General features: G+C 35.3%; 3 protein-coding genes across 3 annotated transcripts in view; 1 reads left to right on the top strand and 2 right to left on the bottom strand.

Annotated features, from left to right (window-relative positions):
* The window catches only part of CLEC2B (C-type lectin domain family 2 member B), a 22,319-nt gene extending 3,539 nt beyond the window's left edge, over positions 1 to 18,780 (bottom strand). Inside the window, exons 1-4 of the mRNA XM_025995606.2 lie at positions 18,477 to 18,780; positions 10,796 to 10,885; positions 3,465 to 3,628; positions 516 to 619 (exon numbers count right to left, since the gene is read on the bottom strand). Coding sequence (XP_025851391.1) covers positions 516 to 619; positions 3,465 to 3,628; positions 10,796 to 10,885; positions 18,477 to 18,543 — 425 coding nt within the window. The 5' untranslated portion in view covers positions 18,544 to 18,780. The remainder of the gene's footprint in view (positions 1 to 515; positions 620 to 3,464; positions 3,629 to 10,795; positions 10,886 to 18,476) is intronic.
* A 9,733-nt stretch (positions 18,781 to 28,513) lies between these two features.
* Positions 28,514 to 41,820, top strand: KLRF2 (killer cell lectin like receptor F2). Its single transcript, XM_025995556.2, is given in 8 exon segments — positions 28,514 to 28,583; positions 32,118 to 32,216; positions 35,728 to 35,775; positions 38,924 to 39,010; positions 39,346 to 39,431; positions 39,693 to 39,704; positions 39,706 to 39,770; positions 41,703 to 41,820. Coding segments are annotated over 8 exon segments (585 nt in total).
* Positions 41,821 to 47,816: 5,996 nt separating this feature from the next.
* CLEC2A (C-type lectin domain family 2 member A) lies at positions 47,817 to 51,097 on the bottom strand. Its single transcript, XM_072718800.1, is given in 3 exon segments — positions 47,817 to 47,925; positions 49,260 to 49,363; positions 50,957 to 51,097. Coding segments are annotated over 3 exon segments (354 nt in total).
* Between the last annotated feature and the right edge of the window lie 20,992 nt (positions 51,098 to 72,089).

Raw genomic sequence — 72,089 nt, 5'->3', positions numbered from 1 at the left:
TATTCAGTCCAAAATGTCAGTTGTGTTGCTGTTGAGGAATTCTAATATAAACTAAATAGTAAGTGGCTGGCAGTCACCATTGGGGTAGTTATGCTGAGATCATATGTGGAAGATATAATGGAAGTATAAAATGGAAGATATGAAGCTCAAATAAAATTAGGTTAAAATCAACAGTTAAGTTTAACTTGAACTGTAAAAGATGTCAGCAAAAAGGCAGCATGAACTTTGAATAATAGATATAAATTTGAGAAGACAGGTTAAAATCAGGCAAATGTTTTTTGGATTTTTTTTTTTTTTTTTTGGTCTGTGTTTATAAATCTCAGATCTTTATTTTCAAAATACTGAACTAAGATCTCCCTCTTACCTCCTGATTTCCAAAGTCCCTGGTTGATTTCTTGGAACTAATCTCAATACATAATACAGTTTTCCCTCCCTCACTTTTTCCAACATACACCCAAAGGTTCTGGAGGTTATGTTATCCAAATTTTAATAATCTCCAAAAGAAAGAAACTCACCAATTGTTAAATATGGTTCCATTTATCCATTTTCCTGATTTATTTTCTGTCATTTCCAGTCCAATCCAGTGATCAGAAGTGCATTTGTATCGCCCAAGAAAATTCTTTAGAGACAAAATAAATTTTGTTTTATTTTTTTAGCTTTTGCTACAACCTTTTGTGACTCCCTTGCTTTGGAGGTTGTGAAAAGCAAGGCAACAAATGTTCAACTGCTGCTTCACCAGAAAATAGCTATAGGATTTTGAAAAAATATTTCATCCTCTGACCCTTAGTTTTCCTACTTGTAAGCAAATATGTGAGATAAATTTTCCTTAAGATACTTTTTGATTCCAAATTGATAAATCTTCAATATGGAAATCTATTCCTCCAGGATCTTAACACTGTAAACTCCTGGAAAGCCAGAGTTTGCAATTGACTTCTTGCACAGCCTTTCTAGTCATCAGATATGTACTATAATGCTTTCTCACTTCCCAGTAAATACTAGTATATTGATTTTTAATATTATGTTTTACTTCAGATACTCTCCCAATAAGATTGCTTATGCACATGGAGGTGCATTGATGCGCCCACATGCACACAGACACCCTTCATCTATCCAATTCCTTTAGAATTTAATTCTCAAATTTTGTTTTTCTGCCCAAAATTTCTATTTCTAAAGAGATCATTCAGGAGAAAAATATGATTTTATCCTCATAGTTCACCCTTTTCATTCAACGTGGAAATTTCTTGTTGCCTTGGAGCCTTTTTAGCCATAGAATTAGACACAGAAAGTCATTGAGTCTATTATGCCACTAAATGCCTGGTAAACCACAAGTTTGACATTGTACCACTCCATGTTTCAATTTTATGATAGATATAAGGGATACAGTTCACAACACTATGGTCCATTTTTATTAACAGTGACAGTAATAACCTTTGGCATTTTAATATACTATTTTATCCATCATTTCATAAATGTATTTGAAAAAAATATTTAACTTATTGAACTAACTTTGGAGTTTATAAAAGAACACATTAATCAAACACTTTCTCTGGATTTACAGGGCTTCATTTATAGTGAAGAAATTTATGTAAACATAGAGTTATGAAATATCCTTCTGGACGAGTAGAAGATTATGAATGAAATAAATACAAAGTGAAATTTTAGTTTACAAGAAAGAAATATCTGAATCTTTATAGGGCACTTGCTTATTGGATGTGCTCCAAGAGGTATATCTGGAAAGGAAGAGTAGAATATTCCATGATAAATACAGAGGACAAAGAAGAAGGAAGAAGAGGGCAATTCAAATTTTAGGCTTTGGAAAGAGCTTGCTTGAAGACAGAAAAAAAAATGTGAGAAAGGATAAATGTATTGACCATCAGCACTCTATATGTTATTGGATAATTGGAAAAATTGGATTAGTTTAAGTAGTTGCAGTCTTAGTATCAGGGAACCAGGAGGTAAGCTTCCTAAAGCCTGTTCTTTGAAAAATATTAACTATTATTTGCTCACTGAAAAAACACTCATGTGGCTTCTTGTTAAAGATATAAGATAACTTTATGTAAGGGGAAATATATATGAAAAATATTTCATGACAGAAGCTATATCTCATTTTAACTAAGGAAAACATTTTGTAATCTAAGTAAACATATATAACATTTAATTAACCGGTTTTAAATAAACAGTCCTTTAAAATTCTTCTATATATTATTTTTATCACTCCTTTACAGATAGCTTTACATCATTTTGTCACTCACTTAAATTTGGCCCAAGTTATGTAGTAGTACATATAGGCAGATGACCTTCAAGCTATATTAGGAAATTGTAGGATCAAAGTCTCTTTTCTTGATCCCAAGGGAATAGTCATTATTAACTGATATATTTAATGATGTCTCAAGTTCAAAACTAATTATTTTGGTGTGCTTATATCTTTATGTTCCATGATATGCACTATTTTTGTTAGCCTTTGCTGACAAGATTCCTATAAATGAAGATTTTAAAAATATTTTGCCTTGTTATTTCTTTATCTCTCAAAAATGTTATTAGTACTCATCATTTTTCCATCTTGCTGCTAGTTTAGGCATTTTCTCCCAAGAGGAACTGTAAAGGACAATTCAAGAATTTGTTTATTTATTCATTTGCTTTTTATTAGATCTCACACATGAGTGAAATTATATTTTGACTTTAGCTTTTAAAAAGACTAACCAAGAGTAAAAACATATGCTTAGCACATAAATGACTCAAGGAAGTATTTATCAGTATTTTTAGTCCAAGTCCAGAAGTATTTAGCTTCACAAACCTTTGTTAAATTTCTAGATTTCCTTTACTCATAGGATTTTTGCATGTAATCAACATTTATTTTAAAAATGTCCATTAAGCTTTTAATTTGTACCTGCCTTTATGGTATAGAAATGCGGCAATTTCAAATAAAACATAGTGTGTGTTCACAGGCCTTTTAGTGAAGTATGAAGCTCATACTTCAGTCTAAAAAGACTTTAAGTTACACATCTATTCTATTACTGGTAGTTAGTGCTCTGATGGAAGTTGATATGGGACCTTGGAGAAAGCAAAGAAAGACTGAGAAGTCAGAGGTACTTTCCTCAAAGGGAGTAAACTTAAGAATCCCATCCTTCCCGAAACAATTCTGTCTTTGTGGCGTACTGACTTTTAAAAGTCCCTGGACTGGCGTACTGACTTTTAAAAGTCCTTTAAAAAGGATTCCAAATATTTTCACGTTCTTCTTTTCTATACTCCTTAAAATACAAAGATAGCTATCCAGTGTACTACTTGATACAAGTCTTACACTATTCAAACCAAACATCACCAGGTTTTTCAGTTATATCTCACATGGCATGTTCTAAAAATCTTCTGCATAGACAGGCATGTGTGAAAAATTTTAGAAATAATAATACCATTTGAATATTTCCAAAGCCCCTATTTAAGAAATGTAAGAATTGTGTATTAATTACCATTTCTTCCTTAGTATCAATCATAGTTAGGTCAGCCTGTTGAGTTACACAGTTGTGTCTACTTGAAGTCCAATCCCCTTCTTCTTTAGAAAAATAATAGCATTTGTTCTGGAAACCAATCCAATCATCTGGGCAGGAATACTGAGTACTCTTATGTTCTAAAACTAGAAATGAGATGAGACAAACACATATATTAAGGGCCAGATGAAATAATGTGCTACAGTATTTTGAGATCAATGGGGAAAGACGAGATTATGTTGTAAAAAATTATGATCATGACCAGAATTGCATATCATGTAACAAGCTGAAAGACAAATTTCATGTTAGTTTAAATGACAACAGTTCAGGATTTGACAGGACACTGATGTTCCTTTCAACTCCAACCCCAGTGATACAACATCCGTTTCATGAGATTTTACTTGTGTTAAATCACCTTTACCACTTTTGGGTAAGTGAAATATAATGAAATCCTAGCATTATCTGGGGGTAATAAAAATACTAATTTATGTTAGACTGTCATACTCTAGGGCATATGTTTTAATGTATAAGAAAGCAATGAAAATAATAGAATATGTAATTAACAATATGTGTGTTTGCTTATTGTCCACTAGAACGACCATTACTGTATGGCTCTGAGTTAACCACTGAAAAGAACCCAGATGAGATTTTGAAGGTGGAGGTAAAACAGAACCTTTATCCTTGGAGAATTAGGTAAAATGAACTTCCCAGGCCTTTTAAGGAATTTGCCGTTAGTAGTCTCAGCATCTAGATGTATTCTTAGATCTTCCTCTAATCTCTAGGTTCTCCAAACTCACTAGTGCTTTCAGCCAAAATCACTAGTGACTATTTCTCCTACAGCTACACAGCTTTCCAGACCGTTGCTCCTCAACTCCTTCCACAGTCATGCTATTCCTAATTCCCATACTAAAGTCCTATTTTTGTAACTTTTTCAGTGTCTATTTTCTTTTGGGTACCAAAAGTGAATCTAAGGGCACAAAACCGGCAGCCCGGTGGCTCAGCGGTTTGGCGCCACCTTCAGCCCACGGTGTGATCCTGGAGACATAGGATCAAATCCCACGTTGGGCTCCCTGCATGGAGCCTGCTTCTCCCTCTGCCTGTGTCTCTGCCTTTCTCTCTCTCTCTCTCTCTCTCTCTCTCTCTCTGTTTCTCTCTCTCTCTCTCTCTCTCTCTGTCTCTCATGAATAAAGAAATAAAATCTTTAAAAAAAATAAAGGCACAAAACCTTAATGATGAGCTATGGTATTGGTTGTCCACGTGATTCACTTTGAAGGCATTGATTCAAACACCAACCATAAATGGGATGCTGGTGATCTATAGTATGCGAAGGTAAAACAGTTAAATTATCACCTATAGTCACATGATGCCAAGTACCTATAGAATGTAAAACTTTTACACCTTTTTCTTTTTTAAATTCCAGTTAGTTAACTACAGTGTTACATTAGTTTCAAATGTACAATATAGTGATTCAACACTTCCATACATCTCCCTGTGTTCATCACAAGTGTACACCTTAATCCTCATCCCTATTTCAACCATCCCCTACCTGCCTCCCTTCTGATAATTATCAGCTTGTTCTGTATAATTAAGAGGTTGTTTCTTTTTTTAAAAAATATTTTATTTATTTATTTCAGCAAGGGATTATAAGAGCAAGTGAGAGAGCACAAGCAGGGGGAGCTGCAGAGGGAGAGGGAGAAGAAAGCTCCCCATCAAGCAGAGAGCCCACCATGAGGCCCAAGCCCAGTACCCCAGGATCATGACCTGAGCCTAAGCTGAAGGTAGACACTTAACCAACTGAGCTACCCAGGAGCCCCAATAATTTGTTTCTTGGTTGTCTCTCTCTCTTATTTTTTCCCCTTTTGCTTCTTTGTTTTGTTTCTTAAATTCCACATATAAGTGAAATCATATGGTATCTTTCTTCTCTGACTAATTTATTCCACTTAGCATTATACTCTCTAGCTCCATGTCATTGCAAATGGCAAGACTTCATTCTTTTTCATGGCAGAATTATATTCCATTGTGTGCATATATCACATCTCCTTTATCCATTCAGCTATTGTTGGACACATGGGCTGCTTCTTTATCTTGGCTACTGCAAATAATGCTTCTATAAACATGCGGGTACATCTATTCCTTTGAATTAATGTTCTTGTATTCTTTGGGTAAATACCCAGGATTGTGATTGCTGGAGCACAAGGTAGCTCTATTTTTAACCTTTTGAGGAAACTCCATATTGTTTTCCAAACCCAAAGTGCATGAATATTCCTTTTTCTCCACATCCTCACCAACACCTATTGTTTCTTGTGTTGTGGATTTTAGCCATTCTGAAAGGTGTGAGGGAATAACTCATTGTACTTTTGATTTGTATTTCCTTAATAATTGATAATGAGCATCTTTTCATATGTGTGTTGGCCATCTGTATATCTTTTTTGAAGAAATACCTGTTCATGTCTTCTGCTCATTTTTAATTGAATCATTTGCTTTATTAGGTATTGAGATTTATAAGTTCTTTATATATTTTGGATACTACCTATTGATTGGATACTACCTATTGGATACTATACTATCATGCTAAATAGTGCATGAATCAAAGGGAGTGGTGAATTAAAAACAAAGCAGAAAGAAAGACACATATTAAAAAATTAGAGCATAAATCAATTGGATAGAAAATTAATGTAAAATTTAAAAAGTCAACAAACTCATAATTTGGCTTCTTAAATAATCTGAAGGAGGATGGAACACAAGATAAACTGGTAAAAAAAATTAAAAGAGAGACATAAAGACACATGTTAGTAAAACCAGGAATTAGAGAATTTTTAAAAAAATACAACTTAGCACAACTGACCAAGGAAAAGTAACAAATATGAAAACTCTCTAGTAAAAATTAAATATTTAAGTTTAAAAATTATACAAAACATTCTACAGAAAGAAATCTCCCAGTCCAGATGGCTTCAATTATGAACAAGTCTGATCATTTGGGAAGATATAACAACAATATTGCACAACCTCTTTCAGAAGATGTAATAGGAAGAAATACTATTCAACTCAATTTTTAGAAGCTAGCATTATTTTAATTTGAACATCTAACAACAGTATTATAGGAAAGGGAAATTGCAATTCAGTCTTTCATGAACACATGTACATATATAAACAAAAATATTAGCCAATTTTTAAAAAGATTTTTATTTATTCATGAAAGACACGGAGAGAGGCAGAGAGATAGGCAGAGGGAGAAGCAGGCTCTTTGCTGGGAGCCAGATGTGGGACTCAATCCCCAGACCCAGGATCATACCCTGAGATGATGCTCAAGCACTGAGCCATCCAGGCATCCCAAAATATTAGCCAGTTTAATTCAAGAGTGTTAAAAGGTTATTATCTTATGATCAAATTGAATTTATTCCTAAAATGTAGTAAGTTTAACACTTAAAAAGTTCTATATAATGCAACACAGTAACAGAAAAAAAGAGATAAACTAAGTACCATAGAAGATGGAAATAAAATATTTGAAAACATTTCATACTCTTTCAGAGTAAAATCTCTTTGATAGCTAAGAGTTAAAGGGAACTCCTTTAATTTGAATAAAAATATCTACAAGTAACCTTTTTTTTAAAAAAAGATTTTATTTATTTATTTATTTGAGAGAGAGAATGTGTGTGTTCCTCAGCTGAGGGAGGGGTGGGAGGGAGGAAGAAAAAGAAGCAGACTCCATGCTGAGTGTGGAGCCCCATTAGTGGGGCTCCATCTCAAGACCTGAGATTACAGCCTGAGTTGAAACGAAGATTTGGCTGTTCAACTGAATGAGCCACCCAAGTGCCTCTACAAGTAACCATTCTTAATGGAGAAATATTTTAAAAACTTTCTCATGGAATTAAGAATGAGATAAGGATGCAACCCTAACTACTTCTCATTAACCTTGTACTGGAAGTTCAAGCCAATAAAACAAGGCAATATACTAAAAGGTATAAAGATTTCAACATATTAAATAAAAGCATTTCTATTTGCAAATAATCTGAATGCTTACATAAACTTCCAAATGAAGATTAAGATAAGTTGCTTAAATTAATAATTAAACATAAAACACACATTAACAAATTTAGAAGGAAGGAAATCACATGATATCTGCCTTCAGATCACAATGGAATTAGACTAGAAGTCAATAACAGAAAGCTGAAAAATTCCCTAAAACATGTAGATGAAACAACACTACCCTAAATGGCACATGGACCAAAGAAGAAATCTCAAGAGAAATTTCAAAATGTTTTGAACTAAAGAAAAATAAAAACACAACTTATCAAAACTTCTGGGAAGCAGCGAAGGCAATGCTTAAAGGAAAATACATAGCATTGAAAGCATACTTTAAAAAAGAAGTATCTAAAATCAATCATCTAATTTTTCATCTTAAAAAATTAATAAAAGAAGAGAAAAGTAAACAGAAGAAGTAAACAGGGAAAGAAATAATAATTATAGTAAAAATCAATGAAATTGAAAGGAAATTAACAGAGAAAAATCAACAAAATCACAAGCTTGTTTTTTGCAAAGAACAATAGGACCTGCCAGCTTCTACCCAGGATAACCATGAAAAATGAAAGAGGGGACATCACTACAGGTCTTATGGAAATTTGAAGGATAATAAAAGAATATTATGAATAACTCAATGACCCAAAATTTGATAACCTAGACAAAATGGACCAATTTCTCGAATAACAAAATCTTCTAAAACTCAAATGAGAAAAAAACAGGCAATAGTCCTGTATCTATTAAAGAAATTGAATGACTAATTAGTAATGTCCTCAAACAGAAAGGACTAGGCCCAGATGATTTCACTGGTGAATGCTACCAAACAATTAAAGAAGAAATTATACAAATTCTGTACAATTTCTTTCAGAGGATAGAAGCAGATGAGATACTTCTCAACTCAATCCATGAGGCCAGCACTGCCCTAATATCAAAACCAAAGATATTACAAGAAAAGGAAACTACAGACCAATATCACTCAAAACGTAGATGCAAAAATCCTCACAGAATATTAGCAAATTGAATCCAACAATATTTATTTATTTATTTATTTAGAATCCAAAAATATTTAAAATTAATTTTATACAAAATGGGATTTATCTCAGATCTGCAAAGCTGGTTGAGCATTTGAAAAACAATTAGTAAAAAAAAAAAAAAAAAGAAAAACAATTAGTAATCCATCATATCAACAGCTCAGAAGGAAAAAATCACATGATTCATGATCAAATGAATAAAATCTATCACATATGAATAAAATATATGACAAAAATATAAAACAATTGAAAAACAATTAGTAAAAATTAGTAAAAAAATTAGTAAAAAAAATTAGTAATTAGTAAAAAATTAGTAAAAAATCCATCACATATGAATAAAATATATGACAAAAATATAAAACAATTGAAAAACAATTAGTAATCCATCATATCAACAGCTCAGAAGGAAAAATCACATGATTCATGATCAAATGAATAAAATCTATCACATATGAATAAAATATATGACAAAAATATAACACTTATGACACAAACTCCCAGTAATCTAGGAATAGAAGGGAACTTCCTCAACTCAATAAAGACTATTTATAAAACAAAAACAAAAACAAAAAAAACCTACGGTTAATGTAATACTTAATGGTGAGAAACTGGTGGCTTTCCCACTGGAATAAGCTTTCCCTTCTCACCATTACTTTTCAATAATCATACTAGAAGTTCTGTGTAATATGATAACGCAAGAAAAGGAAATCATAGGCCTACACATTGAAAAGGATAAAATAAACTGTCTTTATTCAGAGATGACATGATCATTCTATAGAAAATCTGAAAGAACTAAAAACTGAAAACTAATAAGTAATCATGGAAAGGTTGGAGTATACAAGTTGACATGCAAAAGTCAATTGTTTTCCCACATACCAGCAACAAAGAAGTGTAACTTGAAATTAAAAACAAAATATTATTTACATGAGAACCCTCCAAAATTAAATATTTAAGTATGTCTAATAAAATATGTACTATATTATCTATATGAGGTCAAAAAGCCTAAACAGGCACCCCATTGAGGTTTACATTTGCCTTTTCCTCATGGCACATGATGTGGAGCATATTTTCTTCTTTTTATTTGCCATCTATCTGTCTTCTTTGCTGGGGTGCCTGTTTAAAATTTTTTCTCATAAGTATATCCCAAACAATATCCGCTACTCACTAAAAGTCTAAAAGTATAAGGATGTTAAAATCACCATAATTTGCAGTAGTCAAAATGTGGCACTACCTGAATGTCCATCAAAAGTAGAATGACTAATAAATTAATAAATAGTGTGAAATACTCTATAGCGAAGATCTGAAAACTACAACCTGAGGCCAAAATCAGAGCTAAAAGTGTTTTCACATTTTAAAAATAATCAACACAATAATAAATAGAAAAGCAAAATAGTTATAAGAAGAATAATATTTTGTGACCATGGAAAGTATACAATATTAAAATTTCCATGTTTAATTTTAGTGAAATGCAGCAAGCTCAATTGTTTACATATCATATGTGGCTGTTTTGCACTACAATACAGAATGGAACATTGTAACACAGATTGTATGGCTAACAAAGCCAAATTTATTTACTATCTTTCTCTTTGCATAAAAATTATTCCAACCCCCTTCAACAATGAATCAATGAACTTTTGCTACATGTTATGAATGGAAGAATCATACAAACATGATGTGAAAAGAAAATAAGATGCAAAGAATACAAAAAATTGTATGATCTTATTTATGGAAATATTTTTATTTTTATTTTTTAAGATTTTATTTATTTATTCATGAGAGACACAAAGAGAGGCAGAGACACAGGCAGGGGGAGCACAGGCTGCAGGGAGCCTGATGTGGGACTCGATCCGGGTCTCCAGGACCATACCCTGGGCCCAAGGTGGTGCTAAACTGCTGAGCCACCCGGGCTGCCCTGAAAAAATTTTTAAATGGGCAAAACTAACCTATGCAACAGATATCAAAATAGTGATGGGAATGTTGGGTAGAATGTGAGATTATCAGGGTGAACGATTTTGTATTACTCATTTTTGCATCTCCTCGTGCTTTATACAGGTCAAGTAATTCATAACCATTCATTGATACCCATTAAATGAGAAATTAATACCTATGGATACCCATGAATAATGAGAAAAGAGTGCAAATAATGAGAAGAGAGTGTGAATAATGAAAAAGATCATGTTTGAGGCAGAAAAGAAAATGATCATTTGATAAAGAAGTCCCAGAAAAGAAAACAATAAGTAAAAAATATAAATGTAATTTACTCACCTAGGACAATAATTAGAAGAATATTTAAAATGAAGAATATTACACATAAAACACGCACTAAAATTGTCATCTTACTCTTGGCCTTAACATCTGAAAAGAAAATTACATTTAGAAACAAGTGAGAGACTAAGTTTACATTTGTAACCATAACCAACAAAATTCAGGAAATTTATTCATATTTCACAAGATGATACTAACATACTGTTTCTGTTTGTTATATGGGGAAAAAACCCAACAACAACAACCCTGCTTTTTTGAAATTTCTCAGGACATCCTTACACTCAATCTAAGTGTTACCATGGATTTTATTGCCATAGCGCAAGGAATCGAATATGTATAATTCTTTAGGATAGAATTTCTTAAGACCCGGAGCCACCCCCAGGCCTTCAATATCCTTCTCCTCTGGTACAATATCAGCACATCCTAACACTCCTTGTATATTTCTAAGAAAATCTACTTTCTAACTAATGAAAATTTTACTTTAAAGGAAAGATAGTATAGCATTTTTAGAAGTTCATGAATAATCAATCCAAAGATTTGAAATTGAGCTTTATGCTACAAACAAACAAAGGGAACTTGAATGAGATTTGGGGGTGGGGCTGGTATTTTCTCATCTGCAAAGTCAGTAGAAAAGATGAGAAAAGATCATGTTTGAGGCAGAATAGAATAAATTTTTGATGAGGAATTTTTTTTTTATTGGTGTCTATTTTGGGGAAAATGGTTCATAAGATTTTTGAAATAAAACACTTATTATTTATATGATTCTAAAGTATTCACCTTTATTGTAATATATTATGAAATTTTAAAAGTTGCAGCAGTTACTTTAAGATGGATGGTACATTGATTGAGGGCATTTATAACTCCCATCTTTTCCCTAGTGAAGAGCTATTCTTTTGTTGGATGAAATTTTTTCCTTTGTGGATGTATGAGAAGATATCAAATTTAAAACACATCTAAAAAAATAAAATAAAATAAAACACATCTAAATTTATACTACAAGGACATAACCAGCCTTACCATTTGGGTCAACATCCTTTCATCCATATGTCTCTCTAATCCTATTTTCACACATCTAACCTTCTCTCACAAAGACGCATGATTTTAAATGAGTACAGTCATCAGATACCCACTCTTTTATATTCTGATGATATCAGTTAGCAATTTTTCTTCTCATGTGTGGTTCTTAAGAATGGCCTCCAATGAATCATACCCCTCTGTGTCCACCAACCCTTTGACACATGATCCTGCTATTTCTCCCATAAAGAGATATGATGAATTGTTGAATTCCCCAACACTTGAATACGCATGACCTTGTGCCTTGCTTTAACCAACAGACTGTGGTAGAAGTGACCCTGAAACTTTATAGCCAAGCCTTAAGACACCTTGTAATTCCTACTTACACTGTTCAGGAGACATGAGCCATTCCTACTGAATCTCACCTTATCCTATACTGTAAAACCACAAGCAATGCAAAGCAAAAGCAAAATACAACCATTGGTATTTTAAGTCGCTAAATTTAGGAATTTAAATTGGTTGTTCATTCAGAGCAACTGCGGAACTTATGCATCATGTAAAAGAATAATTTGACATGATTTTAATGAATGATAATACTTTTAGGTAGCTATACTGATTTTTAAAAAGTCCTCTTCTGATGGGTATTTATTATATTATATTATTTATTATTTATTTATAGGCTGTTCTAGCCATTTTAGTTTGAACTAAAATTAGAATGAGTATAGTTTAAATATCTTGCATGGTTCCCTAATTATACTCTTAAGAAAAAAATTTCAAAAAGAAACAAATTGGCATGTATTGATTAGATGTTCTTCTAAAAGTATGGTGGCAATCTACACTATCAAGCATAATGTATGAAAATATTAATACTCATAAAAATTCATAATAAAGTAATTTTTAGAAGTACCAAAAGAAGGGAGAGGGAATGCCACAAAGAGAAAACTAGCATTGTTTCTTAGCCACCAAACTGTTATTTCAACTATGTGAGAAACAGAATTAAGAACTATGTTTGACCTATGTGTTTCTGTCAAATTTTTGAAAAGTCCTGTCATTAGTTGAGCATTTCTTCTGACCATCTGGAATTTCGAAGCTACACAATGAACATGAACTGCAATGCTTCACTTGTGAACCAGCATTGTGTTTGTTCATTCTTTTTTTAAAAAGATTTTATTTATTTATTCTTGAGAGAGAGAGAGAGAGAGAGAGAGTCAGAGACACAGGCATAGGGAGAAGCAGGCCCCATGCAGGGAGCCCAAAGTGGGACTCGATCCCAGGTCTCCAGGAGTACACCCTGGGCTGAAGGCAGCGCCAAACCACTGAGCCACCCGGGCTGCCCTGTTTGTTCATTCTTTACAAATATTTACTAATCACCTACTCAGTGCTAGTTTCTACAAATTTAACCCTAAACAAAAAAAGACATAATCTATTCCCAATCAGATTGGTGGAAAAGACACAGTCAACTGAAAAAAACAAACAAACCAACTTTAAAATTACAGATTGCAACAGGTTCTGGAAGGCACTATGAGGGTGCTCTGATTGATAAAGGGAAAATGAGCAGAAAAGAGTGGTGGACATTCTGTGGAAGTGACATTAAAATCAAGACAAGAACAGCAAGTGCAAGTGTCTTGAATCAGGAAAGAACTGAAAAAAATGTGGCAAAGCAGAACACCTTTGATAGGGTCAGAATAGCCCAGAATAGTGACTAGTTAGGACCAAAATGATGCTCAACTTCGAAGGCCCTGGGAAAGTAACTTGGCTTTCTTCAATGTATAATGAGGAGCCACTGAATTGTTTTAGGTGGGTGTTTGGCATTGCCAGATTTGTGCTTTTCAAAGTGCTCTCTGGGACAGCCTAGGTGGCTCAGCGGTTTAGTGCCGCCTTCAGCCCAGGGCGTGATCCTGGAGACCTGGGATTGATTCCCCATAGGGCTCCCTGCATGGAGCCTGCTTCTCCCTCTGCCTGTGTCTCTGCCCCTCTCTCTCTCTCTCTCTCTCTCTCTCTGTGTGTGTGTGTGTGTGTATGTGTCTCTCATAAATAAATAAAATCTTTTTTAAAAAAGTTCTCTCTGCCTAGGGAGTGGAGAGACTATTTAGGGAGCTAAACAAGGGTGGTAGCAGTGGAGACCAAAAAAAAAAAAAAAAAAAAAAAAAAATCAAATGGAGCACTTGGAGGCCACTGGTATCCTTGATAAAATGGTTTCAGAGTCCTACAGAATAATGGTAGATTGCTGCAAGTAAGGAAGTGAAAATAGCAAGTAAACTCAGAGAGCCTGTGCCATGTGAAGGAGAACAAGCAAAGAGGTAGTTAGAATGAGATGAATGGTTATTATAGGGGTTTTTAAAAAAGGATATAACACATAATGTTTTTTCTTGCATTTAGGGATGATTTAATATGGAAGGGATAGATTGTTGGTGTAGGCAAGAGAGAGAGAGGGAGGGAATAACTAGATTAAGAAGAAGAATCCCTGCACAGGCTACAGGGGTTGCAGTCTGAAGTACAAATGGAAGGAGTATTCCTAGGTAAGAGAAAAGAGCCTCCCTCCAAAGTCATAAAAGTCAAAAAGAGGAGAAACAAAACATACAACCTGTCTTTTCAACCTTTGTGGTTCTCTGTATGCCTCGGTTCCAAACTTTAGTCCAGGCTCTTCCTATGGGATTTTAATCACCTTTCAAGTGTCACCTTATTAATCTCTCTAATTCCTATTAGTTTTCTATAAGTATCAAGTATCAAGAAAACAAGTACCTTTCTCCTTTTTCTATGTTATGAGTCAAGTCAGTTTGTCCTTATGACATTTTATTTGCCCATGAATTGGCAGAGTGCATGAAGGAGTATTATTGTTATAAATATTACAGGTTTAAAATCTTGATTAAAATTTTAGAGTGTATAACTTTATTTTCTTACCTCTTATAATCCTATTATCTCTTCATCCATTAAATAATACTATCTGTTTTTAATTTTTTGTATTTTATTTTTTTGAGAGAGAGAGAAAGAAAGAGGGAGTATGCAAGCAAGGGGAGGGACAAGAGGGAGAGAATCTCAAGCTGACTCCTCGCTGAGTGTGAAGTCTGACTCAGAGCTCATCCCCGGACCCCAAGATCATGACCTGAGGTAGAGTTAGACACTTTACTGGCCACCCAGGTGCCCTTCCCTTCTCTCTCTCTTTTTTTAAATTAGAGAATACATATGTTTTCAGAAGGTCTGGCTTATAATAGTAATTAAATAAAAGGAAGCTGTATGATTTTTTCTTCTGTTATAGCTCTTCCATGTTTCCATATTTTAATTTAATCTTTCCATATTTTTTCTTTTGTTATAGCTTTCCAATTTTTCATATTTTAATTATTGTGTATGTGTGTGTCTGTGGGGGGGAGGTGAAGATTACTGTAATATCAGGTGGAATTTTTTGAATGTATTTATATATTTATTTATTTATTATTTTAAGTAGGTAGTCAGGCTCTTTGGAATACTTTCCTCCAGAATTATTGCTGAAAGAAAACCCAAAACTGCTCCAATCAACGATCCTTCATTTAAAATGTATACACACACACACACACACACACACACACACACACATTCATATATATCTTATTAAAAGGATAATTCTAAAAACTAAGGAGGGATTTTAAAAGAAGAAATGCCTCTGAAGCCAACAAGAAGAAAGAAGGGTAATATTCCATTGTATATTACTCAGCCATTAGAAACGACAAATACCCACCATTTGCTTCAACGTGGTTGGAACTGGAGGGTATTATGCTGAGTGAAATAAGTCAACCAGAGAAGGACAAATATTATATGGTCTCTTTCATTTGGGGAATATAAAAAATAGTGAAAGGGAATAAAGGGGAAAGGAGAAAAAATGTGTGGGAAATATCAGAAAGGGAAACAGAACATGAAAGACTCCTAACTCTGGGAAACGAACTAGGGGTGGTGGAAGGGGAGGTGGGTGGGGGGGTGGGGGTGACTGGGTGATGGGCACTGAGGTGGGCACTTGACGGGATGAGCACTGGGTGTTATTCTATATGTTGGCAAATTGAACACCAATAAAAAATAAATTTATAAAAAAAAAGAAAGAAGAAAGAAGGGTACACACTTTCTATTAGTATGAGAAATGCTAATTTGCATTACAAAAACAGTAAGAGTCCTTTCCATGGCAAAGTTGGCAAGATATGAGATCATATAATTTTGTGGTGCGGTGAGAATGCTAGATCCTGCATGTAGATGACACCAGCCTCAATAAGATGCACATGCCATGAACGTAGCAAAGAAACAGTGTGGCCTTTGTTATAAGTGTAGCACAGAAACAGTGGGACTAGAACCAAAAGGCTAATTGATGTTGGCATATATCTTCTCATAAATAATAAGAGAAAAGAGATGACTGAAGACTCTCTCGGTACTTTGATGCCACATAAAAGCTAAAAAATATCATATAACACTCTCAGGGGGGTGCCAATTTGGAGTGACCTTTAGTTTGATTTAGGACACTGGTGAACTGAACATTTATTGCACTTCCTAATATGCAGGTACATATTTAAACAAACATGCTACATGTTTGTTCTCTATTTAATCTGTCCTCTTCCGGAGCCCTGAAATCTACTTTTCTACATTCAGCATAAATAGCTTTTATTTAATAAGCTCCTTCTCTATACCCTTAGGCTCAGTGATCAATACCTGTACACTGCACAAATTATCCAAAAAACAAGAAGAACAGAAAGTACTGGTTTCCCACTATGAATTTAGTAGTGAGAGATGAATTTCAAACAAGTTGCTCACCCTCATAATGTGTTAACAAGGGATGTAAAAAATAGATAACAATAAAAGCCCATTTAATTAACAATGTAACTAAAATAGTTCTAAACTCATCTCTATCATAATCTAAACATAATCAAAACAACTAAGGATTCCAATTACTTTCCCCATTGAAAAGCATCAGACTCAAGTAATTTCTTTTCATTTCTGACTCTGATTTCTGACTCGGTGCACTGGCTTTGGCAGCATACGTACTAAAATTGACAATGATCGTTTCCAAGGAGAGGTGTTAAGAGGTAAATTCCAGGGTGACCAATGAATTTAAAACTAAAAAAATACACTTTTTCCTAGCTGACAGCTATCGAAAAAAAATCATAAGTTACCAAGAAGCAGAAAGAACATTATAAAAGAAAATATTAAGAATATAAAAGAAATATAACCGAATATAAAAGAAAATATTGGGATCCCTGGGTGGCGCAGCAGTTTGGCACCTGCCTTTGGCCCAGGGTGTGATCCTGGAGACCCGGGATCGAATCCCACATCGGGCTCCCGGTGCCTGGAGCCTGCTTCTCCCTCTGCCTGTGTCTCTGCCCCTCTCTCTCTCTGTGTGACTATCATAAATAAATAAAAATTAAAAAAAAAAGAAAATATTAAGAAAATAAAATATTAAAAAATAAATTATAAGTTACTATAAAAATCATTAACTATTACAATGGTGTTTAAGTTCAAATTATATATCTATAAATGCTATGTATAATATTATACATATACATAATATTATTTAGTAAACTACAGACTATATTTATATACTATATATTTATTTATACCTGAAATATATAAATTCATATTGTTGATTGATCTCTGAGATAGAGACTAACAGATTTTATGAGTGACTAAAGAGCATTCTCAAAACTTTTGATTTCAATATTTTCATGTTATCATCTAATATTTAATCCCATTTGATTTAATCCCTCTTTGATCTAATCTTAAACAAAATTATTAAATTGTCAAAAAATGAGGAATAAGTATTTATACATCCTATATGAACTGCAGTAACAGTAACTCTTGATGGTTGCATGTCCTGGTATTTGAAAATAAATTAAACAGCAAATATTTAGAACCCACCAGAGCCTCTAAATTGATTTAATGCATTTTAGCTTTATTACCTCTCTTCTTCACCATATTTTGACTGAAATACTGCTGTTAAAATAACTTTGAAAGATTGTTTCTGCTAGATTTAGAGTTTAGATCGTACATATCTGAACTTGCTAGTTAGTATGTCCAAAGCTACCAAGTTGTTTTCTCCTTTCTAGCTGTAAAGTGCATTTTCTTTGCTTATCTTTCTTAATATTGCCAGAGACAACTTCAAGGATATCAGAATACTAGTGATTATATAAAAGCCCGATAGGGAGATCATCTTTCTGCTATTAAGAAACCCTAAAGTCTAGCTTAGCTTGACTCAACTCACTATCCATAAACAATCTTTTACAACATTAGAAATCTTGGCCAAAGTTTTCATATTGTGTCTGCATTCTGGGCCTTGAATGAGTATGTGTATCAAATTTAACATTTTCTCCAGTATTGGTTTTATTAAATACTTAGTAAAAATGAAATTAAATCTTGAACAGTTTTGAGCTGTAGTTAATCCCTCTCCACTACCAGTTAAAATAAGATAAAGTGAATCTCCATTTATAAGACAAAATAGCCAAAAAAAAAAAAAAAAGACAAAATAGCCAATTACAAATCTGAATTTTATTGTTACAAATTTCATTTTATGGAGATATTAACTCAAAAAAGGATTTTTCGTCCTCAATGGAAAAAAATAACAAAATCTGTTCCATACCTTGGAAAGCTTTTGACATGTGCATTATGTGTGATAATTTCCATCAATAACATTCATTCTGAACAACTGTAAATGTCTTACCTTGCTTCTCTGCATTGGTTCCTTGATTGCTGTTATCAATGAGGGAAACTACCAGGCTTTCTGTCATCCTTTCCAAAACCTCTCTGCAAAGCTTTAAATTTAATTCAAAAATGTTATTAGTCTTTTTTATAGCAGCTCCAAACTTGAGTTGCTCTATTTTAGAAAAGCAAAACAATTTTAAGCAATATTTCTTAAAATGAAAGTAAAAATGTGTCTGATTGAGTCTATTACCTAACCACAATTTCTTCTGTAAAATGAAAAAAAAAAAAAAAAAAAGGAAACCACACACACAAAACAAACACCATTTACTAAAGACGGAAGAAGTTACTTTAAAGTAAAGAACTAACAGGCTCATATTTTCCTATTTTTTTCAGCAGAGGATCCTTATTGAACAAAAATATATTCAATAGGCTATTTTTTCAATGGTTTCAAGAATAGAACATAACCGGGGTACTTCCAGGGCCATAGGAGATAAGGATACTAATTAATTAAAAGGCATGATTTAAGACTTGTGTTTAGACATTTGGTCAGACACAATAATCATATGTTTAGAAAGACAATCTTAAAGGTGACGAAATCAAAAAGAAGAAAGCTATGCTTCAAGCTGGCTGCTGAAGAAAGAACAAAAACAATTTTCTCTCTTTCTCAGACACAATCATGGCTGCATGCACACTCACACACCTCTACACAAACAGGAAAAAAAAAAAAAGAAAGAGAAAAAGGAAAATAAAAGATACTCAGAACATTACCATCAATATTCAAGATGGTAATGCTATCAGGCTAGTGTTAGGTTGTCAGGAAATAGGTTCCTTTTCAAATCTGTCCTCATAAGAATTTTCAAATGTTTCATATCCTTTCAATAAATACATTAAAAAAAATCTACAGAGAGGCAGGTGATGTCATACAAGCTGCTTCAGGATTAACACCACATTTGTTCTGACAGGGACACTGAAGGGAAAAGGAAATGAGAACGGAGAGGAGAGTAGACAAAAAAAATGAAAAGAAAAAAAATGTGAAAAGAATAATCCCATTTTATATAGGATTAAACTCTTCCAGATGGCCTTAAATATACAGCTCTGGTCACTTCTATCATCACTCAAAACAAAATTATTCATGATAAAAATGCAGATAACAAGATCGTTCCTTCCATTTTGAGACAGAAAAAAGGACTACAAAATTGGGGAGGAATGAACGTTTCTACCTATGTCATCACCAAAATATTCTATCCAGAGGACTATTAGAAATTCACATATAGGAGAATATAGGGATTGCACTATCATGGTTGAGTGAAATTTAGTTTTGTTCCTAAGGAAAAGCAATTAAGGTATAAAATTTCATTTAAAATATAAAACATTTCCATCACCTCAAAGTGTTTCCTAATGTACCTTTACAGTTCATCCCACAAACCAGGCAGCCACTAAGCTATTAACAGAGATGAATTTTGCTGGTTTTAGAATTTTGTATAAATAGAATGGTATGCATGCACCCTTGTGAGTCTGTTATCTTTTGCACAGTAAAATGTTTTTGAGTTTCATCCAGATTGTGGCATAGACCAGCAGTTCCTTTTCATTATGGAGTAGAATCTAATTGTGTGAATGTATAATAATTTGCTTATCCATGACTCTATTTGGTTGTTTGCACTTTTTGACTCTCATTAAATAAAACCAGCATCAGTATTTCTGTTAGTCTTTCTGTGAACATTTCTTTTCTAATCTTTTGAGGAAATACCTAGTAGTGCATTTGCTAGGTCATATAAAAAATATGTTTGTATTTTTTGTGATAAGAATACTCAACATGTGATCTGAGAGGCGATGGATATGTCTATTATCTTGATTGTAATAATGGTACCATGGGTGTTTGCATATGTCCAAACTCATCAAATTGTACTCATTAAATATGTGCAGTTTTTTGCATATTAATTATACTTCAGTAAAGCTGTTTTTAAAAACAAAAATATGTGTTTAATTTTATAAACACAAAATATCTTCTAAAGGATTTGTACCATTCCCTCCATTAATGTAGAACAGTTGCAGTTCTTTCTTCCAGATCAACAGCAACATCTGATATATCTTTTTAATTTTCACCATTCCAGTAGGTATGTGATGGTATCCAAATGTAGTTTTAAGTTTTAAGCTGCATGTCTCTGATAATCTGCTGAACATTTTCTCATGTGCTTATGGCAATTAATATATCTTTTTTGTGAGCTCTCTACTCAGATATTTTACCAATTTTTATAGGATGATTTGTCTTCTTTTTAATGAGTTGTAAGATATATATCTTATATTTGTCTTAAAAATCTAGAACTCTCTAAATCTAATAAACCTGAAAGTGGCATAATCTCCATTGTTAAAGTCTAAAGTTTATCCTTGCTTAAAGGTGATACTGAGTCTTCTGCCATCAAAGAAAGTGCACACATCCTCCTTACAGTCATCCCTTCCTTCCCCTCCTGATCATAAGGACAATAACTAAGATTAACTGTTAGCCTTGATACTCAGGAGAAATTCAAGACCTCACCAATATGCAATGACAATCTAGAGCACCCACAATGTGATTAGATTCCAAGGGTTATAGATAAAGAGAGAAACACAAAGCTGGATGAGAGAGATTTTATCAACAATGGAGTACTCTTAAGAAATAAGATTTAATAAATTGGCAAAATGTGATGGTGCTGATAAACTGTTATCTCCAAGAAGATTGAAGAAAGTAATAGCCCATCCTAAGCAGAGTAAAATGCCAGAATAGCTGTGGGAGATAGTAAAAGAGAAGATAAACATACAAAAATCCTTACACCAGTTGGCATTCCGTAATGGACATACTCTGGACAGAAAATCCACCAAGTGTAGTATGGGATGGTATGATGGGCACCCTATTAATAAAGCAATAAGATATACACTGGCAGAAGAACATACACATCACTGAGAAGCTTTCTGCAGCTTTATTCTCTAGACCAAGGATTGCAATAGGAGATGTTTTCACAGAATTTTGATTTACAGATAGCATTGAAACTGATAGGATCTTGGAGTAGAGAAGGTCAAATGGCACAGCTCAATAACCAGAAATGAGTGATGCTCAGTATTTATCTTTGTTTTTAACATAGTTTATTTAATTTTAGCTTTAGATAATGTAACTTTTAATTATAACTATATTTAATGATTGTCTCACAAAGTCCTGAAAATTTAATAGTCAGACCTTGCAAGCATACCACTGGGTTTTGCTCAACACCTGCAATAGAAATAAATAAACCAAAAATGGATGATCGCTAGACTAAGGGAAACCATCACCTCAAAGTTATAAACTATTACTTCATTCTACTCCTAGAATTCTACTCCTCCTGAGCCGGTTTTCTGACTCAGGGCCCAATTATTAAACACTCAGGTGTTTTGCTCAACACCTGCAATAGAAATAAATAAACCAAAAATGGATGATCGCTAGACTAAGGGAAACCATCACCTCAAAGTTATAAACTATTACTTCATTCTACTCCTAGAATTCTACTCCTCCTGAACCGGTTTTCTGACTCAGGGCCCAATTATTAAAAGACAGGTCCTCAGAAAGAAGATCCCGTTCAATACCATGGCTAGCATAAATCATAAAGATTCACTCAATCCAATCCTAAAGGGACTTATATTAGTCTTCTCAGACTTCCATTTCAAACTATAACTGGCTGGGTGACTTAAATAACAGAAATTAATTTTCTCACAGTTTTGGAGCCTGGAAGCCCAGGATCAGAGTACCAGAGAATTGATGTCTGGTGAAACTGTGCTTGCAGATGGCTATCTTTTCACCATTTCCTCATATTACTTATTTTCTGCAGGCATGGACTGACAGAGTGCTTACTGGTATCTCATCCATTCTTATAAGGACATCAGTCATATCAGATTAAGCCTCAACCCGTATGTCCTCATTTACCCTTAATTATCTCCTGAAAGGCCCTATCTCCAAATACAGTACAATGAAGGTTAGAGCTTCAATAAGATGAATCTAGAGAAACAAAAGTTAGTTTATCATATTCCATCCTCTGGCCCTTCAAATAACATATCCTTGTTCATGTTAAATACATTCACACCATCCCAGTAGCCTCAAGTCTTAACCTATCCAGCATCAATTCCAAGTATAACGTCTTATCTAAATTATGTTTGGTGAACTTCCAAGTGTGATTCATCTTGAGGCAAAATTCCTCTTTAGTTGTGAAACTGAAAACAGACAAGACATGTACTTATAAGATACAATAGTGGGATTGGCTTATTCTTATTCCAAAAGGGAGAACTTGGAAAGAACAGAAGAGTGACAGGCTCCAAGCAAGTCCAAAACATAGGAAATTTCCCACTACGAGTAGGGCTCAAGAGTAATCAATCCTCTTTGGCTGAACACCCTGCTCAGGGCCCACTGATGAGCAATGTAATCTCCAGGGCCCTATGTTTCTCAGTTGAGTGGCAGCCTTATCCCTGAGGCCCTGAGTAGGGACTATCTGAAACTGAGGAAGTTGCTCCACACTCTGAAATTGAGGAGGAAACAGCCTTGTCCTTCTCCATTCCCCACTTTCTCCTCTTGACGTATGTTCTGGGCTTGTGGTGGGAGTGACAGGCCCACTGTAAAAATAATCTTTAGGTTATCCCTCTTTCTTTTTGAAGGATAAAGTTCATAGAACTCCAACAGTCTGAAAACATTTAATTTCAGCCTGCCTCATTCATCTTTAGTTCAAATTTACAGTGTCTCTGCTGCTGCATTCCTCTCTCTATTTCTGGCTTCTGATGATATGGCTGATGAGCATTATGGGTAATCTCTTTATGGAGTGACTGTCCAGTCATACTTCTGGTGTTTTCTCAAGAACAAAGGTGTCAAGGGAAATCCAAAAATGTAAAATAGCATAATAAAACAGCTTGTCAGACTAAAAATGTGCCATAAAATCAAATTGAAATTTGGCGAACACGTGGGGAAAATTATGTAAAATTATGGTATAAACTTTAGACATGTTCAAATCGAGATATTTTTCAATTGGATATCTTTGAGCTATCTCAGTATTCAATCCCATGAACACTTATTACAATCAGACTCATAGTTAGAGAACTAGATATCAAATATCTTGGACAGAATGGATAAAGTAATTTCTTTTTTTTAAGAGGTAGGAGGATCACATGTCTAGTTAATGTGTATTGATAAGAACCTGAGACCATACATTGGAGTGAATTCTAAGAATGTTGTTGCAATGGGATAAAATAGGTGAATTGACAAAGGTGAATTTTTTGATACTGAATTAGGATTTAATGTTTGCTTCACTAGGAGGTAAATCAATGATTAGCTAGGTTGGCTACCAAAACCTGGATATAGTTAACAATGTTTAAATATTGGAAATTCCATAGCACAAACTACAGTATAGAATCTTAGGGCTCAGAAAAATGATTATGCTGAAATGAGTCTAATCTGTGCAACCTACACAACCCCATTTTAATTATATTCCCCCAGAGGATCTAGAGGGCATGTTTTGCAACAAAACCTTAAGAATGCATTGTCAAAGTCAATTGGCGAGGGCCTATTGTGATTGTTATCTGTAGAAACGTAGTGGAGGGTACCTGGGTAGCTCAGCGGTTGAGTGTCTGCCTTCGGCTCAGGGGGTGATCCCGGGATCCGGGATCCAGTCCCACATCGGACTCCTTGCATGGAGCCTGCTTCTCCCACTGCCTGTGTCTCTGCCTCTCTCTCTCATTGTCTCTCATGAATAAATAAATAAAATCTTAATAAAAAAAAAAAAGAAAAGAAATGTAGTGGAAATTGCTACAGTGGAATCAGGTTTCTGATACCACTAGTAATTATTTGATTTGAAGGTTAAGTGGATTCAATTTCTGCAATAAGCCAGAAAGACTTATTGGTAATCAGAGTTTTGATTCACAGAGATCTGTGACAAGGGATAGTTTATTTTGAACTTGCTTCCTAGAGAGGGGGTGAAGGGAACTCAAGAGCTACTTGATACACTGAGAAGATTCTAAGAATGTTGAGCAGAATCTTCTTTTTTAAGATTTTATTTATTTATTCATGAGAGACACAGAGAAAGAGGCAGAGACACAGGCAGAGGGTGAGGCAGGCTCCCTGCAGGGAGCCCGATGTAGGACTTGATCCCAGGACTCCAGAATCACTACCTGAGCCAAAGGCAGAGGCTCAACCACTGACCCACACAGATGCGATGCCCCTGACAAGAATCTTAACTCAAATTTTCAGGGAGGTGGCTCACTGTCCCTTATCCAGTCCTCAACTTAAGTATAGTTACTAGCTGAAGCTCTTCCCAGATCAGGAATCCCTCATTTGGGGAAAGGAAAGATTGGACCCCCTTGTTGAAGGACATTGAAACATGGCCACAGATATCATTATGGCATTTCTTCTCACAAACCTAACCCAGAAAGCTTCCAGTTGTTTTCTTGGATGACTGCATTCTGCAAAAATGGAATATTAGCTTTTATTTACAAGCATAAATACCATAAGCATTTCTTTAAGTGTCTAGCCCAGGTATTTATTAGCTGTACTGATTTCTGCCATACTATATACCAGAGGATACTAGATTATCTTGCTATATTTCAGAACAGGACATAGCTCAGAATTTATTGCTAAAATAAATTTATTACTTTGACGACATTATACTAATTGTAATTGGTGAACAATAAGCAGTAAACATCCTATGACTCTACTACAGTATATGTTCACCAGCAAGAATATGATCTAATTTGACTAGTTTGACCCCATGGACCCTAAATTTAGAAATGCACAACAGTTTTCTATAATAAATCCAAAAGAAGTATATTGGGGGCCAGGCCTGAAGAGTTCCAAAAAAGCACAATAAACAACATGAACAGATGGCTCATATTTCCATGGTGCATCTTTTATTAATTCTCTCTCTTCACCTCAACCATGTATAGGGCCTTGGAGTAGGGTGGGGAGGTGGTTTTGGAAAAGATTCTATATGGTCATATAGGGGAGATGTAAAAAGAAAAGTTTTATCAGTGGAAATAAGATATATTCCAGGTGGAAATAGATGCCACACTACAATCCAATTTTTGGTGGGGGGTGACTTTGAGAGACAGAAGCAAGTCTTCACATTAAATAGAAATTTGGGTAATGTATCTGGTTGTCCATCTGGCAGGAAAGATGAATACCCAGAGATATAAATCTAAACTGGAAGGGCACCTGGGTGGCTCAGTTGGTTAAGCATCTGCCTTCAGCTCAGGTTATGATCTTGGGATCCTGGGATAGAACCCTGCATTGTGTTCCTTGCTCAGTGGGAAGTCTGCTTCTCTCCCTCTCCTACCTCTCCACCCCACTTGTGCTCTCTCTCTTTCAAATAAATAAATAAATAAATAAATAAATAAATAAATAAATATTTTTTTAATAAAATATTTTTAAAAATAAATTTAAACTGGCTCATGGTCAGAGATTGTTGGGTTAGATGGCTGGTCAAGAACTCCAAAAGAACAAAATTGGAAAATCAATGACAGAGAAATCTAGGGGAGAAGTATATGTAAGGATTATTCAGAATGGACACAAACTGTGAAGATATTCATCCTTGTGTAAATACCAATAAGTAATATCCACAACTGAAGAGGAGACTCTCAGTAATCAGGTAGATAAAATGATATGTGTTGGGGACATCTGGAAGTCTCTCTCCAGAAACACCTATGTTGGGTCAATGGACAACTATAAAGTAGCATGGCAGCCAAACTGGAGACCATTCATGGAATCAACAATGTGGTCTTCTACTACTCAACAATGACTTGGAATTAATGAATTTCTAACATGCCAAATACAGAGGCTAAATCTAAGTCTCATATAAGATACCAATTCAGGGAAGGACAGCTGGGTAGCCTGGTGGGAGATTGATTACATTGACACTTTATCATATTGAATGGGGCAACACTATGTCTTGTAATGTAGACTCATACTCCAAAATGAATTTACCTTGGTATCCACAAATCTTTTGCAGTGCCATCATCTGCAAACACAAATAATTATGGTATGCTGTATCCATCTCCCTTATATTCACTTTACCATTGTTTCTGAATCGATCATCTCCTGAGAACCACCTCAGACAGTTGTAGTCATAACTCTTTCAGGGATTTTGGACAACCATTTAGACTAATTGTTATGACAACTGATTCAAAGCAAGCCCAATATTATCTTTTCTGATGCTGTCATTATGTGATCCCGAAACATCCAACCTATGACTTACCAGTTGCCACTGAAAGATATTTTCTTCTGTTTGAACACATGTATAATGCACAAGTGTGATAAAGGTAGTGCCATGTAGAGCAAACTTTTTACCAAAGTAAGGACTAGAGCAATGGATAAGTTTTTCTCCCTTGTTCTGCTTCTGCTCCTGAGACAAAGTAGTTTAACTGACTTTTCTAAAGATGATCCTATGAGGTAAAAAAATTATCCTTGATATTGAGTAGTGCTCAACTTATACTTTTTATTTTTTATTTTTTCCTATCTCATCCCCCTACCACTCATTCCTGTTTCCCTGTGTTGCACTTCTGCAAAAAAAGTTAGATGTCTCACTCGGGCTTTATTTTCTAGGGACCACACTTCCTAGAAAAACTGGTAACTGAGTGGCTTCAAGAAGTAGATTTTTTGAATGGGATTTTGTCAGTTAGGCTGAGGACAATGGGGACTCAATTATTAGAAGCAGATAGAGCAGTGATGATCCTTGGTACATGGGTTATCAAAATATTAAGATATTCATTTGGGATCAATTTCTATGAGTGCAATGGAATGTAGAAGGGTTTGGGTATATGATGGTGTGGTCCTTGGTTGGTATGGAGGTAATCATAGGCCTTGTGGTGAGGGCTGGCTAATAGAAAACTTAGAAAAAGAAAATGAAAGATCCAGATCACTGGCTAAAAATTGAATGAATGATATGTAATCTGGAGTGTTTCTAAGGCAGCTTGGATGAAAATTTGCATATTCTGGGTCTTGCATGAGTTCATTGATTCATCAGTTGTATGTAACACCCAGTGCTCATTGCATCATGTCTCCTTAATGCCTGTCACCCAGTTACCACATGTGCCACCCACTTCCCCTCCAGCAACTCTCAGCTTGTTTCCTAGAGTTAAGAACCTCTTATGAGGCCAGTCTTTCTGTTCTAGTCAGGCCTTCAACTGATTGGAGGAGTTCCACCTACATCATGGAGAGCAATGTACTTTCCTCAAAGTCTACTGCTTTAAATATGAACCTCATCCAAAACCATCTCGACAAATACACTCAGAAAGTTTGACCAAATATTTGGGTACCCTGTAGCCCAGGCAAGTTGACATATAAAATTAATGTCCACACTTAAGGGAAAAAAATCTCTCTGCCAGGAATTTTTCTGAAAAAAATTTTTTTAAGTTATTCTATTCATAATGACTCTTGTTCCCAGCAATTTGAGACTTACTGATCTATTATTTTTTGTTTTGCCTCATGCAAGCATTTTTCTCTAGACTATTGGTCAGATGTGCCCCCAACTAGCAAGATGGATATTTTAATTTTTCTTTTCTTTTATTTATTTATTTTATTATTTTATTTTTAATTAAAAATTTTTTAAATAATTTTTCTTTTAATTTAAAATTTTATTCTGAACTGGCTAGATAGACACTGTTCTCTCATTTGTTTGATATTTATTTCGTTTATTTCATTTTTTTTTCTTTTACTAGAATATAAAAGGCATGAGGATAGCAGGCATTTTTATCTTGTTCACTATTATGGTCCTAATACACTGCAGACAACTGGCTGGTACATGGTAAATGCACAATAAATATCTGTTGAAAAATGGAACAGTATAGTGGCTATACTTTTACCTTGAAGATACAGAAGTTTAACCAGAAATTAACTTGGCTATTCATTTGTATTTTATCAACACATCCTGTGTGGTTTTAAACAGCCATGCCTGAGTAAATTTTGAGTATTTTTTGGACTTCCTTTCAGTTTTTGGTATATTGTGCCTAGGAGAAATACGTAAGGCTAAAAGTATTTTCCATTTCTTTTATACTATTTTCTGGGTAATATCACATTAAAATATGGAGAATGCAGATGGTTATATGGTATTGGATTACAAGAATCGTTTCAAATTCAGGCAGAAATCTAAAGGTAGGAATATTGTCTTCCCTCATTCCAATTCCAGCTTGAAATTGCATTACTCTCTTAAAAAGATTAATATCTTTGAAAATTTTAAAGAATTAAAATTAATTATATTCTGGGACTTAAACAAGATCATAAATTGTCTATGATACATTATTTAGATTTGTGCAAACATGAAAAATGCAGTATTTTTGCAAGCCACAAAGACAGAGAAATACTAATACAATGATGTATAATCCCCTCAATGTTATAGCATAAGTAAAAAGTATAATTTTCAAGTAAAAGGTCAAAAATAGCATTTTTACAGAAATTATTCATCTTACAAAATATAAGATTCTTGGATGCAATTATATGGGTAGGATATGTATATGAAGATACCTACCATCCTGGGAAAGTAAAAATCTAGTACTAATGGTGGGAGTAGCAGGGATTCTATAGTGTTTTATAGCATAAAAAGCATTTTTATGTATACATATTGTATTTTTTAATCTTCACAAAAGATCCATAAGATTGGCAGAATAATCCATTGGAAATGAGAGAAGGGCAAAATAAAACTAACCTTCGGTACTTTAGGGCTGCTATATTTGGGTCAAAGTTTGTTTCTGTGTTTGCTTGCTTTCAGATCTGTCCCAGATTCTATAGATATGTTTAATAAACAATATATTGATATCTATAAAGAATTTGTAAAGCAATCCTGTTGAAATAGCCATGATGTAGGCTGGGACAAGGGCCAGGAATCTAAAATTGTTGATCACAACCACAGCTCTACCCTCTGGACTCTTGTTGAACATCTTCATGTGCTATTTGTTTCTAAATATCAGGAAGCAAACATGTCCTTTTTCACTAGTGACCTACTCTGATGTAGTAAAAAATAGGACCATTGGAATCAAATAGACTAAATTGGATCCTAAGCCCCACAGAGTAAATGTGTGGCCTTGGGGGAAATCTTTTTCTTTTTAAATCTCATAATTCTTACTTAAAATAAAGCCAACCTCTCTTATGGTAGTTTATGTGGATGTTAAACTAAATTATTGACTACTTTTTCTTTAATTTCTAAGCCACCTTATAATAAAGTGAATAAAAATGTATAAAATCTGAGTATAGGTACATAAAACATCTATTTACATTGTGAGTGAAAGAAGGATAAGGCAAGAAAAATAAATTAGGGCTGCAATTAGCAAAATGTGTGTAATGTCAGCATGTTTATGCTCATTATAAATTTGTTTCTAAGCTTCTTTGTTTTGATGAGTAAGTGAAGCATTATTAATTATTCAGCTTGCATCATAGTCACACCTATGCTTAAGACAAATGTGATTAATCCTGGTACTAAATCCAGAAAGAAAAATTTCTGATTATAAAGCAGATATAGATAACACAATAGTGCTCTTGCAGGAGTGATAACAGATTTCACAGAATGATTTCTTAATATTACTCCAGATATTGGCCAATGGCCAGTTGAGAATTCCAGAATGGGCTATGGTAATGCACTTTAGGTACTTAACTCTCTCTTTATCTGAATTTATGTAGTATGTATATTTTGGTTTATATGTATAAAAATAACTTTTAATTTATAGTTATAATCTTATTGGGAATGAGCTTAAAATTTCTCTTTCTAGCAAAATATGGAACCAGTTAACTGCAGATCTCTATACCAGGATTGGTATCATAAAACCACAGAAATGTATTTTGAGGATTTTCAGCTAAGTAGAGGCCTTTTTACTTTTGCTAAAGCAGAAGTAAAAGCAAGAAAAAAAAAACTTATTTTGGATTTATTCTGTAATACAGACAATTGATTAGTAAATTTCAAAAGTTTTACTCCATACAGGACATTCTATAAGTGTGTACTATACATAATCAGATGCATTAAGTCCTTAAAAATGAAAGTAAAACATACACATATTACTCAGATTTGAGAAACAGCACTTTTTATTATAACTCAAAAGTTAAATTGTGAAATGTACAACCAAGGTTTGGTATTAAGTCCTTGCTTTTTTATAAACTAACAAAAACTGAAGAATAATCATCTGAATATCAGATTATTTGACTTGCTCTTTGGCCAGGATGACAAATTGACTAGCATGGCTAGATTGAGACAATTTTCTACGATATCTGCATGCAAAAGGATATCTGTGTTCACCTTGTTTGTGGAGAGTATATATATCCAACTTGTTCAAAAGTGCTCAGATGTGATGGAAAATACATAAAATTGAAAGAGAATAACTATATATATATTGAATACTAGATGTATAATAAACCCTTTAAATCATTAGTAAGTGTACAAGTGGAACTGAAGCATTTACTGGACAAAGTCATGTTACTCTAATGGTTACTTGCTCCTGTGTTGCCACACTGCATTATAATTAGCTTCACTACCTTGCTCTTTGATACATAGTGTGCATTTCTTTGTCACTGTAACGATTGTAGTGACAAAATTTTCATCTTACTGCACAATCAAAATGGTATTGATAGGAATGAACTCCAGAGGCTGGGCCTGAGTAGAGAGGTGGTCACTTGGCCTAGTGCTCAGTCGTCTGACCTGTACCTCTCAACTTTTGCCCTGTTAAATATATGCTATGTCATTAAATGCTTTTAAATCTAAAAAATATATATATATATATATTTATATATCTTGTGCATATATATATGTGTGTATATGTATATGTATATGTATATGTATATGTATATATATTCCTACCCAATGTTTTTAGATGCTCCCTGTTTCCTCCTTTGTGAAGGGATCATTCCTGCCAACTGTGACCCAAGGGAGTACTGTGGCATGAATTCTATATAAGCACCATTAATCAGAGATCTATGATGCTTAGACTGACACCGATTCCTGTCCAAAAAGTCATCCAGGAGAATACAATATATCATGTATAAAGGTGAAATAGCATGAATATTACTAGTATTGTGATTGGTATATAATAGAAGTTCAATAAATGTTTTCTTTCTTTCTTTTATTTCTAACAGTGAATTGTCAAAATAAATAATACATGTAGTACATATGCACATGGCAAGGAATAATCCAAAAATAAAATTAAGAAAAATAATTCCATTTATAATAACATTATATATATTATATCTAGAACTATTCTAGATACAATACATTTATATTATTTAATATATCGTATTCTATGTAGACAATATAAAATATACATTTCTTTTATATTTTATATATTAACATAAATACATATATAACACTACATTAACTATAAATTATGTATATTATTTACATAAATTCATTAATAAATAAGTGAATTTGTTAATAGAATTTAATAAATCATTTTAAGTCATCAAGACCATCACCAAATAATTAACAAAACAAGACAATGACAATACAACCCAACATGTTAAATAACAGTAACATCTCTTTGGATTTGGACTATAAATATTTTTCATTTTCAAATTTTCAATTAATCATAAATTTTAGTGTCACTTCTATAATAAGCATGGATTATCTTGTAATAAAAATAAACAGGAACATTTTTATAAAGTGAATCATCAATAAGCTCTAATCTTCACCAAAAAAACTCTATATTTCATGTTTCTCCCTGTATCTACAATATTATTGTCTTATGCTAGTATGCAGCTGCATTGGGATCCTTATTTTTATGATCACACTGATTTGCCTGAACTTTTGGGGTGAGTATGGAGTTTTCATTTACTTTTGCACTTTTGGAACTTATATTTTAATTTTTAAAAAAAATTATTTCAGAGAAGAAAGAAAGAAAACATGTGTACACAAGTGGGGGAGAGGGTCAGAGGAAGAGGGAGAAAGAGAATCTCAAGCAGACTGCCCACTAGGGGCAGGGAGGGATCCTGATAGGGAGGCTTGATCTCATAATTCTGATACCACAACCTAAGCCAAAAATCAAGAGTTGGACACCTAACCAAGTGAGTCACCCAGGTACCCCAATTTTTAATTCTTCTTAATATCAAGATCAACTCCACATTGTAGCCATAAATTGGTAATATTCAAAATTACTTTAAATGTAAGAAAAACTAAGAAAGTCAAATATAAAATTAACATTTATTCAACATCTTTTCTTATAAAGAGCCTCCACTAAAAAGTTGACTCATTTTATCAAACATTGGTGATGTATCTTGACAAAAAGAGTATGTGTTCATTGGTACTATTTTCAGAGATTATGATTTAAATGTACCAATGTGATGGTTAAAAAAGACAAATGATCCATTTAAAAATCATTTTAAATGTACTTCTGTGACTTTTTTACCCTAAAGTGATATTTAATGAGCATAATCTATAGTTGTTCTTTTTGAAACAACAAGACCAATTCCAATTCATGAATTTCTATAATTTTCTCTTTTTCTCTTGAAACAGTCATTCTTAAAAATGTAGGGCTAACATGGGTTCTATTTTATATGTAATATTGACATGGAAACATAAACTCTGGTGGCCTTTGAGATGAGATGTTTGAATATGAGTGAGTCTCAAGGCAACTTCACTGAAGAAGACAAAGAAATAAAGGATCTGTTTTTGTTTTGAGTGATTAAATTTGTTTTTGTATTTTTCCTAATACAACTGGGAAAATATCAGATATTTTAAATACCAACTAAATATTCTATTTAATGTAATTTTTCTGTACTTTATACAGCATTTTTACTGGGAAGTTGTCAACCAATAATATTCCTCAAATATGTTCAACTTTTACTTGAAATCAAATTCTAATAATATGAAATTCTCTACCTAGTTAACAGTCAACATTAGATGACTGATATTAGTTTTCATGAGTCCATCTAAGTAAGCATTAGTATCTGCTAACCAGCAATTCTAGTTGTACATATTTTAATAATTATTAGAGTTTTTTTAAGCCCTCAAAATTCAGGATATATGGTCTCTTTTAGGCACTAAATATGGTATTTACAGGCTACCATTGACCTGCTGAGACTCACTTCTCTTTTCTGTAATATATAAGTGATAAAATATATAACTGGTGCAATAATCATTGCTTTAGAGAAAGATGTTATTGAGAAGAAATCAATGAAATTTGACACACTGATAAAATATTAGTAGGGACAATATTTTTTCCCAGTGATATTATTCTAACAAATTAATAGCAATTTCAATATTTGTTTCTATTAAATTTGTGCTTACATTTGACCAGTTTAAAAATATTTTCCAGGTTCAAAACAAAGTATTGACTATAAATATTTACATCTACTCTCTCCCAAGTTTCTGGATTAGACCAGCAAAATGTATCAAACTAGAATAAATTAATAAGAGCACGAGGTATGGAAAGGGTAGAACACTGGAAAGGAAATGAGAAGCAGTGGGGATAGTGTTATTGGATTCATCAATGGAGAGAATCACAGTGTAAAGAAAGTACAGCAAACAACCCTATGTAGATGAAACTATTTCTTATGGCAAAACCCTGGCAGGACTCTTTTTCAGAAAGGAGAGTACAAAATGTAAAGAGAAGTCTAAAGAAAAGTAATTAGCTGGAACACTTTCTAAGGAATGCTCTTTTAGATTATTGTCTTGACAACCTTTTACTGCACTCACATAGTAGCATTTGCCACTATATCATACCAAAATCAAAAAACAAAAACAAATGAGATACATAACTAGAACAAACGAAGTCTCCTTACTTGTGGAGTGGTGGCTGGTACAAAAGGCATGTGTCCCCTTATTGTGGTTCTGGAGTGGAAAAAGAGAGTAGTGTAGTGGTTTACTGCATAGCTTGACTGTTTCCTGTGTTCTATCTAAAAATTTGTGGTAGCTAATGAAATATCCCAGAGTATAGAGAAAAGTGTCCAGAAAAAAATCAATAAATATCAATAAGTATAAAAAAATCTGAGACAAAGACACAAAATATTGTCCATCCAGACAAGATAATGTCTCTCTAAGAGAATCGGGGGAAAAATAGACATGAAATAATAAAATAAATATGTATATTTATATATTTGTATATTTACATATTTATATAATATAAATTTTTTTTCAGGAGAAAACAAACAAAGCCCCGAACCATGAATTTCCAGCTTATAGGAGCCTACCAAATTCAGAATAGGATATGCAAATAGATATAGATAGATGATAAATGGATGGATAGATAGATACAGGTGGATAGATAGATGCTAGATACATAGATAGATAGATAGATAACAGATGGTAGATAGATAGATAGATAGATAGATAGATAGATAATTGATCTATCCACTTCATATTTCAGGACATCATGGATAAAGACATGATCCTAAAAGTTTACATAAAGAATTAGTTTCTCCCAAAGAGAAACTGGCATCAGATTTTTAAATGTACATAAAAGGGCACCATTGTAGTAATGCCTTCAAATTGTGAATAAATTTGATTTTAACCTAAGTTTAAAACAAGAATAATCAAGCAATATAATTTTTTCATGCATACATTTGGAACAAATAAAGAAGGGAGAGGTGTGTGTGTGTGTGTGTGTGTGTGTGTGTGTGTGTGCTGATTTTAGAGTGAAACTAGTGCAAGAATGTAATGAAAAGGGCAGCATGGGTGGCTCAGTGGTTTAAGCGCTTGCCTTCGGCCCAGGGCATGATCCTGGGGTCCCGGGATCGAGTCCCATGTTGGGCTCCCAGCATGGAGCCTGCTTCTCCCTCTGCCTGTGTGTCTGCCTCTCTCTCTTTCTCTGTGTCTATCATGAATAAATAAATGAAATCTTTAAAAAAATGTAATGAAAAGACATTTCACGTATCAGCTGTTCTGTGTTCCTGGAAAACAATGAATTCAGGCTGTATGAAAACAATCTACAAATAATGCTACAAGATGCTAAAGGAAATTGATATGGTACAAGGAGTTTTGTTTTGTTTTGTTTTGGTTTTGGTCTAGACCAAGAAGAAATAACATTAATTTAAAAGTTCAGCAGGAAAAAGAAAATAATGTACAAAAAGTGATAGATATGGAGTTTAAGAATGCACATAATATTTAGAATTGTTATCAGCACCTAAAGAGTAGGAGTAGATATGGTAAAAAAAAAAAAGGGGGGGGGGCTACTTCTCGGGAAAGAGAAGAGTAAAAACAGTAGAAGAAAGGGACTTTGAATTTTAATTGACTGTCCTTGTTTTGTTCTTTTTATTCTCACATACGTAGGTTGCTATTCATTTTCAAATGTTTCTCACTATATTTTTTTCTTTGAACTGAGTACAGGTAAAAGAATGGATTTCTCCCAAAAAGCAATTATCAGCCCTCTAGTAGGTAATGTTCCTTTTTGTCTGCTCTATATCTGAATGAAGAGATTCCAACTGGTCACATGAATTTAGGCAGATTATACAGGAATTTTCTAAACTTTCAAGTGGGATATAATACCTACATCATAGAATATTTAGTGTATTAATATTAAATATTAAACCAAGGTTGATGGTTAATTTTAGTGTTGACTTGGCTGGGCCACACACAGTACTCAGATATTTGACCAAAACTGGTCTAGATGTTGCTGTGAAATTACTTTTTAATAAGATTGGCATTTAAATTAGTAGATTTTGAGTAAAGCAGATTACCTTCTATACTATGCCTGGGTCTCATCCAACCAATCAAAAGCCTTAAGAGAGAAAAAAAAATACTAAGGTTCCCCAATGGAAAAGGGAATTGGCCCTCCAGACTGCTTTTGTATAGGAGCTTCAATATCACCTCTTCCCTGGGTCTCCAGCTTGCCAGCCCATAATGCACATAAAATAATAAAGTCTACTTCATAAGATATTATATTTTGAGATTTGGATTATGAAAAATAAAAGTAAAGACTTGTATAATAAATCTCCATGTACCTTTCAAACAGGATCAACATGTCAGTATCTAATCAGTATTAATTATGTCTTCCCCATCATCACTCCCCAAGCCAGATTACATTAAAGCAATGATCAGCTTGATACCTGTTAGAATTTAATATTTAAATATATCAGTATGTAATTATTACAGTTAAGGGCTCCTGTTTCTTTACACAAACACAATACCATTATACATCCTGTGTTACTTTTCTCTGGATATGTAACAAATTACCACATACTTAGCAGTTTAAGACAATAATTATTTATTACCTCACATTTTCCATGGGTTGGGAGTCTGGGCACAATTTAGCTCAATCTTCTATTCAGGGTCTCATAGGATATAGTTTAGGTGTTAACAAGATCACACATCTTTCTCTAGCTGAGGTTCCTCTTGCAAGCTCATGTGGCTTTTAGTACAATTCAGTTACTCCTATTTGTAAGACTGAATTCACTTCTTTCTTGCTGGCTGTCATCCAGGGCAACTGTAGTCTCATATAGAACCCCTTCATTTCTTTGCCATGTGTCACTCTGGTCTCTCAAAACATGAAAACCCAATTCTTAAAATAGAAATTACCTTTCTCTTTAGAAAAGACTCAGTCCTGTTCTTAAGATCTCACATCTGATTAAGTCAGGCCCACCTGGGATAATCTCTTCATTTACTCAAAATCAACTGACTGGGAACCTTTCTGTAGTCTTTAAAATCTTCTCATCTTGCCAAACTATATAACTTAATCATGGGAATGATATTCCATCATATTCACAGTTCTGACTCCAAAAGAAAGGGAATTTCATGCAGAGGATAGACTAGGGGGCAGGAGTCTTGAGAGATTTTAGAACTTCCCTAAGAATTTTTTAATTCTATCCACCACAATTCCTAAAACAAAATCATCAGTAATGCTTAAGATCATTTACTATCCAGTCAGCGTTAAAATGTCTTTTTTGTTTCTTTCATTTGATTTGTTAGGATCAGAATCAGAACAAAGACCACAACTGGCATGTGGTTAAAATGTCTCTTGTGTCTCTTAATCTGTAGATCCCCTTAACTCCTTCTATTTTCTCTTTGCCATTTATTTGTCAGAAAAAGAAGAATGGATCATGGTTATGTATAATTTCTCATATTCTGGATTTTTCTGCTCATATGTCCATGGTGTCATTTAACATGTTCCTCTATCATATAGTTTTAAAAACTAAACATGTTAGGAAACCCACCTGGCCCGCTATAGTGTTTGTTGTTATTATTATGTAAAGCATCTGAGACAGGAATTGGTACAAAGTGTTGCTCAATAAATATTTTATTCCATCCTCATCCCCAGGATATTTCTTCTTATTTTAAAAGATAGCACTTGAACCTGAGTTCACTGTAATAATTCTTTTGGACAATTGGTATCCACATTTTGTATCCTTTCTTTTTACATTTTAATATATTACACTAAACATTTAGAACATTTTTAGTGTGTTTTGCAGCTCTACAACTATACTTTATTGACCACTCTATCAATAGTCACATAATGCAGTTACTTAGTCTAAATGACCTCTTCTTGATAATAATAGTAAATAGTTTCTTTCAAGTCATAAACTGAGAGGAATAGTTGAAGTCATCTTATACTTTTTAATGCACAGCCTATGTACTGGTATAATTGACAATAGATTTGAATTATCCTGAGTCTACAAATATTTTGTAAAGTTATGGTTGTTCAGGATTGGCAGTGCTTGCCCTGGTATAAAATATATCAATGAGTTAAGAATATATATGACATTTTATACATTCAAAATTATTCCTTGATAGTCTTCCTCATCTGTACCGATGTTACTTTTATTTCCCATCTTAGTTACACATATTAATTCAATTTCCTAAAATACATTTTTATAAAAATTTAAGCTCATATATGACAAACTAAAATATTAGCAATGAAAAATATGACATGCTCTTTAATTCAATCATTCAACAATTAAATACTATAATCAAAGGGCTATATGATAGGAAATTCAAAGATGAATATGACAGTCATCTTGACAACTCTCCAGTCAGGTAGAAGACAAGGAGATGTTCACAAACAACTAGGTTAAGGACTTTGTTTTTGAGATGGAAGTACAATTAAACCACACAATTTAAGTTTAATTTAGATGAAGAAGGAAGGGAAGTCTAAAGAGAGTCTATTCAAGTTCAAGGATACACTGTGAATGAAAAGCACAGGAAAGTGGATCAAAATATCCAGTGCAATAATGTAAGTAATGCTGATGGTAAACAATCTCATGAAAATGAAGTTCAGGTTGTAAGGACAACCTCAAGAAAAGGAATTAGACGAAATAGTAGAGAGATTGAGCAATAGATTCTCACTTATGTTAGTTATAAATAATCAAAAATATTAAATATTTGTTACTTCTAATTATGGGGGTCAGAAGTCACATTCTTCTTTCTCCCCAACCCCTTACCCCAAATCCTGCTTCTATTCCAGAAATATACAGATTAATGAATTAATCTCATTCTTCTTCTGCTAATAGAGCTGCCCTTTAATCACATATGGTACTATTCACACTTTTTTGACTGTAAAGTCTAATTTTCTTTCTATATTTTCCTTTAGGAAATAATTATTTGTGCTCAAAAGACTGGCTGCTGAACCAAAAGAAATGCTACATGTTTTCAATTTCTTCTAAAACTTGGAATGAGAGTCAACATGATTTTTCTTAGAACCACCAGTAGCTTTATAATTGTGCTTCTGAATTGGCTCCTTGACATTGAATTGCAATCCAAATTTGTAACTCTGTGGGAGAGAGGATTGTTTCTGATTCTTTCTTTTGAGGGGAGTTTTTCCTTCTAGTCATTTTGCTCAGTGCAGAGTGGCCAAAACCAAGTTGTACTTGATAGAAACGTGAACTCTTCTCACTGTAGCATTCCAGCTGTTTTCTCTTTAAATCTCAGACCAAATTCATAGGTTTTCAGGATGATTTGAAAGTTATCTAGGTAACTTGTTGGGGACAGGTGACTTGGGGACCCTCCCCTTCTGCCATCTTGCCCCCTCCTCCGAGAGTCAACATGATTGTGCAAATCTACAAGCACATTTACCAGTGATCCAAACTTTTAAAGAGCTGGTAAGGGATCAAAAACAGGATCTAAGTACCCAAGGAAGACTTGCTAGGTGCAATTCTAAGAAGCATGGGTGATTTAGTCATTGTTTTGAACATTCATTAGTCATTATATAATTACTATTGTTTATTTTTTTAAAAAACTATTCTTTATTAAAGAAATGATTATATACCATTTCATCGATGTCTGGCATAGTGCCATATTTATAGAGAGCACTGAAATTTTTTTCAATAAATTAATAAATGAATATACCATTTCCTTTTAAGGAGTTCATACAAGAGGACTTTAAAACCTGGAAGTCCTGGTTGGATTGGACTATATGTTACATCCCCAGGAAAATGGATGTGGATAAATAAACACCCTTTTGTGGAAAAAAAATGAGTAAGTAATTATTTGAGAGGGAAGAATGGCAGCAGTGATATTGTTTTATTGATAGAAAAATATTTTTAATAAGCTTCCATGATGTCCAGGCTATTTTTAAAATCTTTCCTCCTCCTTCTTCTCTTCCTTCTCTCCCTCCTTTTCCCTTCTTCTCTTTTTTATAAATTTATCCCTTTCTTTGCTTCCTCTCTCCTTTTTTAACATGTACTAATAATGAGAAGTAGAATAGAGTGCTCACTCTGATATCTGGAAATTTTAATAGCTAAGAAATGATAATGACTATAATTTTTAAGCCCATTAGACCTCATTTAAAATAATTTCAGCAACTATCTACTGTATAATAAATGCAAGGTAAAATTACCCTATAAATAAAAGCATTTGGAATGTATAAAAACATCTCTCAAGCAGAAATCAGAAAGCAGGAGTTCGAAATTTTGCCCCTAGAATATTCTAAACTTGGAGTACCTGGGTAGCTCTGTCAGTTAAGCATCACACCTTTTTTTTTTTCACATTTTTTTAAAGATTTTTTTATTTATTTACGAGAGAGAGAGAGAGAGAGAGAGAGAGAGGCAGAGACACAGGCAGTGGGAGAAGCAGGCTCCATGCAGGGAGGCTGAAGTGGGACTTGATACCAGGACTCTAGGATCACACCCTGAGCTGAATGTGGCACTAAACCGCTGAGCCACCTGGGCTGCTCTAAGCATCAGACTCTTGATTTTGCCTCAAGTCATGAGCTTGGAGTCATGAGCTGGAGCTCTGTTTTGGGCTCCCTGCTCAGCCGGGAGTCTGAGAGTCTCTCTTCACTCTCTGCTCCTCTCACTGCTCTCTCTCTCTAAAATAAATAAATAAATCTTTTAAAAAGAAGAATATTTTCCTAAACTTATTGATATAAATTTCTTTATCTGTATGAAAAGAACGATGAAGCTTCCCTCACAATGTTCTTGGGTGAACAACATGAGATAATGTATGTAAGAGTGCTTTAAAATTCTTTAGTGTCACATACAATTTATATATTCTCCTCTATGGCCTTGTTTTCTATACACGTCACTAGAGCACCTTCACGTATTTTCCTTATCATAGTATTAAAGTCAATGAAGAATATAACTTCATTCTTTAACTTAAACTTCATTCTTTAACTTAAAAAAAAAAGTCCGCATGAAGTTACTGCTTTGCAGCTCCCGTGATACCTATTACCACACAGTCTTTACCAAAAACTTACATTTTAAGGGTGCCTGGGTGGCTCAGTCAGTTGAGTGTCCAACTCTTGGTTTCAGCTCAGGTCATGATCTAGTGTGGCCCCTACCATCAGGCTCTGCGCTGGATATGGAGCCTGCTTAAGATTGCTTTTCTACCTCTTCCCTGTCCCTCTACTCTCCCTCTCCAAAAAAATTTTAAAAATAGAGAAAAACTTTTAATATCTAATTACATTTTATAGAAAATTATTTTGCTGTGTGGGGAATGAATAGATGGAAAGTGAAACTGAAATTGAAGTTCAGTCAAAAGACTATGATCAGAGATAAGGGAAAGACAGTAGCAGCCTGGCCCAGGAGTGAATGGATATAGGGACTGGTCTGGAGGTAAAACTTGATGATCACATGCAACTCAAGGGTTGAGAGGGAAGGAAGTGACAGGGATGCTTTTTACTCTTCAGGCTAGAACTTCTACAGTAATATTCTTCAGATAAGAGAGACATCCCAAGAGAAAGAGCGTGAAGGGAAAGCAAATCAAGAGTGCATGAATACAATCACTGAAAATAAAAGAAGAATCTTTTCTAAAACCTCTGCCACATTTTGGCTGCTGAAGAATTACCTATACATGTTTGGCTGAAGAAGAGTTTAAGAAACATAACCATTATTTTAAAATAAGTGCTCAAATGTCTATGCTTTATCTCTTAGTTTTCTCATAATTGGACCAACGGATCACAAGCGCTGTGCTCTCATAACAGGAAATCAGGTATATTCTGAAGACTGTAACTCCAAATTTAATGGCATTTGCTGAAGAGATGCTTTCTGAACATCAAAAGCAAATCTGCGTTTAAATAAAGATTTGGAATAAATGCATGTGGAAGTTATTAGTGCCTATCCTTTCTTTTGTGGAATGCAAGTTTACTTCTTTTCTATGTTATTAAAACAAAATTCAACTGAGTAAATTTAAAGATCTAATTGGCTTTATTCAATGATTCATGAACTGGGAAGCATCCTATCTAACAAGTAAAAAGGAGCTCTAATGAGCTACAGAAAAAGGAAGGTTTTAAAGGCAGAGAGGGGTGAAAAAAAGGTAGTAATAAACAACAGTAAGAGATTATTTGGGGCAAGGTCACCTTTCTTTGGGCACTACTGGGGGCTATCAGGTGGAATTACCTCACTAGTGTTAACCAGAAAATTCTCAACCGACTAGTTAAGATTATATTCCTGGGGAGGTGAAAACTGCAGATTAGATATTAAGTTTTGGTTTGGTAACATGGGCTTACTATTTTGGGCCTGTTGTCTCTTTTTTAATATTACAAATATAACATTTTCAACTAGTCCATATAGAAATAATACTTCAAAATAATGAAATATAACTTATTTTTAAACAAGAAAACACGGTTTCCTATTATTTCAATGTCTAAAAAATAATTAAATTTGATCTTCTAATCCTGTCTGATACCCTATTTGTGTCCTATTTCTTAGGTTCTAACTCCTGAGCATTTGGGGAAGCAATAGACTAAGCACATAGATATAACATTTTTTTCTTCAAGGTAGGCTTTTCCTCCAAGGTAATTGTCTTCAATTTTTATCAAAAAGAAATCAGACTTTCAACTGGTATTAAATACTCAGATGTTTTAAGCATGAGATGTCTATTTAAGGTAATATACAATCTTGTTTTTTGTGTGATTCCACAGCTTATTTCCCTTTAATCAAATTTATATATGATTTATATTTAAAATTGTTATATTAAGAATAATCCCATTCCCTTAGTTTTCTAACTGAAATTCTTCACAAAGTGAAGTTTCTTATTTTCCTCTCATGTATTTAAAACACATTTGTGTTTCAAAATAAATGCAGTAGTTCCTGTCCACTATTATAGAAGTAAGGTCATTACTTAATTTCTCCAAGTTGACGATAGTAAATTGTAAGCCATCAGGAATTTATACCCTAGTAACTGCAAATCAAAGAAAAAAAGAGGATGTATTACTCTAAATTACTAAAGTTTACAAAATTAATTTGTAACCATGAACCAACTCTACAAATAAAATCTATATTATGAATCAAATAAAACTTGAACTTAAACTAAGCCAGAATTTATTAATCCAACTGTAATACACAATGGAATCCAAAAAATTAATTTTTTCAAATCTTCTGGGTGATAATATCATACACAGATATAAATGCTCATACTTGATTACATGTTGACACTGGCCAAATCATTTGCATTCCCATACAGTGCCAGGGTAAACACTGACTAGTAGGCAGGCAAGAATCTCCTTTTATCAGAAAGTTTCAACTGTATCTAATTAAGGAAGTAAATCTCCGTTATAACATGCAGAAAGGGCTTTTTTGTATGTTCCTACGTGTTTGTAATGTAGACATTCTCTTTTTCTCCCAGCTTCTCTACCCTACTCTTCCTCTTTTGCCTATACTCACATTCTTTCCTGCATTCATAGATTATGAGTAATTTATAGTTATCTAGTTACCCATAATAATTCATAATTACCTAGGCAAGAATTTAAACTCAAGCTAATGTAACATAGGTGGTTTTGATATAGTTTTTGGAATGTCCCGCAGAATTTTCATTTTATAATTGCACCCAGGGATATGTCATAAGCCCATCCTATTTTCTTTTCCTTATCTAGGACATTGATTTTTTTCAATAATCTATTGTTTGGCCACTTTTGATATCATTATTCTAGTTTATATTCTATTATCTAAGCTTTGTAATTTTTTTGAATTGAAATATAATAGACATACAATATCCCATTAGTTTCAGGTGAAATCATAGCGATTTCATATTTTTATACATTACAAAACAACCCCCATGAGTCTAGTTACCATCTCTCACCATACAAAGTTATCATAAAACTGACTGGAGAAAAATTAGAGAGGAAGACAAACCACGAGATACTCCTAACTCTGGGAAAAACACAAAGGGTTGCAGAAGGGGAGGTGGTCAGGGGGATAGGGTAACTAGGTGATGGGCATTAAGGAGAGCACACAATGAGATGAGCGCTGGGTGTTATACTATATATTGGCAAATTGAATTTAAATAAAATTAAACAAAAAAAAAAACAACAAAAAAACCAAGGTTATTACAATATTATTTTCTGTATCCCCTATTCTGTACACTACATTCCCATAACTTATTATTTTATCACTGGAAGTTTATACCTCTTAAACTCCTTCACCTATCCCACCTGCCCCCTGATATTTCCCTCATTTGCCAGCCAATACTTTATTTCCTGTATCTATAAGGGTGTTTCTGTTTTGTTTTGTTTACTCACTTTTTTTCTATTTTTTTTTGGTTCCATATATAAATGAAATCATGTGTTGTCTTTCTCTGTCTGATTTTTTCCACTTAGCATAATACCCTTCTGGTTCATCTATATCATCACAAATGGCAAAATTTCATTCCTTTATATGGATGAGTAATACTCCCTTGTGCATGCATATATATATCACATCTCAGGTTCTTTCCATATCTTGGCTACCGTAAATACTGCAATGAATATAGGGGTATGGATGTATCTTTGAATTATGTTTATTTTTTCAGGTAAGTACCCCAAAGTAGAATTGCTGAGTCTTGTGGTATTCTATTTTTAATTTTGGGGGAGACCTCCAAACTGTGTCCCATAATGGCTATACCAAGTTATCTTCTCATCAACAGTATACAAGGATTATTTTTTCTCTGCATCTTAACCAACATTATTCTTGCTTTATTTTTTATCTTTGATAATAGTCAATCTGGCAGAGATGAAATGATCTCATTGTGGTTTCAATTTGCAATTCCTTAATGATATTGAGTATCTTTTCATATACCACTTGGCCATCTACCCTTGGAAAAATGTCCATTCAAGTCCTCTGCCCATTTTTTAATGTCTACTAAGTCCTCTGCCATTTTTAATCACTTATTTTTAAAAATTTCATGTTATCTTTTCATTCTGTTGATGGATTTTTCTTCACTGTGCTACAAACCCTTTAGTTTGAGTAATCTCAAATGCTTTCTCTGCATCTATTGAGAGGATCATATGGTTCTTATTTTTTCTCTAGCTGATATGATTGATCACATTGATTGCTTTATGAGTGTTGAACCAGCCTTACATCCCGGGGATAAATCCCTCTTGGTCATGGTGAATAATCTTCTTAATGTATTGTTGGATCCTATTGGCTAGTATCTTGTTGAGAATTTTTGCATCTGTGTTCATCAGGGATATTGTCTATAATTCTCCTTTTTGGTGGGGTCTTTGTCTGGCTTTGGAATTAAGGTGATAATGGCCTCATAGAATGAGTTTGGAAGTACTCCATCTCCTTCTATCTTTTTTTTTTTTTCTTCTATCTTTTGGAACAGCTTTAGTAGAATAGGTATGGTTTCTTCTTTAAACGTTTGATAGAATTCCCCTGAGAAGCCGTCTGGCCCTGGACTTTTGTGTCTTGGGAGGTTTTTGGTGACTGCTTCAATTTCTTCCCTGGTTTGGCCTGTTCAGGTTTTCTATTTCGTCCTGTTCCAGTTTTGGTAGTTTGTGGTTTTCCAGAAATGCATCCATTTCTTCTAGATTGCCTAATTCATTGTCGTATAGCTGCTCATATGTTTTTCAAATCGTTTTTATTTCCTTGGTATTGGTGGTGATGTCTCTTTTTTCATTTGTGATTTTATTAATTTGGTCTTTTTTGTTTTTAATAAAGCTGGCTAATGGTTTATCTATCTTATTCTTTCAAAGAACTAACTCCTGGTTTTGTTTATCTGTTCCACAGTTCATCTGGTCTTATTTCATTGAGTTCTGCTCGAATCTTTATTAACTCTCTTCTTTTGCTGGGTTAAGGTTTTATTTGCTGTTCTTTCTCCAGCTCCTTTAGGTGCAAGGTTAGCTTTTGTATTTCAGTTATTTCCAGTTTTTTGAGGCATGCTTGTATTGCGATGTATTTCCCCCTCAGGACTGCTTTTGCTGTATCCCAAAGATTTTTTAATTGTTGTATCTTCATTCTCATTAGTTTCCATGAATCTTTTTTTTTTATTTTTTTTTTATTTTTATTTATTTATGATAGTCACACAGAGAGAGAGAGAGAGGCAGAGACACAGGCAGAGGGAGAAGCAGGCTCCCTGCACCGGGAGCCTGACGTGGGATTTGATCCCGGGTCTCCAGGATCGCGCCCTGGGCCAAAGGCAGGCGCCAAACCGCTGTGCCACCCAGGGATCCCCCGCTGCGCCACCCAGGGATCCCTCCATGAATCTTTTTAATTCCTCTCTAATTTCCTAGTTGACCCTTTCATCTTTTAGCAGGATGGTCTTTAACCTCCAGGTGTTTGAATTTCTTCCAAATTTCTTCTTGTGATTTAGTTCTAGTTTCAAAGCATTATGGTCTGAAAATATGCAAAGGACAATTCTAATCTTTCAGTATTGGTTAAGACCTGATTTATGACCCAGTATGTGGTCTGTTCTGGAGAAAGTTCCATATCATTTATTTATTTTAGCTTTTTTTTGCTCTTGCCTGAGGAGACTGGTCCAAAAATAATATTCTGACATCAAAGAGCTAACTGACTATATTTTCTTCTAAGAGTTTTATGGCTTCAAGTCTTATAGTTAAGTATTCAATCCATTTTGAATTTATTTTTGTATATGGTATAAGATAGTGGTCCAGATTAATTGACTATATACATGTGGGTTTTATTTCTGGGCTCTCTTCTATTCCTTTGACTGATGTGTCTGTTTTTGTGTCAGTACCATGTCTGATTACTATAGCTTGGTAGCGTGGTTTGAAATCAGAAAGTGTGATGCCTCCAGCTTTGTTCTTTTCTTTTTCCTTTTTTTTTTTATTTATGATAGTCACAGAGAGAGAGAGAGAGAGAGAGAGAGAGAGAGAGAGAGAGGCAGAGACACAAGCAGGCTCCATGCACCGGGAGCCCGACGTGGGATTCGATCCCGGGTCTCCAGGATCGCGCCCTGGGCCAAAGGCAAGCGCCAAACCGCTGCGCCACCCAGGGATCCCCTTCTTTTTCCTTTTTGAGATTTTGTTTATTTATTCATGAAACAGAGAGAGACAGAGAGAGAGAGAGAGAGAGAGAGAGAGAGAGAAAGAAGAGGCAAAGATATAGGAACAGAGAGAAGCAGGCCTATTGCTGGGAGCCCGTGGTGGGACTCCCTAGACTTCAGGATCATGCCCTGAGCTGAAGGCAGACTCTCAACTGCTGAGCCACCCAGGCATCCCTCCAGCTTTGTTCTTCTTTCTCAAGATTGCTTTGGCTATTCGGAATCTTTTATGGCTCCATACAAATTTTAAGATTCTTGGTCCTAATTCTGTGAAAAATGCCATTGATATTTTGATGAAGACTGCACCGAATCTGTAGATTGCTGAGTAAGCTTTATAATTTAATGTATAATTCCATCATTGATCAGTGATGATTATTGACAGAATTAGGATCTTTATTGGTGGGTTTTTCCCTGTTTTTAGGATATTATTGAAGTATATTCTTTTTCATAGGTAATTCTCTTGTAACATTTCTTTAAGTCAAAGTTATTATTGTTATTATTTTGTAATATTTACACATAAAAAGCACTTATGTTTCTCTAACTTTTAAGCTAAGTCTCCCTTTGTCTGTCTCTCTGCCTCTCTCTCTATGTCTCTCATGAATAAATAAATAAAAATCTTTAAAAAAAATTGTGTCTTGAATTGATGAAGTTAATTCATTCAAAAGTTTTTAGCTCCTTTGTTTAAAATTTGCAAAATTCTGTAGTAGCATAACAAGTGAGAACTATTGCCTATTGAGACCTTCCCTTCCTCTCTGAAGGGTGATAGTTATTTTCAGTTTTTTACTCTATTAAAATTTAGGTTTGCTGCAAATCCACTTGATATCAATAAATCCCCTAGAACTATGGACTCCATCAGCATTCAGAAAAGCAAAAGATCCAATCCCACTAATTCCGAACCTAAAAAGAAACCACTAATATTAGTTTGGGAACCACTTAAAACTATAATAAAAAATAAAATTAAGATTTGAGTGATCTGAAACATTCTACACAAAACACTGAGCTCCATACTCACTCATCACCATATGCTACCCAAAAACATTTGGTACATCAAAGGAATAGAATAGCTGAATGTAGGTATTTAGTTATTAGTATAATAACTTTATTTCAAACAATAAGTAGCAAGGCAGCTATAGAATAGATGGACATGGATACGCCATGAATATAGATATAAATCAGTATCTATCTATATTTATCTACATCTATTTCCATCTATGAGGAGAGACCGTGTTTGCTCAATTGAAAGATCTCTGGAGGTTTTTTTAAAGCAGTGTCCTAGCATATTTTTAGCTAACGTTCCATTTTGAAAGTAAAGCATAAGATTTATTTTCATTTGATGCTTTTGAAACATATTGAGGTAGAAACCAAAGAGACTAATTGCAATATTGTTTTTATTAATTCTCTATGTTGATGATCAAATTTTTCTTTCTTTTTTTTAAGTTTTATTTATTCATGAGAGATACAGAGAGAGGCAGAGACATAGGCAGAGAGAAAAGCAGGCTCCATGCAGGGAGCCTGTTGCGGGACTCCATCCCAGGACTCCGGGATCACTCCCTGAGCCAAAGGCAGAGGTTCAGCCACTGAGCCACCCAGGTGTCCCTCCTTCTTTTGCAGTAAGTGTAATTTGTCTTATTTTACATATTTTAATATTTAATTTGTTCCCACTGTTTATCTAGCACTTAATCAAATTTAAGGCAGGAGTACACGGATACAAAAGAAAAGTCACACAGTCCTTATTTCCAAGTGCAATAGTACTTAAGTGAGAAAACATTCACCTGGTAACAGTTACATAAATAAATGATGTTGTTTATAATGGACACATGTAAAGTTAAAAACAACTATGTGGTCATTTATTCTTTAAAACAAAGGGAACTTGTGTAAATATAATTAATTTTTTTACATGTACAAGTAAATACATGTGGTTTGGCTTGGAATTTGAAAAAAAAGTTGAATTTGAATTAGCAAAAGAAGTGTATACCTGAAAAGACTTTGGTAATAAAATAAAATAAGAAACAAAAAGAAAAATTTCACTGTGTGTCACTTGGTAGAAGGAAGACAGGTTGCTCTAAGGTATGTTTCATTGTGTAAGGGCACATGTCACAGGGTGAAGACTAAGAAAAGTAAATTGCACAGAGAAAATGGAAATAATTCTTTATAATAATACAACTTAAAATTATTTAAAAACTTTTTTACAACACCAGAATAAAACCTTTCCTACTACATTTGAAACTCACCAAGGATTGAGTGTGGTGCCATTTGTCCATTTCCAAGACTCTCCTTGTTTTCTGTTCAATCCAATCCAGTGCATAAAAGTTCCTGCATGCCTCCTCAAAAATTCCTTTCACAAAAGTCAGGGCATTATCCATTACTTAATGTTTTAGAATACATTGCTGAACATGTTTCTCACCTCAACTTTCCCATCTTTTATGATTTACATCCCAATCTGCATGGCCAACTGCCTTTATAGCAATAGGTAGGGATATTTAGGTCAGTTTAATCAGAAAGATTTTTACTTTGCTCTTTTACTTTTTAAATGTCTGTAAGCCATAGAGTGACTTTCCTCAAGTCACGGCAATTCTCTGAGCTACACTCTCTCAAGTTATTTTTAGGAGTAATTCCTATTTCTCAAATGAGAAACTGATGAGGAAAACATATTTGAATTCATTTTCTTCAAGTTCAAATGCATAGACCATTAGTATGTTTTAGTCACAGTGAATGACAAAGACTATAAACTGATATGTTGTTATGTGTGTTTGGATGACAAAATTGGGAGGTGAGCATTTTATGTAGGAACTGGTACAGAATGTTCTGTAAGAGTAACAGAGAACTAATGCTTCTATTTTGTTTTCTACACAGATCCTTTCTCAAAAATCACAGAGGAGAGATTTCAGGGGGAAAGGGTTTAATAGAAAATATAAGTACTCTTAAAATGGGAAAATTAAATCATAAACTACATTGATCTTTTAACAATGCTGCCATGCAGTTGAAAATCCAAGCATAACTCTTGATTCCCCCCAAACTTAACAATTAATAGTTCAATATTGACAGAAAGCCTCACTGCTAATATAAACAACACATACTTTGTATGCTATATATATTATATGCAGCTGAAAACAATCTGCATGTGTGTAGACCTGTACAGTTCAAATCTGTATTGTTCAAGGGTCAACTGTTCTTTGATTAGATACCAAAATAAGAATGTTACTGCTATTGTATGTCTTCTCATATAATCAGAAATCAAACTAACTTCTGGATAATATGATTTATTGCAATAAAACATACTGAGTGATGGACTTAGTTTCTCTTTTCTTAGCTCTTTGTTATGTATAGATTTGGACCACAAACCTATTAGTTTTCCTTACAAACAAACCTCTTTCCTCACCCTCACCTGGTGCTCCTGTAGTCGGGGTCCCTCGTCCTTTGCCGTTTTTCACTGCTGTTTATGATCTCATTTTCTTCAAACTGTGCTATTTCCCTCAGACCCTCATCCTAAATTTTGAGAGCCCTGTCTGTTTTTCAGTTTTAATTTTTCCAGGCTATTCTTGCAAAATAAAAATGTAAAGGTATTAAAATAATTTAATAATCTTAGAACATCAAATAAAGATATTTAGCTATATAAATAGCATGCACTGTGATTAAGGATATAGCATCACTAGCTAATTTGCCTACATTCAAATCTCAGTTCAACAAGTCCTGACTGTGTGACAATGGCTATGTTACATAATATTTCTGTACCTCACTGTCTTCCTCTTTAAAATGAAGGTATTTATATATTTACTTCATAGGCACGCTGTAGAGTACATGAGTTTTTATAGTTATAGCGCTTAGAACATTGACATATATTATAATAGAATATCAGTTTTATCATTTTCATTCTCTCTTTTTACAAAATTAAGTTCTGAAATAATTAAGAACTTCCCCCTTTTCTTACCATATCCTCCTGTGTGTCAATATGAGCAAGTTTTGATCCCTGTGAACTGAAAAATCTTTTACTGGCTGTTCAATTTTTGGTGTCACCAGAAAAATAGAAACACTTCTTTCCTACTCCAATCCATTTGCCTGAGCATTCCATAGTTTGGGTACATTTTGAAAGTTTTGCAAATACTGAAAAAAGAAGAAAATAATCAAATGAAAACAAAAGTTGAAGAGTGTTTCAACTCATTCTGATTAAACAGTTTCTTTTACTCTCATGGTTTGCTGTCTATAAAATTAACTTCACTTATGGGATGATGGATGAATTAAATTCTGCTATCTATAAGGAAACCCACCTAATGGTCAAGCAGTCCATAATTTATCCAATTTCCTTGTCTTCTACTTTTAAGGATGGAACTGCTAGCTCTTCTATATTGACATCCTCCCAAAAACAATGTGTAAAATTCAGCAATTGACAGAGAGCCAGAGACATGAATACAACTTAGGCCTCACAGACTAGGGTAAGAAAGGTAGGCTTACATTTACCTTGCAGAAATGAAATGGTCATATACAAGAAAGGACACCCAAGATAGGGAAGTAAAACTCAACATACATGACAACAAATCACTGATATGTGACTTAGTAAAACATTTGTTCTACTTCACCAATATTCAGTGCCCAAGCTGACATTTCTAATAAATGATGAATTTATTTCTCTGTACAGTGTTTTAGTAAGTGCTCAGTAATCAAAATAAGATAAAATGCCTACCCTCCAAATGTTTAAGTAAGATAATGCAACTAGCAAAGAACCAAGTAAACCTTCAAATATCAGGCCAACTCCAAAGCTTTCTCTCTTCATTTTGCTATGATATAAATATATATGTAGGGATCCCTGGGTGCCGCAGCGGTTTGGCGCCTGCCTTTGGCTCAGGGCGCGATCCTGGAGACCCGGGATCGAGTCCCACGTCGGGCTCCTGGTGCATGGAGCCTGCTTCTCCCTCTGCCTGTGTCTCTGCCTCTCTCTCTCTCTCCCTCTCTGTGACTATTGTAAATAAATAATTAAAAAAAATTAAAAAAAAATATATATATGTATATTTTGTAATGCTTGAAAGCAGATCTAGGCTACCATACATAGGTAATGAAATATATTGTGTTTCAGTTTTTTTAAATTAATCCATTAATGAATGAATGTAAAGACTTCTTGTAGAAACACTTCTCTAAATATTTAACTGCCAGTGCAACTGGCTGACTCAGTCAGAAAGAGCTTGTGATTCTTGATTTTGGAGTCATGAGTTCAAGCCCCACATTGGATGTAGAGGTTACTAAAATAATAATAATAATAATATAAATATTTAACTGCCAGATATTTAAATATCAATAACATTGAGTTCCCAGGAGACTGTGATGACAGAAAGAGTATGTGCAAGACAATATCAGTACTCTGAATGACAAAGAAAATAAGAATCAAGAGTGCTAAGTGTTAAAAAAAAAGTGCTAAGTGTTACTTTAATGAAAGTGCTAACTTCAGTGCTATATTAAGCGAAGTATGCATATGGAAAATCAAATTCTGAGACTATTAAGTCATGGTTCAGGAACTTAAAAAACTACCTTTGAATTATTTTCACAAAATGAACCAGTAATGTCCAGAAGAAAATAGATATTTTCATTTTTACAAATCTATTCCAACAGGGAAAATCTTACAACAAATCACTTGTGCCATTATTTCATTTTTTTGCTTTTAATATAGTAAATATTTCATAGAACATCTATTAGTAATATAACATAATCTTGATCCAGAAGAAATAAAAGCAAAGAAATACTGCAGTTATATAGGCAATATTACATGGTGGTTAAAATTTCAGGAATTAGAGTCAGACAGAAAAGAATCTCGAATTTGGCTTTGCAATTTGTTATTTGTGAGAGGCAATATATTCACTCTGGCTTCTATTTCTTTACCTGTAAATGGATGTCATAATTATACTTGTTTCATGGTCTTGTGAAAATTAAATATATAGTGTATTTAATATTGGTTCTTTAACTCACACAAAGTACTCTTGATTAAAAAAACACAGTTATTGCTGTTATCTGGTGGTCATTTGAGAATTTATTATTATTTTACTCAAAGATTAATAACATATAAATTCAAGAAGATAACTATATTGTGAGATTTAAAGTATTTAGTTATTGGGTTTTTTGTTGTTGTTGTTGTTGTTAAGAAATCTCTACACCCAATGTGGGGTTAAAATTCATAACCTGGAGATCAAGAGTCACATACTCTACTAACTGGGCCAGCTAGTGTTTCTAGAATATTTAGATTTTTTCATTTAATTTTTAAGTTGAAACATAGTGATATATTAGGTTCAGGTGTGAAACACAGTGATTTGCCAATTTTCTACAGTACAAAATGCTTGCTATGATAAATGTAATTACTGTCATCTTAAAAAGTTATTATAATATTCTGACTATATTCCCTATGCTGTACTTTTAATCTCTATGATTTATTTATTTTATAACTAGAAATTGTAAATATTAATGCCCTCCATGTATTTTGCTCATCCTCCCCACACCCTCCCTTCTGGCAACTACTAGGTTCTTCACTGTACTTTTCAGTCTGTGTCTGGTTTTGTTTGTTTATTTTATTTTTTAGATTCTATATATAAGCGAAGTAATATGGTACTTGTTTTTGTCTTATTTCACTTTGCATAATGCCCTCTAGGTCCAACCATGTTGTCACAATGGCAAGATTTCATTCTTTTAATGGTTAATTAATATTCCATTATGTTTGTATACCACATCTTCTTTATTCACTTACAAGTTATATATCCAATATGCAGTTAATATTCAAAATATATAAAAAACTTATAACACCAAAAAAACCCCAAATAATCCAATTAAAAAATGAACAGAGGACCTGAATAGACATTTTTCCAAAGAAACTATGCAGATGGTTAACAGACACATGAAAATATGCTCAACATCACTAATCATCAGAGAAATGCAAATCAAAACCACACTGAAATATCACCTCATTCCAGTCAGAATGGCTAGTATTAAGAAGACTTGAGTATTTTTTAAGAGAGGCAAGGAATATGGTAAAACCTGCCAAAGTGGTAGAAACCTGAGGACTTGTCTCTATAAGACAAGTTACTCCAGAACTGAGAGATCCTGGATTAAGTTTGAGATATGATTGGCTCTGCTGGGCATAAAGAACCATAGAAAGTATATGAGCTAAGTCACTCACCTACTACTACAGGAATGACCACTGTGAGAAGTATAATACACATACAAAGGCATATCATCCAGCCTTTTTTCAACTTGCAATCTGGAAAATAAATAAATAACTACTGTAAAATTTCCAGAGAAACCCTGCCTGAATATTCATTTTCATTTATTCCCCTTCATTATAATCAAATTTAAAACTCTCATTAAAAACATCTATATCTTAGAGTAATAAAGGATACAATGACCTTGTAAAGTACAAAGAAAGGAAGTACTAATAACTATTATAGCTGTTCAGATGCAGCATCAGAGGTGGAAAGATCACCTAGACTTGGTGGAAGGAGAAAGGAAAGTCAAGGTTATTTCAAAAGGTAGAAATAGTGTGAATGATGAATTGTAGTCAAGAGACTATAAGGTTCAATAAAAGGGCTATAATCAGGGAGGCGGGGCAATTGGCGGAAGAGTAGGGTCTCCAAGTCACCCGTCCCCACCAACTTACCTAGATAACTTTCAAATCATCCTGAAAACCTATGAATTCGGTCTGAGGTTTAAAGAGAGAACAGCTGGAATGCTACAGAGAGAAGAGTTTGAGCTTTTATCAAGGTAGGAAGACGGAAAAAACAAAAAAGAAATAAAAAAGCATCCAAGGGGGAGGAGTCCCACGAGGAGCCGGGCTGAGGCCGGGGCGAGCACCCCCACAACAGGAAAGCCCCACCCGGAGAAGCAGGAGCTTCACCAACCTTCCCTGGCGGAAAGGCGCTTGCAGGGAGTTAGAGCAGGACCCCAGGAGGGGCGGGGATGCCCTCAGGCTCCCAGGGGCACTAATAGAGGACCTGCGCCCTGGAGAGAGTGAGCCACACCCCGCAGCTGAGCTCCCTAAACCGCTGTAGCGCGAGCTCCGGCTGGACCCAGGAGCAGCTCCCAGGCTCAGGCGGCTCTGCGTGGAAGGGGTTGCATGGCGGGAAGCGCGATTCCAGCAGCTCAGGTCCCAGAGCCCAGGGCGCCAGGGGACACAGCCCAGGATCCAGCCCTCCCCCCGGGACAGGCAGAGGCCGGGAGGACACAGGACAGCAAGGACGCTCTTGCCGCCGGGGGCCCCGAGCTGTGCAGATCAGCGACCCCCTTCTCCCCCCAGCATCCAGGCCCCTGAGGACTGGAAGCTGTGGTAGTTACTGTGAGAGCTGACTCTAAGGCTGAAGAGCTGGCCGCCACCACTGCTGTTGTTCCATCTGATGTCACCTTGTAACTGGGACTGAGCAGGGGCCTCATAGGATAAACAACTCCCACTGAGCCGTGCACCTGGCAGGGGGCTGGGCAGCTCCCACAGGTGCACACACCTGAGAATCAGCACAGCAGCATCTCTCCCAGAAGACCAGCTAGAAGGACAGGAGAAAAGCAAGTTATTGAGCAAGCAGCACTGGAAAGTTCCAGGGGAAGTCGAGGAATTTACAGTATGTAGAATCAGAGGATACTCTCCCTTGTTTTTTGTTTTCTATTTGTTCCCCCACCTTCTCCCCCCCCCCTTTTTTTTTCTCTCTTTCTCTCCTTTTTCCAGTACAACTTGTTTTTGGCCACTCTACACTGAGCAAAATGACTAGAGGAAAAATCACCACAGAAGAAAGAATCAGAAACAGTCTTCTCTCCCACAGTTACAAAATTTGGATTACAATTCAATGTCAGAAAGCCAATTCAGAAGCATAATTATAAAGCTGCTGGTCGCTCTAGAAAAAAGCATAAAGGATTCAAGAGACTTCGTGACTGCAGAGTTTAGATTTAATCAGGCAGAAATTAAAAATCAATTAAATGAGATGCAATTCAAACCAGAGGTCCTAATGATGATGGGTAATGAAGTAGAAGAACGAGTGAGTGACATGGAAGACAAGTTGATGGCAAAGAAAGAAGGAAAAAAAGAGAAAAATAATTAAAAGGTCATGAGGTTAAGGGAAATAAATGACAACCTCAGAAAGAAAAAATCTACATTTAATTGGGGTTCTCGAGGGCACCGAAAGGGACAGAGGTCCAAAATGTGTATTTGAACAAATCATAGCTGAGAACTTTCCTAACTTGGGAAGAGAAACAGGCATTCAGATCCAGGAGATAGAGAGATCCCCCCCTAAAATCAATAAAAACCGTTCAACACCTCGACATCTAATAGTGAAGCTTGCAAATTCCAAAGATAAAGAGAAGATCCTTAAAGCAGCAAGAGACAAGAAATCCCTGACTTTTATGGGGAGGAATATTAGAGTAACAGCAGACCTCTCCACAGAGACCTGGTAGGCCAGGAAGAGCTGGCAGGATATATTCAGGGCCCTAAATGAGAAGAACATGCAACCAAGGATACTTTATCCAGCAAGACTCTCATTCAAAATGGAAGGAGAGATAAAGAGCTTCCAAGACAGGCACTGAAAGAACTGAAAGAATATGTGACCTCCAAACCAGCTCTGCAAGAAATTTTAAGGGGGACTCTTAAAATTCCCCTTTAAGAAGAAGTTCAGTGGAACAATCCACAAAAACAAGGACTGAATAGATATCATGATGACACTACTCTTATCTGTCAATAGTAACTCTGAACGTGAATGGGCTTAACGACCCCATCAAAAGGCGCAGGGTTTCAGACTGGATAAAAAAGCAGGACCCATCTATTTGCTGCCTACAAGAGACTCATTTTAGACAGAAGGACACCTACAGCCTGAAAATAAAAGGTTGGAGAACCATTTACCATTCAAATGGTCCTCAAAAGAAAGCAGGGGTTGCCATCCTTATATCAGATAAACTAAAATTTACCCTGAAGACTGTAGTGAGAGATGAAGAGGGACACTATATCATACTTAAAGGATCTATAAAATCAATAAAAACTGCTCAACACCCCAACATTTAAATGAAACTTGCAAATTCCAAAGACAGGGAGAAGATCCTTAAGCATCAAGAGACAAGAAATCCATAACCTTTATGAAGAAAGCATTAGGATAACAACAGACCTCTTGACAGACCTGGCAGGCCAGAAAGGGCTGGCAAGATATATTTAGGGTCCTAAATGAGAAGAACGGGCAGCCAAGAATACTTTATCCAGCAAGGCTCTCATTCAGAATAGAAGAGATAAAGAGCTTCCAAGATAGGAAGAAACTGAAAGGATATGTGACCACGAAACCAGCTCTGCAAGAAATATTAAGGGGTACTCTGTAAAAGAAAGAGGAAGTCCAAGGAAACAATCCACAAAAACAGAGACTGATTAGGTATCATGATGACACAAAATTAACATCTTTCAATAGTAATTCTGAATGTGAATGGGCTTAATGACCCTATCAAATGGTGCAGGGTTTCAGACTGGATCAAAAGCAAGACCCATCGATTTGCTGTCTACAAGAGACTCATTTTAGACAGAAGGACACCTACAGCTTGAAAATAAAAGGTTGGAGAACCATGTACCATTCAAATGGTCCTCAAAAGAAAGCAGGGGTAGCCATCTTTATATCAGACAAATTAAAGTTTATCCTGAAGACTGTAGTAAGAGATGAAGAGGGACACTAGTTTATCCCGAAGACTGTAGTAAGAGATGAAGAGGGACACTATATCATACTTAAAGGATCTATCCTACAAGCTAACAATCATGAATATTTATGCCCTGAATATGGGAGCTGCCAAGCATACCAATCAATTTATAACCAAAGTTAAGATATAGTTAGATAATACTTGGTACTTATACTTGGTAATTGAATATAGCACTTTCTACAATTGACAGATCTAAGCACAACATCACCAAAGAAACAAGAGCTTTAAATGATACACTGGACCAGATGGATTTCACAGATATTTACAGAACTTTACTTCCAAATGCAACTGAATACACATTCTTCTCAAGTGCACATGGAACTTTCTCCAGAATAGACCACATACTGGGTCATAAATCAAGTCTTAACCAATACTGAAAGATTGGAATTGTCCTTTGCATATTTACAGACCATAATGCTTTGAAACTAGAACTAAATCACAAGAAGAAATTTGGAAGAAATTCAAACACCTGGAGGTTAAAGACCATCCTGCTAAAAGATGAAAGAGTCAACCAGGAAATTAGAGAAGAATTAAAAAGATTCATGGAAACTAATGAGAATGAAGATACAACCATTCAAAAATCTTTGGGATACAGCAAAAGAAGTCCTGAGGGGGAAATACATCACAATACAAGCATGCCTCAAAAAACTGGAAATAACTCAAATACAAAAGCTAACCTTGCACCTAAAGGAGCTGGAGAAAGAACAGCAAATAAAACCTTAACCCAGCAGAAGAAGAGAGTTAATAAAGATTTGAGCAGAACTCAATGAAATAGAGACCAGATGAACTGTGGAACAGATCAACAAAACCAGGAGTTGGTTCTTTGAAAGATTTAATAAGATAGATAAACCATTAGCCAGCCTTATTAAAAAGAGAGAGAAAAGACTCAAATTAATAAATCTGAATGAGAAAGGAGAGATCACCACCAATACCAAGGAAATACAAATGATCTTAAAAACATATTATGAGCAGCTATATGCCAATAAGTTAGGCAATCTAGAAGAAATGGAAGCATTTCTGGAAAACCACAAACTACCAAAACTGGAACAGGAAGAAATAGAAAACCTGAACAGGCCAATAACCAGGAAGGAAATTGAAGCAGTCATCAAAAACCTCCCAAGACACAAAAGTCCAAGGCCAGACAGCTTCCCAGGGGAATTCTATCAAATGTTTAAAGAAGAAACCATACCTATTCTACTAAAGCTGTTTAGAAAGATAGAAAGAGATGGAGTACTTCCAAACTCGTTCTATGAGGCCAGCATCACCTTAATTCCAAAACCAGACAAAGACCCCACCAAAAAGCAGAATTATAGACCAATATCCCTGATGAACATGGATACAAAAATTCTCAACAAGATACTAGCCAATAGGATCCAACAGTACATTAAGAATATTATTCGCCATGACCAAGAGGGATTTATCCCTGGGATGTAAGGCTGGTTCAACACTCATAAAGGAATCAATGTGATCGATCATATCAGTCAGAGAAAAAATAAGAACCATATGATCCTCTCAATTGATGCAGAGAAAGCTTTTGACAAAATACAGCATCCATTCCTGATCAAAACTCTTCAGAGTGTAGGGATAGAGGGAACATTCCCCTGCATCTCAGCAAATATCATTCTCAATGGGGAAAAACTGAGAGCCTTTCCCCTAAGATCAGGAACCAGACAGGGATGTCCACTCTCACCACTGCTATTCAACATAGTACTAGAAGTCCTAGCCTCAGCAATCAGGCAACAAAAAGAAATAAAAGGCATTCAAATTGGCAAAGAAGAAGTCAAACTCTCCCTCTTCACCGATGACATGATACTCTACACAGAAAACCAAAAAGCTCCACCCCAAGATTGCTAGAACTCATACAGCAATTTGACAGTGTGGCAGGATACAAAATCAATGCCCAGAAGTCAGTGGCAATTCTATACACTAACAATGAGACTGAAGAAAGAGAAATGAAGGTGTCAATCTCATTTACAATTGCACCCAAAAGCATCAGGTACCTAGGAATAAATCTAACCAAAGAGGTAAAAGGATCTATACCCTAAAAACTATAGAACACTTCTGAAAGAAATTGAGGAAGAGACAAAGAGATGGAAACATATTCCATGCACATGGATTGGAAGAATTAATATTGTGAAAATGTCAATGTTACCCAGGGCAATTTGTACGTTTAGTGCAATCCCTATCAAAATACCATGGACTTTCTTCAGAGAGTTGGAACAAATCATCTTAAGATTTTTGTGGAATCAGAAAAGACCCAAATAGCCAGGGGAATATTAAGAAAGAAAACCATAGGGGGGGAGGGGCAAGATGGTGGAGGTAGTGTCCCCAAGTCACCTGTCCCCAACAAATTACCTAGAAAACCTTCCAACCATCCTGAAAATCTACGAATTCGGCCTGAGATTTAAAGAGAGACCAGCTGGAACGCTACAGTGAGAAGAGTTCGTGCTTCTATCAAGGTAGGAAGACGGGGAAAAAGAAATAAAGACACAAAAGGCCTCCGAGGGGGAGGGGCCCCGCGAGGAGCCGGGCTGAGGCCGGGGCGAGTGTCCCCAGGACAGGAGAGCCCCGTCCCGGAGGAGCAGGAGCTGCACCAAACTTCCCCGCGGAAAGGCCTCCCGGGGAATTGGAGCAGGATCCCCAGAAAGGCGGGGATGCCCTCGGGCTCCCTGGGACAGTAACAGGCACCTGCGCCCTGGGAGATGCGCCGAGCTCCCTAAGGGCTGCAGCGCACGGCGGGACCCGGAGCAGCTCGGAGGGGCTCGGGCGGCGGCTCCGCGGAGGGGGCTGCGGGGCGGGAGCGCGAATCCAACAGCGCAGGCCCCGGAGCACAGGGCGCCGGGACACAGCCCAGGACCCGGCCTCCCCCGGGACAGGCAGAGGCCGGGAGGGCCCAGGACAGCGAGGACGCTCCTGCCTGGAACTGAGCAGATCAGCGGCCCCACCCGGGAGCCCCCAGGCCCTGCAGACGGAGAGCCCCGGAGCTACTGCGGGGGCTGACTCCAGGGCTCCAGAGCTGCCGCCCCGCCACTGTGGCTTCCTCCCGGGGCCTCACGGGGTAAACACCCCCCACTGAGCCCTGCACCAGGCAGGGGCTGAGCAGCTCCCCCAAGTGCTAACACCTGAGAATCAGCACAGCAGGCCCCTCCCCCAGAAGACCAGCGACACGGACCAGTTCCAGGCGAAGTCAAGGGACTTAAAGTATACAGAATCGGAAGATACTCCCCCGTGTTTTTTTGTTTTTGTTTTTGTTTTTTTTTTGTTTTGTTTTGTTTTGTGTTTTTTTTTCTTTCTTTCTTCTTGATTTCCGATTGCTTCCCCCACCCCACCCCCCTTTTTTTCTCTCCTTTCTTTTTCTTTCTCTTTTTCCCCTTTTTTTTCTTCTTTCTCTTTTTTCTTTTTCTCTTTTCTTTCCTTCTCTTTCTCTTTCTCCTTTTCCCAATACAACTTGTTTTTGGCCACTCTGCACTGAGCAAAATAACTAGAAGGAAAACCTCACCTCAAAAAATAAAGAATCAGAAACAGCCCTCTCTCCCACAGAGTTACAAAATCTGGATTACAATTCAATGTCAGAAAGCCAATTCAGAAGCACTATTATACAGCTACTGGTGGCTCTAGAAAAAACCATAAAGGACTCAAGAGACTTCATGACTGCAGAATTTAGATCCAATCAGGCAGAAATTAAAAATCAATTAAATGAGATGCAATCCAAGCTAGAAGTCCTAACGACGAGGCTTAACGAGGTGGAAGAACGAGTGAGTGACATAGAAGACAAGTTGATGGCAAAGAGGGAAACTGAGGAAAAAAGAGACAGGCAATTAAAAGACCATGAGGATACATTAAGGGAAATAAACGACAGCCTGAGGAAGAAAAACCTACGTTTAATTGGGATTCCTGAGGGCGCCGAAAGGGCCAGAGGGCCAGAATATGTATTTGAACAAATCCTAGCTGAAAACTTTCCGAATCTGGGAAGGGAAACAGGCATTCAGATCCAGGAAATAGAGAGATCCCCCCCTAAAATCAACAAAAACCGTTCAACACCTCGACATTTAATAGTGAAGCTTGCAAATTCCAAAGATAAGGAGAAGATCCTTAAAGCAGCAGGAGAAAAAAAGTCCCTGACTTTTATGGGGAGGAATATTAGGGTAACAGCAGACCTCTCCACAGAGACCTGGCAGGCCAGAAAGGGCTGGCAGGATATATTCAGGGTCCTAAATGAGAAGAACATGCAACCAAGAATACTTTATCCAGCAAGGCTCTCATTCAAAACGGAAGGAGAGATAAAGAGCTTCCAAGACAGGCAGGAACTGAAAGAATATGTAACCTCCAAACCAGCTCTGCAAGAAATTTTAAGGGGAACTCTTAAAATTCCCCTTTAAGAAGAAGTTCAGTGGAACGATCCACAAAAACAAGGACTGAATAGATATGATGACACTAAACTCATATCTATCAATAGTAACTCTGAACGTGAACGGGCTTAATGACCCCATCAAAAGGCGCAGGGTTTCAGACTGGATAAAAAAGCAGGACCCATCTATTTGCTGCCGACAAGAGACTCATTTTAGACAGAAGGACACCTACAACCTGAAAATAAAAGGTTGGAGAACCATTTACCATTCAAATGGTCCTCAAAAGAAAGCAGGAGTTGACATCCTTATATCAGATAAATTAAAATTTACCCCGAAGACTATAGTGAGAGATGAAGAGGGACACTATCTCATACTCAAAGGATCTATCCAACAAGAGGACTTAACAATCCTCAATATATATGCCCCGAATGTGGGAGCTGCCAAATATTTAAACCAATTAATAACCAAACTGAAGAAATACTTTGATAATAATACACTTATACTTGGTGACTTCAATCTAGCTCTTTCTATACTAGATAGGTCTTCTAAGCACAACATATCCAAAGAAACAAGAGCTTTAAATGATACACTGGACCAGATGGATTTCACAGATTTCTACAGAACTTTACATCCAAACTCAACTGAATACACATTCTTCTCAAGTGCACATGGAACTTTCTCCAGAATAGACCACATACTGGGTCACAAATCGGGTCTGAACTGATACCAAAAGATCGGGATAGTCCCCTGTATATTCTCAGACCATAATGCCTTGAAATTAGAACTTAATCACAACAAGAAGTTTGGAAGGACCACAAACACGTGGAGGTTAAGGACCATCCTGCTAAAAGATGAAAAGGTCAACCAGGAAATTAGGGAAGAATTAAAAAGATTCATGGAAACTAATGAGAATGAAGATACAACCGTTCAAAATCTTTGGGATGCAGCAAAAGCAGTCCTGAGGGGGAAATACATCGCAATACAAGCATCCATTCAAAAACTGGAAAGAACTCAAATTCAAAAGCTCACCTTACACATAAAGGAACTAGAGAAAAAGCAACAAATGGACCCCACCCCCAGCAGAAGAAGAGAGTTAATTAAAATTCGAGCAGAACTAAATGAAATCGAGACCAAAAGAACTGTGGAACAGATCAACAGAACCAGGAGTTGGTTCTTTGAAAGAATTAATAAGATAGATAAACCATTAGCCAACCTTATTAAAAAGAAGAGAGAGAAGACTCAAATTAATAAAATCATGAATGAGAAAGGAAAGATCACTACCAACACCAAGGAAATACAAATGATTTTTAAAAACATATTATGAACAGCTATACGCCAATAAATTAGGCAATCTAGAAAAAATGGACGCATTCCTAGAAAGCCACAAACTACCAAAACTGGAACAGGAAGAAATAGAAAACCTGAACAGGCCAATAACCAGGGAGGAAATTGAAGCAGTCATCAAAAACCTCCCAAGACACAAAAGTCCAGGGCCAGATGGCTCCTCTGGTAATTCTATCAAACGTTTAAAGAAGAAACCATACCTATTCTACTAAAGCTGTTTGGAAAGATAGAAAGAGATGGAGTACTTCGAAATTCATTCTATGAGGCCAGCATCACCTTAATTCCAAAACCAGACAAAGACCCCACCAAAAAGCAGATGTATAGACCAATATCCCTGATGAACATGGATACAAAAATTCTCAACAAGATACTAGCCAATAGGATCCAACAATACATTAAGAATATTATTCATCATGACCAAGTAGGATTTATTCCCAGGATACAAGGCTGGTTCAACACTCCTAAAACAATCAATGTGATTCATCCTATCAGCAAGAGAAAAATCAAAAACCATATGATCCTCTCAATAGAGGCAGAGAAAGCATTTGACAAAATACAGCATCCATTCCTGATCAAAACTCTTCAGAGTGCAGGGATAGAGGGAACATTCCTCAACATCTTAAAGCCATCTATGAAAAGCCCACAGCAAATATCATTCTCAATGGGGAAGCACTGGGAGCCTTTCCCCTAAGATCAGGAACAAGACCGGGATGTCCACTCTCACCACTGTTATTCAACATAGTACTGGAAGTCCTCACCTCAGCAATCAGACAACAAAAAGACATTAAGGGCATTCAAATTGGCAAAGAAGAAGTCAAACTCTCCCACTTCACCGATGACATGATACTCTACATAGAAAACCCAAAAGCCTCCACCCCAAGATTGCTACAACTCATACAGCAATTTGGCAGTGTGGCAGGATACAAAATCAATGCCCAGAAGTCAGTGGCATTTCTATACACTAACAATGAGACTGAAGAAAGAAATTAAGGAGTCAATCCCATTTACAATTGCACCCAAAACTCTAAGATACCTAGGAATAAACCTAACCAAAGAGGTAAAGGATCTATACCCTAAAAACTATAGAACACTTCTGAAAGAAATTGAGGAGGACACAAAGAGATGGAAAAATATTCCATGCTCATTATTGGCAAAATTAATGTTGTGAAAATGTCAATGTTACCCAGGGCAATCTACACGTTTAATGCAATCCCTATCAAAATACCTTCAGATAGTATAGAACAAATTATTTTAATATTTGTGTGGAATCAGAAAAGACTTCGAATAGCCAGGGGAATTTTAAAAAAGAAAACCATAGCTGGGGGCATCACAATGCCAGATTTCAGGTTGTACTACAATGCTGTGGTCATCAAGATAGTGTGGTACTGGCACATAAACAGACACAGATCAATGGAACAGAATAGAGAACCCAGAAGTGGACCCTGAACTTTATGGTCAACTAATATTCAATAAAGGAGGAAAGACTATCCATTGGAAGAAAGACAGTCTCTTCAATAAATGGTGCTGGGAAAATTGGACATCCACATGCAGAAGAATGAAACTAGACCACTCTCTTGCACCATACACAAAGATAAACTCCAAATGGATGAAATATCTAAATGTGAGACAAGATTCCATCAAAATCCTAAAGGAGAACACAGGCAACACCCTTTTTGAACTCAGCCACAGTAACTTCCTGCAAGATACATCCACGAAGGCAAAAGAAACAAAAGCAAAAATGAACTATTGGGACTTCATCAAGATTAAGAAGCTTTTGCACAGCAAAAGATACAGTCAACAAAACTAAAAGACAACCTACAGAATGGGAGAAGATATTAGCAAATCACCTATCAGATACAGGGGTAGTTTCCAAGATCTATAAAGAACCTATTAAACTCAACACCAAAGAAACAAACAATCCAATCATGAAATGGGCAAAAGACATGAAGAGAAATTTCACAGAGGAAGACATAGACATGGCCAACATGCACATGAGAAAATGCTCTGCATCACTTGCCATCAGGGAAATACAAATCAAAACCACAATGAGATACCACCTCACACCAGTGAGAATGGGGAAAATAAACAAGGCGGGAAACAACAAATGTTGGAGAGGATGCGGAGAAAACGGAACCCTCTTACACTTGGTGGGAATATGAACTGGTGCAGCCACTCTGGAAAACTGTGAGGAGGTTCCTCAAAGAGTTAAAAATAGACCTGCCCTATGACCCAGCCACTGCACTGTTGGGGATTTACCCCAAAGACACAGATTCAATGAAACACCAGGACACTTGCACCCCAATGTTTATAGCAGCAATGTCCACAAGAGCCAAACTGTGGAAGGAGCTTGGTGTCCATAGAAAGATGAATGGATAAAGAAGCTGTGGTCTATGTATACAATGGAATATTACTCAGCCCTTAGAAATGACAAATACCCACCATTTACTTCAACGTGGATGGAACTGGAGGGTATTATGCTGAGTGAAGTAAGTCAATCGGAGAAGGACAAACAGTGTATGCCACATTCATTTGGGGAATATAAATAATATTGAAAGGGAATATAAGGGAAGAAGAAATATGTGGGAAATATCAGAAAGGGAGACAGAACATAAAGACTCCTAACTCTGGGAAACGAACTCGGGGTGGTGGAAGGGGAGGAGGGCGGGGGCTCGGGGTGAATGGGTGACGGGCACTGAGGGGGGCACTTGACGGGATGAGCACTGGGTGTTATTCTGTATGTTGGTAAATTGAACACCAATAAAAAATAATTTTTTTATAAAAAAATTAAAATTTCTCTCATTATTTTTCCCTATGAAATCTAAGATTTTAAAGATGTCTAGAACCAAAATACATTAATCAAGTTGTTATTAATTTAGGCTCCCTTCTTGTAAACTAATACAATCACAATTTCTGATAAACATGAGATATACAGCATGTTGCAAATGATATGATTACAAAGAAAAACAAATGTATTTGATATTTTGTTATACTATGCAATGCTGTAAACATAAGTTCAGGTTATGTTTCATTCATTGAAAGACTGAAAATAATATGCATTCTTCTAAAACATTCTTCCCTAAATGCCATACAACTGACTCAAGATGGAGATAATTGTTTTAGATAATAAAGGAGAGGAATCCGTGTCCAAAAATAGAATTGTTGTATATCACCAGAACCTAAAATGGTGCTTAGCACAATATAGAGTTTTTTCTAAAATATCTTGACTGGGCGAAGGCAATCCTTTTTAGACAAAATTCTTTGACTTACTTCCAACAATAGGGCACGTGCTTCCTTTTTATACAGCACTTGGCAATTTTCAAAACTTTTTCTGTCTATCCCATTTGATTATTACCTGATCATTTGTACATAAGACAAACATAAATATATTTCTGTTTTATCAATGAGCAAACTCTTAGCTGGATCAGACTGAGAATCTACCTTGAGGGTCTCTAATATGGCTGAAAAATGTTCTTTCCTGACCCCCAGCTCCCAACATGAATCTGTCTATATTGATCCAAACCACCCTTGCTTTTTGTATGAAATGAACTCAACTAAATTAACTGAGTGTATTTTCTTACCTTCTCAGATGTCTGTCAAGGTTCAGCTTGGCATCAGTTTGCTCTGAAACTTGGTTGTACCGCAGTTATTCTTCTTACTTTGACTGTGATTGGGTTGAGTGTTTCAGGTAAGTGATTCAAGATCATTTGCTTCAGAATACTAATACTACTTCTATCAAAAAATGTTAGAGTACCAACATCATTGGGCCACCTCAAACTTAGCGAAAGAGCAATAACATAAAAACAATTACAAAAAAGTGCTTTTCACAATTCTCTGCCAAAATCTACTCCCCAAACTTCAGCCTTTCACATTTCTCTTCCTAATTATTCTGATCACCTTCGTTTGGTATTTCAGATGTATTCCCAGAACCTAAAAATAATCACAATTATAGTAAAAACATGGCAATGACAAAAGAATTAAATTTTTCCATTATTTATAGTTTTTTAAGTGCCTACTAAATTTCAGATTGCACTACGCATTCTCTCCTATGGGATACATGTAATTATACTCATCCCGAAATTGAGAAAGCTTGGTCAGAAGTATAAACAACTTAAAAGTAGATAGCCAATACGTCAAGGTCTGTGTGAGTTCACTGTTCTACGTATTTTCTTGTTTGTTTGTGTATGTATGCTGTATTCTAACTAGACCCTTTGCTATTGCCTCGTCTTCTGTCCACATTCAGCCTTGTTGAGATAACCTAGTGATCCTGAAATGATCAATATAACATATCCATTTCACCACATTCAGCATTTAATCTTCTTATGGTCTCTCCTTACTTACTAGTGATATTCTTAAGACAAAACTCATCAATAGAAGAATGTCGAGTAGATGTTCAAGTGAACAGGAATGAAACAACAGGTAATTGGGTAGCTTGATTTTCCTAAAAATAACAGCCATACATTACAGAAGTAAAGGCTCCTAACAACTTATATGTTAAGATGGCATTATCTTTCTGATTTTGTTGAACAAAACTGAGGAATGGAAAGGGTAAGCAACTCACTTAGGGTCATACTCCTAGTAAGAGGCACAATGGAAATTACACCTGTGACCTGATATCAGAGACTATGATCTTAACCACCAGTTCATGTCATTTCCTGAGAAGTTGCTCTTAGAATATTCAATAATTAATACCAAATATTATGTAAACAAGTAAAATATACACTCCCATGAAATATTTAATGATTTTGATGAGGCTGTCAAAGAAATAACTTTTGTCTGAAGCTAATTAGTAGAACTATAACATAAAATGAATTTTTAAATATTTATTGTGTTTGTTAATTTCAATGATCATTAATCTTAAAACATTACTCTTGCTGCACTAGGTAGTATGAGTTAATAAAGACACTATTGTGGAATGACTGTAGTAGGATGTGATCATGATTATGCACATTCTTACAGAACAGAAATGTTAAGAAACTTGGAAAAATCCTTCTGGAAAATGTTATCCAATAGATTTCATTAAGTCAGCAAATAGAAAATTTGGCAATTAGAAATTTTCCATAGAATTTGTCATCAATTTAGTGAAATCAATTATTATCTGCCTTGCAGCTCACATGTTGTTTAACATAAACATTTTTTAGATAACTGCATGTTGGACATATAGTGGAGTCAGCACTAGTGATGAGTTTAAGGAAACTCAGAAATAGTTTTGACTCTACCACCATCTGATTGTGTGGACTTAAATTATTCTGTCAGTACCTTAAAAAGCAAGATGTGGTTCCTTAAATAATTTTGATGCTCTTCCTCTATTCTAATATTCTATGATTCCATCTATGTGCAACATATCTGGTCATGAATTTCCAATTCTTGATACCAGAATGAACAAAAATAAGTCTCAAAAATCGCAAAATTATGATAAATTCACTTGTTGTTCTCCTAGTGAAAATCAGAGACAATCAGACCCAGGGCAATTTACGCGTTTAATGCAATCCCTATCAAAATACCATGGACTTTCTTCAGAGAGTTAGAACAAATTATTTTAAGATCTGTGTGGAATCAGAAAAGACCCCGAATAGCCATGGGAATTTTAAAAAAGAAAACCATAGCTGGGGGCATCACAATGCCAGATTTCAGGTTGTACTACAAAGCTGTGGTCATCAAGACAGTGTGGTACTGGCACAAAAACAGACACATAGATCAATGGAACAGAATAGAGAACCCAGAAGTGGACCCTGAACTTTATGGTCAACTAATATTCGACAAAGCAGGAAAGACTATCCACTGGAAAAAAGACAGTCTCTCCAACAAATGGTGCTGGGAAAATTTGACATCCACATGCAGAAGAATGAAATGAGACCATTCTCTTACACCATACAGAAAGCTAAACTCAAAATGGATGAAAGATCTTAATGTGAGACAAGATTCCATCAAAATCCTAAAGGAGAACACAGGCAACACCCTTTTTGAACTTGGCCACAGCAACTTCTTGCAAGATACATCCATGAAGGCAAGAGAAACAAAAGCAAAAATGAACTATTGGGACTTCACCAAGATAAGAAGCTTTTGCACAGCAAAAGAAACAGTCAACAAAACTAAAAGACAACCTACAGAATGGGAGAAGATATTTGTAAATGACGTATCAGATAAAGGGCTAGTATCCAAGATCTATAAAGAACTTATTAAACTCAACAGCAAAGAAACAAACAATCCAATCATGAAATGGGCAAAAGATATGAACAGAAATTTCACAGAGGAAGACATAGAGATGGCCAACAAGCACGTGTGAAAATGCTCTGCATCACGTGCATCAGGGAAATACCAATCAAAACCACAATGAGATACCACCTCACACCAGTGAGAATGATGAAAATTAACAAGACAGAAAACAACAAATGTTGGAGAGAATGTGGAGAAAGGGGATCCCTTTTGCAATGTTGGGAATGTGATGTGGTACAGCTACTCTGGAAACTCTGTGGAGGTTCCTCAAAGAGTTCAAAATAGATCTGCCCTAAGACCCAGCAATTGCCCTGCTGGGGATTTACCCCAAAGATATAGATGCAGTGAAATGCCGGGACACCTGCACCCCGATGTTTATAGCAGCAATGTCCACAATAGCCAAACTGTGGAAGGAGCCCCGGTGTCCATTGAAAGATGGAATGGATAAAGAAGATGTGGTCTATGTATATAATGGAATATTACTCAGCCATCAGAAACGACAAATACCCACCATTTGCTTCGACATGGATGGAACTGGTGGGTATTATGCTGAGTGAAATAAGTCAATTGGAAAAGGACAAACATTATATGGTTTCATTCATTTGGGGAATATAAAAAGTTGTGAAAGGGAATAAAGGGGAAAGGAGAAAAAATAAGTGGGAAATATCAGAAAGGGAGATGAGACTCAGAACATGAAAGACTCCTAACTCTGGGAAAGGAACTAGGGGTGGTGGAAAGGGAGGTGGGCGGGGGGTGGGGGTGATAGGTGACGGGCACTGAGGGGGGCACTTGAGGGGATGAGCACTGGGTGTTATGCTATATGTTGGCAAATTGAACACCAATAAAAAATAAATTTATAAAAAAAGAGCCTTTTTCTTGGTTTTCCTCTTTTTCTCCCCTGTTCATTTGATTTGTCTCCTAAATTCCACATAAGAGTTCAATCATACCATGCACCTTTTCTTTTCTTTTTTTTTTTTTTACCATGCACCTTTTCTAAGCACAACACTATGGAACAAGAAACCAACTACAAAAAAAAAAAAAAAAATTCTGGAAAAATCACACATACATGGAGGTTAAACAACATGCTACAAAACAATGAGTGATTAAACCAGGAAATTTAAATACAAATACCTGGAACCAAATTAAAATGAAAACATATGGTCCAAAACCTTTGGGATGCAGCCAACGTGGTCACAAGAGGGAAGTATAGAGCAATATAGGCCTACCTTAAGAATCAAGAAAAATCTCAAATAAACAACCTAACCTTACATCTATAGTAGCTAGCAAAAGAACAATAAGCAAATCTAAAATCCAGCAGATGGAATGAAATAATAAAGATTAAAGCAGTAAAAACCAACCAACCAACCAAGAACAGATCAATGAAGCCAAGAGCAAGTTCTTTGAAAAAAAAAATTAATAAAATTGATAAATCTCTAACTAGATTCACCAAAAAGAAGAGAAAGGACTCAAATCTCACAAATGAGAGAAGAGAAATAACAGCTAACACCACAGAAATACAAACAACTACAATATTATGAAACACTATATGCCAAAAATTGGAGAACCTGGAAGAAAATGGATAAATTCCTAAAAACATATGCACTACCAAAACTGAAACAGGAAGAAATAGAAAATCTGAACAGACCATGCACTAACAAAGAACTTGGAATATTAATCATAAAACTCCCAACAAACAGAATTCCAACTGGCTTCACAGATGAATTCTACCAAATATCTAAAAAAGAATTAATATCTATTGTTCTCAAACTATTCTAAAAATTGAAAAGGAAGGAAAACTCAAATTCATTCTATCAGGCCAGCATACCCTGATACTAAAATCAGATAATGATGCCACCAAAAAACTAAATAAATAATTAAAAAAGAATCACAGGCCAATATTCCTGATGAACATGAATACAAAAATTCTCAATAAAATACTAGCAAACCGAATCCAGCAATACATTAAAAAAATAATTTAGCACAATCAAATGGGATTTATTCTTGGGTTTCAAGGGTGTTTTAATATTTGCAAGTCAATCAATGTGACACATCACATTAATAAAAGAAAGGATAAGAATCATATGATCATTTCAATAGATGAAGAAAAAGCATTTGATGAAGTACAACATCCACTCATGATAAAAATCCTCAATAAAGTAGGGTTAGAGGATTTCAATATAATAAAGTCCATCTATGAAAAACCCACAGCTAATATCATCCTTAGTGGGGAAAACTGAGAACCTTTCCTCTATGTCAGAAACGGGACAGGGCTGTCCAGTGTTATCTAACATAGCACTGGAGGTCCTAGCCAAAGCAATCAGACAACAAGAAGAAATAAAAGGGTTTCAAATTGGTAAGGAAGAAGATAAACTTTCATTCTTTGCAGATGATATGATACTCTATACAGAAAATCTGAAAGACTCCACCAAAAAGCTGTTAGAACTGATACACAAATTCAATAAAGTTGCGGGATACAAA

Source organism: Vulpes vulpes, chromosome 8 (genome assembly GCF_048418805.1).
Source record: "Vulpes vulpes isolate BD-2025 chromosome 8, VulVul3, whole genome shotgun sequence".
In the NCBI taxonomy this organism is placed as follows: Eukaryota; Metazoa; Chordata; class Mammalia; order Carnivora; family Canidae; genus Vulpes; species Vulpes vulpes.
The sequence above is the reverse complement of the archived record's forward strand: the minus strand, read 5'-3'. Positions and strand labels throughout refer to the sequence as shown.